The sequence below is a fragment of the Brachionichthys hirsutus genome, chromosome 6, assembly GCF_040956055.1.
Source record: "Brachionichthys hirsutus isolate HB-005 chromosome 6, CSIRO-AGI_Bhir_v1, whole genome shotgun sequence".
NCBI lineage: Eukaryota > Metazoa > Chordata > Actinopteri > Lophiiformes > Brachionichthyidae > Brachionichthys > Brachionichthys hirsutus.
In genome coordinates, this window is record NC_090902.1 from 10263268 (window position 1) to 10333011 (window position 69744).

The window sequence follows — 69744 nt, forward strand, 5'->3', positions numbered from 1 at the left end:
AGCACGCGGAGAGCACTAGCCTCCGCCAAGCAGCCGATTCCCCTCCTAATTGGATTCACACCAAAAATGATTTTTATTTGAATCACATTTTTAGATTCAGTGACCATGAAACATATATTTCGCAATTGAATTCACGTTGTTATCTTTAGTTCATTAGTTATTCATAACCCCGTCATATATTTAGAAATTCCTGGATCCGCACGGTGATCCGGATCATCATCAAAAGGTTATAAATTGGTTTTGATATCTTTATACACCAACCATGAAAAGCAAAAGTGAATCGGAGTCGATTTTATCAGGATCCGTCCAGCAGTATTCCTGCTAACAGACAAACAAACAAACATATAAACACCGTCAAAAACAGAGGTAATAAAAGCCTAAAGATAGATAGATAGATAGAACCCATTCCTATACATCCCTCCACCCCGTTGGTGGCAGGGGATAGTTAAGTTTAAATTGAGATATTTCCTCTGATGAATGTGGGGGCTGAGGTTTCTGCTCCGCATTACATCATTTGCCCAGGAAAGTAGATTTAGTAAAAAAAAAAAAGAGTTTATTATCAATTCAAAGGACCTCGTATGAGTAATTAATAATCCGTCTGATTTCCTTGTCTTCCTGCAGTTCAACTTGTTCTTTGTCGATCCAGCCTTAAATTACAGCGAGTCCAGAACACGTTGAGCTCTCCAGCACACACTCACAAATCAGACTATCCAAGCGAGGTGACTTTTCGCCCTTTGGATTTAAAGTGTCACATACTAGACTGGCTTTCAGGTGCTAACACAAGCTATTTCAAGCAAATATATATATATTTTTAAAAAGGGAAACAATCTGAGTGTTTACCTGTTAATTCAGCTGAATGCTCTCTGCTCCTAATTCCATGCACACTCTTTTTCTCTTTCTGTGTCCTGCTCATGCTAATGATTCACACGCCACAAGACTTCCTGCTTGCCATGCCGTGTCGGCAGGTGGGAGATGTGGGAGGGAGGGGGGACTGCCTGGTTCTACCCACTGACCTGCAGGCCTCAACAGGAGGACGAAGCTGATCTTTATCGGTGCGTGAGGTGAGGATGGTTTCACAACAGACGCCAGCATCTCCTCTGTGGCAAACCGGGAGACATCTCTAAGTTGATCTCTCTCTCTAGTTCAGCTCCCGTAAGACAGCACCCGATACTTTCCCACCTTTTTCAATACCTTGAGTCTTCTTGCAGGCTACTGCCTCCGGACTCGTTCGTCCAGTTCTTGAAACAAAAGCCAATGCATGTGAACCAGCTTTCAGGTGGTCATTCCAGATGAGAGCCGGTTTTCACACGCGAGCCGGTTTTCCACCCGGACAAAACTGTCTCTTGTTTGCTTGTGGATAATTAGGCAACAATGAGGGCTATGACTTGCGTTGCAAGATGGATAGCAAGGAAGCTGAGAAAGGTGGAGGAGGGCAGGAAAAATAACAGCGCAGAGATGAGTTGCAAGTGGAAAATGGAAGCATGTGGAGGTGGCCACTGTGGACTGGGTGGACAATAGTCCAAGTGTAAGTCTTTTCCTCTGAGGCCGGATTGCTGGGTGGGTCCTGCGCCGCATCAAGTTTCATAACTCAAACTGACGCTTGCATTTGAAGGGGAAGAAAAAAAGCCATTGTTCTCTGCTTCTTAACCAGGAGGGAACAAAGTCACTCTTGTTTCTTTGTCATGTGAGAGAAGAGGGCTGCAAAGGAGGAGTCAGGACTTCTTAAAGCTGGCACCAATGGGTGGGCACACAGGAATCCCAGCTAATAACGCATCGGGACAACCAGTGGTGCACATCATAGACACTGGCAAGCCATCAAAGCTTATTCTGCCGCAGCAATTTGACGTCTTTGTGGTGCCTGCCCAGTACAATCTGAAGAAAACCTGAAGAAAAACGAGAGGCGGGGAATACCCGATCAAAGCTAGGCAGTCAAGTCTCACACCTTGGCAGGTGCTGTCATAACCCTGTTATTACCTCTGGGCCTCACATTCATGTCTCAGATTCCACTGATTCTCCCAGAGAAGCTGCAACAAGACAAATATCTGGGAACCTGGAGCAGTGGTGAAAGGTGGTACATGTAAGAATGATGAGGGTGGGGCAAGGTTGGGCGAGAGAACAGGAATATCCGTGGAGGAAAATATTAAGCTGAGGCAGAAGGAGCAGACGGTTTGGCTTGCGTCTAGCTGCAGCACCAGCCTGACCAGACAAATATAATATACGAGACTACAACCTGGGCTGGACTCATTTCCCCTGATTAAGCTCTTCTAGACAAATATATTGCATGGAGCAGCTTTAGGAGGGAAGCCACATGTCTGTCTATTGAGAAATACCATTAGGGAACGGACTACAGCCTGAGCTTTCTGTGTCTGTAGGTCTGGGGATGAGCTCTCTTTGAATTCTTAGCAGTAGGATTTACAGGACAGAGACAGATTTCACAATAAACAAAAAAACTACGGTACTGTTACTTAACAGACAGCAATGAAATGTAACTGAATAGCTATCTGAAATGGTTCTTGGTAGATCCTGGATCATTTGATTCTATCTGGGGGGTTGTTGATGTGTGATGTCTACACCTCTAGCACAGGAAGATAAAAAATAATAATAATCTGGCCAAAAATTTAGACAAAGAAATTATCTTTTATTTTATTTTTTGTCTAAAACAGAATACAATACAAACAATTTCTTGATTTTTTTTTTGTCACTCTTTGTAACAATGTGTCTTTTTCCATTAGTTCCCAGTCTTTCTGCTCAGATAAACTAAGCTAAACATAAATAAACTGACCTAAATGGCTATTTATAAGATAAGTTAAGCTAAGATAAGATAAGATCATTTAAGATAAGATAGCCATACTTCCTGGTGTTAAATTTATCACCTATCAGAAAGAAAGCAACTTATTAGACTCAAAAAGCATTCAGAGAGCGCAGACCTCCGCCAAGCAGCTCATTCCCCTCCTAATTGAATTTACACCATCCACACGGTGATCTGGATCATCACCAAAAAGGTTCTAAATTATCTTCATACACCAACCATGAAAAGTAAAAGTGAATCGGAGTTGATGTGTATTTTTAACTGATTTTTGAATCCGTAAATGGAGTTTCAGCGTTAAAATGTTAGCGTTTTTCCAGACCTCATTCTGGATCAGATCCAGAATACATTTTGCCTGATAGTGAATATCTGACCCCTTTGTGATTTTACAAGATATGTTTTTGTGCGTGCGTGTCCAGACGGGTATTCGGATTGCTGTCAACATTTAATGGAATCTAATTTAGACCAAGATCCATCTTTCGATTTTTCTTTCCATTAAAATCCATCCAGCAGTTTTTCCCGTAAATCCTGCTCAGAGCCAAACAGATAAACAAAGCCGTCAAAAACATAACCTGCTTGCCGGAGGTAATAAGAATGCCTCTGAACCATCACCATTGTTCGCTCTGCTACTCGTATGACCTACATGCCGCACAGTTAACAACAGACGAATGCAACCTTTAAATTTCCAAGGTTGACTTTACGTCAAATAACAGACTGTGACAGGAAAATGGAGGGAACTGAGCTGCAGCTGCAACAATGAATGCCACTTCTAAATAGCTAGAAATAAACAACAAAGCCCGTTTGGAGAGGAGGACTTTAACTCATGACCTTTTGTTCTGCAACGTTACTTCAGAGCACTTCAGGATAAATACGAGAGACAGGGGCCGAGTGCTCTGCACGCAATTCATTTCAACACACACACACACACACACACACACACCGGCAACCACTGCTGCTAATGCCTACACATGTGAAGGCAAACCAAGCAGAGAGTCACTAACATCAGAGCAAATACTATAATCAAATATTACGTTAGTGATGCATCAGGGGTTGATGCAGAAGCACAAGGCGTTTCGACTGATGGAACGTTTCAACAAGAAATGATAGGCTGTGATCAATACTGTGGTGCTGATCATTATCCGGATCCATAAATGTTTTGTTTTGTTTTTTTTCAAGGATTTGATCCTGAAGAAAGCCACCGGAAAAATGATCAATACATTGTCTTTCTGGAATATCTGTCAAACAAATAATGATGTCAATTCGATTGCAAGTGGCGGCGTCAGGATTGGCGTCAGACATCCAAAGTTCAGGAGACGCCTGTCACCGAGCGTTAATGATTACCTTGGGTGTGTTCTACGTTTGGTTTTGGCTGTAAACATGTCAACTTTAGCGTGTGCGTGATAAATGAATGCTTTTCTAAACCTAATTCAAACAACTCTGCCTGATGCGATTGTGCTCTCTGGGGAATGAATCTCTGGGAATTAAAATACTCCTCTTCTATCTGGAACGCATCGTTTCCAGCATATACTCGAACTTTTTTAAACTTTCTTTTGATTCTACTGTTGATAACGATAAGATTGAGATAACCCACTACAGCGGCTGAATCCGGGCGGACTACACTAAAGTGTTTTTGTGTATTTTTTTTTACCTCCGCCAAAGAGGCTACGTCTTTGCTGGCATTGATCTCTCTGTTTGTTTGTCCGTTGGCAACATAACTCAAAACATTATGGATGGATCTTGATGAAATTCTCAGGAAATGTTGGGAATCTTACCAGGAAGAGAAGATGACAGAATAGACCATGGATTCTAGATGTGTGTGTGTAAGTGTGTGTGTGTGTGGAGGGGGGTAGAACCCAGTGAGCGTCAGAAGGGCTGATTAGCGTTTGATTAGCTGGTGGCCCGAGGGGCAATCTGCACCGAGCCATTATGGCCATGCTCTCCCTGCTGCACCATCTGCTAGAGCTGCTAGACCATCACACACGCCTGACTGGACTCAAACGCAGCACGGAGGACCCGGACATTGAATTGGGCAGTTCACCGCGCTAACCAGGATGTTGGATGGATGGGGCTCTGACGGGGAACAAGCGTTTGGGTTCACAGTGTTTTAAGATGAACAGAAATCGTACTGTGGAAATACGGAGAGGAGTTTATCTCTGGACAACACGAAGCAAATGGTCAGCAGACATCTGACTGTTCAGCAGAATTACTGTTTCATCAGCTGCCGGCGCCTTCAAGACACACCCCCCCCCCCCCCCCCCCCCCCACACACACACACACACACACACACACACGAGTGTCACCTCCCTGGAAATTCAAACAGCTGAATGACATTGTTACAGCAACTGTCGGCTATTATGGGAAGAGCAGCAAAGAGGATGGACTTCAGGCTTTAGAAATTGATGAGTTGTTCATTGGTATTGCTTCTATATTTTTTTTACTACAAAACTATTGTTTGAAGAAAGATTATAGTTTGCATATTATAGCAGCATTTAAATTTAAAATGGGTATTTCTGGAAGAGGGGAAGCAGCCTTCAGCTCCGTGGCACTGACGTAACCAAGCATCATTAAACGCCACGTTAGGGATAGTGATGTTGATATGGTGCAAATAATAGACTCCCTGAGAAGAACGCAAAGACACAACGGGCATGGAAGCAGCAGAAGGCATAGAAATCCCCTAACCAGCTTCGTTTCATTGGGTTTAGGGAAAACGACCCAGATTTATATCTTCATTGAACATCATGGATTTGTCTGAAGTTCTACTGACAGTGAAATCTCATCTCGTTCTCATCTCTCAGTCACCGCTGTGTCATAAAGAGAAGCGCCGGATGAGGCAGAGAAACACATTTTTGTGTGGTGACTTTAACGCCCAGACAATACTGAGGCTGTCTCTGCGATCGGCGCTCAGCTTCCCGTCACCTCTTTGAATTCTCCCATAATGCTCCTTGTCTCCAGCAACATCTCACGCACATCTATTCCCTTCATCGTCCACGCGCTCCTTCAAGTGCGTCAGCGCGCACCCATTTACCAGCAGCAGCACCGAAAGGACTCCTCCTGCAACGCACCATCAGCCCTCAGGTCAGAGGTCACCTGGTGGCCCCTGGTCGCCACGACAACAGCACAGGCAGTCCCCAAGACCCTCCACCCGCCCACACACGCACACACAAACACAAGGGAACCATCCTGCAAATACACAGACAACGGTGAAAACACATCGGAAGGCTTAACCCTGATTTGGGGAATATAGAAACTCGAGATCAGTACTTTACTTTAATCCTAAAGTGCATTCATGTCTGCAGAAAACTTTTAACCACACAGTAATGACATCAAAGACCTCTCCTACAGGGTGCGTGGACAGGAGGAAGCGGGTAGAAAGATGAGGCGCTCACCATATTCCGCGCGCAGGACATCTCTGGAACGGCTCGACCGCAGTTTGGTCTCCCGGTGATTCTAGAATGAACCCGACGCGGCTCCGCAGGGATTCTACCAGGACGCGGTGCGCAGAGACACAGGCGGACAAAGTGCGACCGCCTCCTTTCACTCTCGAAGGTTTGAATTGCAAAGTGAAGAAAACACAACAGGGGGTGGGGGGGCTCGGGAAGACGTGTTCCTCCTGTCCCACAGGAGCGGGACCGACGCGCCACAAGGTTTGTAGCGAAACAACGCCCTCTAGCGACCAGATGCGTAAGCGCGGTTCATCAAGTCAAGAGCGCCACACGCTTGAATGATGATTTTCAGAATACATTTTATTTTATTTCTCCATTCTATTTATTTATTTATTTATTTTTTGCCAGGGCCATGCAAAACAAGAATACAAATGAGTACACAAAAGCAAACGAACAATCCGTTTATAAAACTTTGAACAAACTCAAAACATCCCATAATTCTAAAGCGGTACCATTTCTGCGTAACAATGACAGAGGAAGACAATATGTTTCGTGTGATTGCATCTTCACGCTATTGATAAAATGCCATTTAACACGGTGACTAAAGAAAATGCTTCACCTTCATCTTCATCTTCACCCTCTTTTTCTCACCCTCTCTGTCTTTTTGAGATCAGGTTTGATGTTTTTTTTTTTTAGGTTTGGCTTTGGGGACCACTTTAACAGTTGTGGACACCGATGCGGCTCCTTGCAGGTTCTGGGCAGTGCAGGTGTATGTGCCCTGGTCCACGTCCCTCACTTCATCCACCAGGAGGACGGATTGGGACTGCTGCCGGGCTGCTCCACCCCCCGCCGGACTGACGCTCTCCTGCGTGTACAACGGCCTCCCAATCTGCAGAACAGAACAGATTATCGACTCAGTTTTGCAAATAGCAGCTTGGGATGTCTTCAAGACATCAACTGCACAGTTTAAATATTAATTATTTTATATTTCTACATATTTGTGTCCAAAGAGTGACTTTAGTTAAATGTATTAAAAGCTTACTGTGAAGACTAAAGTGAACGTTTATGTACAGTTCTGACCTGCTGTCCTGGGTATTCCCACGTGAACTCCACAGCCACATCCTGCTCCCCCAGCGCGGAGCAGCCGACATGCAGATTCTCCCCCACAGCCAGGGAGCTCGACGAGGCCTGGATCACTGGAGCAGGACGACTCATAGGGTCTGAGGTATGTAAGGGATACGTTGAGATCAACTTAGTGATGATAAAAGTCTCAGACTTTTTACACATGGCTTTGCGCTCCCTATGTGTGTGTGTGTGTGTGTGTGTGTGTGTGTGTTACATTGGTGATGGTGAACCTTTAAAGGTTGGATCTGAAGCAACTGGGTGAAGACATTTCATCTTTCCTCCAAGAAGCTGCTTCATTTCTTGACTGTGTGAACTTGACTGTCGATATGTTGCCGACTTCACAAGAGTTCAAGCATCTGTTAGAAGGACTGAGAAGTCAAACATCCTCAGACCCTAAACCGAAGTCCAGTTTCTTCAGATTCAACCTTCAAGGAGTTTGCATGAACAATAACTCCCCCCGTTGTAACAGACAGCAGTGGCGGCGCTCACAGTGAACGTAGATCAGCATGTACTTGGTGGAGCTCTGCCTCAGGTTCCCCAGACTGGCCACACAGTACAAGGCTCCAGCGTGATAGGGCCTGGGTCGGTGAATGGTGAAGCCCCTCTTGACATTAAAGGAGATGTCCGTCCCATCCACCGCCACCTCCACCGGCGGAAACTCACGATGCAGAGTGACTTTAGCCTCAGGTGACGTCACCTGGCAAGGGAGAACTGTTGGCCAGTTGGTCCTCAGCTGAAGCACCTCGTAGTACTGGGAGGACGGCACGAATAACTCTTGCGGGTCTGTTTGGGAAAGATATGGCAGATTAAATATATCCCTCATTCTGCTGCTGGAATAAAGTAGAGACGGCTCGTACACCACCCGCTAAGTGTATTCATTGTACCTGGGAAGAAGACAAAGACTTTGACAGCTCTGTCATAGTCCTTCCTGCAGTCTGTGTCTTCACAGTACATAGGATAGCACGTGTACTCTCCCGTGTCTGCACCGGTAGTGTTGACTAATGTCAGAAGGCCGTATCGTTCACGCTGCACAATCCTGCAGAGTCGTGAAAGAAAATCAGCACCCGATTTTACCATTCCGCCATCAGAAGGACACATTTTACAAAGTGCACGGTAACTATTTACTTGAGCCTCCCATCATCATCCTCCTCCAGGTAGGGGGGGACGTTCCACTGCACAGGTTTGCCCCGGCACCTCAGCTCCAGAGTGTCTCCCGTCGGCACACTTATGGTCTCCCCCACCTTCTTAAACTTCCCTCTGTTCAGCACCTTCACGTGCCAGACGTAAAACCATACAGTTAGTATCACAGATTCTCTTGTATCTGGTGAACGCCCCCGCGTCATACCTGTGTGAGCGACGTCTGTGCTGCGGCTGCGGCTGCGGCTGCAGCTTTAGTCCTGGCTTTGGCTGCCGCAGCTCTGGGTCCTTCGCTTGTTGATTTCACTAGTTTGGGTTTACTCGGTTTAGGCCTCCTCCCCGGTTTGGTCCGCTGTTCTTGGGCATGTTTTTCACAGTAAGCTAAGTAAAGGACATAACGGTGCATTGATAGCTCCAGCAGAAAGCCCTCTGTAGCCATTCTCGGAGCACATGTTTGCAAAAGTGAATAAAGTCACTTACCTAACTCGACGATTACAGCGCATATAAGGAACGCACTCAGCACCAGCCTTCGCTTTGACGGCGACGACATCAACGGTGTCATGATCTGTGGAGTGTTAGTTCATGCAGTTTAAAGACAGAGAACATACTGCAGACCCCAGGAGGAAGGAAGGAAGGAGAGTGAGAGAAGAGGAGGAGAGCAGCTTCTAAAATGAGCTGTCAGCTGTTTACCAAAATCACATGAATTCCTCCTCCTGAGAGTGGCATTGGTACCCTAAATTCCTTCTGACGGGCTCAATGGAGGCTTTTAGGCCTGTCTGGACCAATGAGGGTCCAGAGACAGAGGCCCCTCCATCTGGAATCACACAGCCTGTTTGCTTAGCTGCCGGACTGGAAGAGTATTAGCAGCATGAGTCTGGCACCCTCAGAACTCACCACACAGGCGAGTCGAAGCCTGGGGGCTGGGGCAAGGCTGTTAAAAACATTTGGTGTAAACTTGTTGTGCGGCATGTTGGTTGTCACACAACAGGTAAATAAATTACATACAGATTTAACACACTGAGGATCACATGTAAACAAAATATTGTCATTCTTATGTCTATTTAACTGATGATGCAAGAATAAAGCATTTTTGTTTTTCTGTCATGTACTTGAAATAACCTTTAGGTCTTTGAAATGTGATATGATCCAAAATTCTGATCTGGGGGAAAAAAGATTTTATTTTGAAATTCAACAGCTTAAATCATTCTATTTAAAAACGTTAATTTCTTGTACTTGTATTTCTCTGATAATATTTTAGGGAATCCAGGCTAGATGTAACTTTATAGTTGCGTGCCTTCTGATTTTCCTGTGTGAAATGATGTTTCTAACTTAGAGAAGAAACATTATTTTCCCCAGTGAGAACAACGTGGTCCATTCCAGTGACCTTCCCAGCAGTGAGTTTGAGCACGCTGCAGTGAAAGGTCCTGTTGTTCTCAGTCACCTCTCTGGATCTTCATGCAATATTACGACTGGAAGTGACTTTTTAATTTTTTTTAATCACGATGACCAGCGGAACAAACTAGATTCTTTCTTTAATAATTAAAGGATTTCCAATCCATTGTTAGAAAACTGTCCTGCGATGAACTGGCGGCTTGTCCAGGGTGTACCCTGCCTCTCGCCCGATAGGCTCCAGGTCCAGGGCGACAAAAAGTGGTTGGAAAATGAACGAATGTTAGAAAACACATACAGATTCCCTATTTACAATTGGAATTAGAAAAAAAAACCTTGACTCTTAAACAGACAAAACAAATTATGTAACGACAAATACTTTAAACCATTTCAAATGTTCTATGTCCATCGGTCAAATCTGACAGAAGTGGACAGGGGGACAAATTAAGGTAAACAGCCCACGCAGGATTCAGAATCCAGAAGTGCCCTCCCCAGGTGTAGTTGTTTATCTACAGTGAAGCATGGCCATGGTCCCTCCTCACATAGATGCTACCGGCCACACTATGCAGCTAACAAACCTCATTCTGCAGTTCTATGCTAACCTTAGCAAAACAAATATATGTACATCTATATCATTACTAATATCTTGGACAGTCTAACGGCATATTTTAACGCATAAAGAACGTGTTATGCATGATCACAATTAGAGTTGTATGAAATCTGAATGGATTATAAAAAAGTAAACTTTGATGTTAAAAAATATTAAAACTTTTCTTCTTACAGTGTAAATTACCTGGACAGGATGCCACACTTACATAAGCCATTGGGGCTGGAAATAACAATATTAATTGTTAATCTGTAATGAAAATGTATAACATGGTCATTTGTCTGCATTTTGATTCTCTGGGGGCACATTAGACAGTAGCTACACATTTAAAACTGCTGTTTCCTGCAACATGTCATTCCTCTCCACCCAAGGTTTGATCAGAACTTTTCTTCTTTGATGACGTCTGATTTGCAGCTCAACGTGTCAATCTTTATCTGGCTGGACTTGAGACGCTGCTTCTGAACACTGTAACGTATACCATAGATGAAATAGATGAGAAAGCCTGCAGGAGACATAAGATGGGGGGGGGGTTAGAGTTCAGCAGCACACCTGATGGGAACTCTGTGAACCTCTCGAGCAAAAATGCAGTCATACCCACTAACATCCAAATAGCATATCGTATCCACGTGTCTCCACCTAACTGGACCATCAAGTAGACGTTGATGAGCGTACTCACTATAGGCAACAGAGGAACTAAAGGAACCTGCCAACAGAGAAAACAGGGGGGGGGGGGGGCATATGTTGTAATCTTTATCTGATCCTAAATACAAATAATTGTGTGCAAGAGCTCACGCAGCTAAAACATTCTCACCATGAAAGTTGCCTTGGTGCTGTTCTGTGGGTTCCTCCAAATGAGGACAATAGTGATAGACAGGAAGAGGGCAAGGACACAGACAACCGCTATGGTCCATGCTTCCCCACGAACCAGAGCCTCCAAGGCTTGGGACAGGGTGAGGCACAGTGCGATCACATTTACAACTGCAGAGACAGAAGAGGTGAGTCAGAGAGATCAGTTCAACTTTCATAAAAGACGGGGGAATTTCCAACTTGCTTTACACACCAGAAATCAGAGTCAGAATCGTGACTGTTCGTGAGGTGTAGGAAGTGGGAGAGGACGGAGGCGTCATGAAACCGAACCTGGACTCTGACTCTGTGATCCGTAGATCTGTGTCCTCACCTGGACTCTCTTGATACCTTATTTGTTAAATATAGGTGAAAAATATACAAAGGTGTACATTTGCACAGCAATCTAGACAAAACTCTGCAGGAGTAGAACCAGATAAAAGAGTTTTACCTCAGTATTAAGATGCATAACGCCACAAGCGTGTAAGCAAAGAGCGTGCCGATGGACATCATATTCACCAACGCTTCCAGGTCAAACAGCAGAGCCATGATGGCTAAAGGGGACAGGCAGTGAGCATTTGATTTGAGTCCAGTCACATAGAAGCTGATGAACAGCTGGAACAGCTGTACCTGCCACGGATCCAGACGATATGGTGGCTATGGCAGGGCTGCCCCTAGAGGTGACCTTGGTCAAGGGATGGAAAAGTAGGCCGTCCCTGGCCATGGCGAACATCACCCGAGGCATCGGGAACATCGAGCCCAGCAGGCTGGGGAGAAAAACACCGCCATGGTCAGATGTGAAATTCTAAATGTTCTTAGTGTTTAAATGGAAAGCAGATTGTTTTTTTTGTTTTTTTTTAAAAATCAATTCCAATTTCTAAAATCCCTTTGATAGTATTCTGTCCCAAATGGATATTAAGAGGGATTGAAAATCATACTTATGTTAATTACTTTAAAAGACATAGGGTTAGGGTTATAAGCTATCAGGTAGCTGCTGAAATCTTTCAATGGGGGGGGGGGGCATTTAATCAACCAACAGATCAACCACATTCTTTTCATTTTCACTTCAACATGAATTAGTTTGCTTAATACTAAATCATGACTGCAGTTTTATACCAGTTTTATACCTGGTGGACAAGGCACACAATGACCCCACGGCTACGACGTATCTGGCGGGACCCCAGCCGATATGATGAAAGGCCACCGGGAGGGGGCTCTTCTCACTGAGCATGTAGTAGGGCATCATTAGGGTGAGAGCAGCAGACACAGAGAAGTAGGCCAGGAAGCAGATAAGCAGTGAGGCTACGATGCCCACAGGAATAGACTTCTGGGGGTTCTTCACCTCCTCGCCTGTGGGGAAACAAAAATGATGAATTCATTAAGAGTGTCGTTGAAGCAAAAAACATCCTGCCCCATTTCATATTAGAATTATATAGAAAAAAATGTATTCATCAATTGCTGCAATGATCAAATCAACAAGTTCAGTTTGAACAACTAGATACACCAGACAGTACAAGTTTACACTAATATACCACAAAATACAACAATCTACAATAAGACTTTACGCTGATTGAGGCAGATGTCGTCCTCCTACCTGTCGTAGCGATACAGTCAAAGCCAACAAAAGCGTAAAAGCATGTTGCAGCTCCAGCCATCGTTCCACTAAAGCCATAAGGGAAGAATCCACCCACTCCATACATACTTGTCACGTTGACAGTAGAGCTCAAGTTTCTGCAGGGGTGGGGAGACAATACTGTTTTTAGTAAGGTAACAACGTTATTGCATATGAGAAAGATCTTCTAATTATATTCACTATATTTACTTATATACTGCAGTGACGTTAATCAGAACCTCTTCACTTATTTGCCAGTTGGCGATGTCACCCTTGATGAACCCAGAGATGGCCACGAATAGCAGCACCAGGATATTTATTGCAGTGAAGATTTTATTGATTGTTGTTGACTCCTTCACTCCAAAAGCCAGCACACCTTCATTGAAAAATAAATATCCAGATTATTTTCATGCATGGTTGTTGCCACATAACAACGCCAATGTCCCCATTTTACCCGACAGCAGCAAGATGAGAAACGCAGCAAAGACATCTGGGTAAGGAGCCAGGCCAGGGAGATCCATGGAAGCATGCTCTTTAAAATAACTGGATATGTGGCCGCCAATGAGGTCATCAAATGTCCCACTCCATGCCAGCGCAACGCTGGATGTCCCTGAGCAGATTGCAATAAAAAGATTAAAAAAATAATTACCAGATAACATTGCTTTATTGTAGTCATAAATAGAAATTACTCACAGTGATTCTTCCCTTTGTGTGACTTTAAAACTGAATGACTCAGTTATTAAAAAAACACAAAAGCAATAATCTTGATTTATGGGAACAACTGGGTCAACAAATGTCAGCAAAAATTCTAAACCTTTAAACTTTCACAGATTAAAGAGAGCCTGTCCTAAAGTATGAGACAGGTCCTGTCAGTGAGCCAGCTATGTGTGAAATAAATGGAACATAAGAAAGAAAAGAAACCAGAAACCAACACAACTACTGTTCTAAAAGGACCTCGTTCTCAAATCCTCATCAGCGAGAAATAGACATGATAATAAATCCATGTATCACACTTGCCTATCACATAGGACAGTAGCAGATTCCACCCTGTGACGAAGGCCAGTAGCTCTCCAACAGTCACGTAGCTGTAAAGGTAAGCTGAGCCTGTTTTTGGAACCCGCGACCCAAACTCTGCATAACACAGTCCAGCAAATATGGACGCAAGCGCTGCAATGAAGAAGGAAATGATGATGCTGGGTCCCGCACTCTCTCTTGCCACCTCTCCAGACAGGACGTACACTCCGGCTCCGAGAGTGCTGCCCACGCCGAGGGCCACCAGGTCCAGAGTGGTCAGGCAGCGGTTGAAGGTGGACTGTTCCCCCTCGGGCTCCAGGGGCTTCCTCCGAGACAGGCTCACCAAAAAGGACTTCACTCTGTCTCTGGAGGACGTCATTCTTCTGAGTGGTTTGAATCAGGATGGAAACAAGTGGTAAGCAGGGAACTATATCTTTTTTTTAAAACTGTCTCATAAAACCAATTACCGGTAGATTTCTTTTTTTTTGAAGATAGGATGTGTTTTTGAAAATAAATAATAATATCACATTATTATTATTATTAGCCAGATTTGTCTTAAATAAAAGACTAAAAGACTTCACTCACCTCCTCTGTGAGCTCCTCTGCCTACAAGTTTACTTACAAGAAACAAGTACATGTATCCGTATTCCCTCAGATTATTCTTTTATGTGTTCTTCTTTATCAACTCACTGATAAGCTATTGCTGATGTATGGAGTTTTTTTTTTGCTCCCACCCACAGCACAGAAACAACACCCTGCTCCAGAGTTACACTTAATGCAACCTTCAAATAAGTACCCACCGACTTCCCTGAACATTTCTCAGGAATACAGGAGATTAAGTCAGAATTATCTTTTTTGCTCTGTTGAGAGATACACACGGCCTTTCAGGATATGGAAACGTCCAAATCACAAGTTAGATGTTTTAGATGCATACAATTAGACAAATCTGCATTTTCCATGTAGAAAAAAATCCCCTATCTCGCAAAAGTGATACAAATATAAATACATATATATACAAAAATGTGTTAATTTGGTTCAGACATTTGTTAAGTAAGACATTGTTTTCCAAAATGTTGATTTTTCTGGCAACTATTTCCTGGTTCAGGATGATATACAGAACTGCATATTTTTTTTATTTTATTTTGCCAGAGAACATTCTCACCCAGTCAAGACGAAATAACATTGGTGACAATCCATCCTTCCAGTTTGATGCAGGGCTACTTCTGATCAGTCACTGTTAAAATCAAATGAGGACAATAGAATTAAAAATGCTCTCAGAAATTAAGACGAGATATTTCTACCCTTCTGTGTCGCACCATTGTTGTGTTTTTCTCACGTTAAGCATCCGAACAGTGAACAGAAAACAAGTAGTCTCTCTCATCTCACCTTCTTTACATCTTTTAAAGATTAAACCTGCCAAATAGTGTTCATGAGTTTTTTTAGTATTATAAAAATAACTCTTCCTCTTACTCATTCATGCAATCAGAGCTGTGGTTCCGGTAATCTGTTCATGATTGCGCTGCTGAGATAATTCCACCCTTTGAGATACACGCTGTCCTTATCAAAAAAATATATATATGAGGAAAAGAAAATGCCAAAAAACTGAAACAAGTAAACCACAGACAGTCCTCAGAGTGTACATACATGCTGTGTGTTGCTTAGAAATGAGCCTGGGACCTTAGAGAGCTGTGGACTTATCTCTACCTGCTAGCGTGAGCCTGCCAGAATAATGGCCCCGTGTGTTTCAATGAATCCGAGGAGGACAAAGCCGCTTTCATGGCTTATGCGTGCAGCAGGCTGTGCATTTATTCCTTGAGAGGTAGCTTTCACCTCTCATCTCCCATCAGGGGATTTTGACTCAACTAATCCCTCCTGGCATCCACTTCAGTGGTCAGGAGGCGGGTGTCAACGGACCTTTGACCAGATTGAAAGCTCAGGCTTCCTATCAGCAGATCTCACTGGTTGAGATACTGTTTCCACAGGGACTATAATGCTAAACGAAATAATGATAATAAATAGCGCTTGATATGCAGCTTTATTACTTTATTATTATCTACAGTGCATTTAAAGACTCATCTTCTATGCAGCCTTATAAACATGCAAACAAACTTTGCTGTTGTGCACAAATCTAAGATGCAAAGAATTAAAACAGAGATTTGAATCTGACTTGCTGAGGGTAATTTCACTGAGTAGATTTCCCAAGTTCTTTACCTTGTCTTCTGTCCAATGAGCGGCTTGTTGTGGAAACAGCGCAAAATGCCCGGCGTGTTGACTCAAACGGAGGAAACGTCATTTCTTCTGCAATATATACAAGAGCGCCTGTGTGTCCCTCCCACTCAGAGGAATTACTTACAAAGTATCCTTTCTAGCTCGCCAATAGTTTGGATCATAATGCACTCATTATAGCATGAAAGCGCAGGGTGAGAGTCGAGAACACAAAATCCTATTCAGAAAGCCAAAAAAAGCTTTTGTGCTCACTTTAGTTGTGTTTAGTTTTGTTTTCAAGTGTTTTTTGGGTTGAGGCGACAGCGAATTCACCGTGACAGATAAGAAATGCAACAATAAACATTAAAAGGAGAAAATATGTAGATAGTTAAACCCTTTAAAACAGATTAGATTGAGATATTAAAGATGTGTAAGAATGCACAAACACTTTTTCTCATCAGCTGCAATGCATTACCGAAGCAGAGGAGGTCGGTATGCTGCCCATACTGACCTTGAACCCAGAACCTTCTTGCTGTGACTGTGAGGCTACAGCGCTACCCACTGCGACGCCGTGCTGCCTCACAGCAAGGAGGTTCCGGGATTGATCCCTTTCTGTGCGGAGTTGGTATGTTCCCACCGTGTCTGCACGGGCTTTCTCCAGGTTCTCCGGCCTCCTCCAAAAACATTCAGCGAAGGGGAATTGATCACAAATTCTCTGTAGGTGTGAGTGTGAGCATGCCTGGTTGTCTGTCTATGTGTGGCCCCTGTGATGCGCTGGCGTCTCATCCAGGGTGAGCCCCACCTCTTGCCTGCAGTCAGCTGGGATATGGTCCAGCAGCACCTGTGACCCATAAGTCGGATAAAGCGGCTGTAGACAAGGTAGATTGAGGTTCTACAAGAAGATGGATGGATGGATGGAGTGATGGATGGAGTTACTGCAACAGTAATTTCATGTAGAGGCTATAATGAAATGATCTGTCCTGTTATACAGAAGCCTGAGGTAATGACAAGCTGACATTGATAACTAAACAGCCAATTAAAATCAATGAAGGCACTGGTGCTGGCTTCTGGCCAGGGTAGAAAATGCTGAGTCATGTTCCCTGTGAATCCCCCCCCCCCCCCCCCTCCCTTATCTCTTATTTCCCCCCTTACTGGAACACATGCCTGACAGGACAGAAATAGAAGCAAGCTCTCCACACATTTGAACTTTCTGGCAAACGTTGAATGTCTGATGCGCTGTCGATACCGTATTTCAGATAAATAAATACCTTTTGATTGTTTGTTTCTTTTGAATATGATGGAGTATTGGGGCCACACTAAGATTTACTTTTAATTACGAGTTTAAAGTTGTAATATTACGAGATTAAAATAATAATATTACGAGTTGTGAGATAAACAATGTGCTACAACCTCAGGTTGATCGAAAATAGCTGTCTTTCAAACTGCAGAGATAACATTGCTGTCTCTGTGCAGCCGGCGGTGAGACGAGTGCCAAGGGACCGTCTGCAAATTGCAAAACCGCTGCAACAGCGAAGAGAGACACGAAACAGATATTCAATAACTGCAGTTCCACCAAAATCACTGCAGCATTCAACTGGAGTAATGTCGTAATATTAAGACTTTAATCTCGTAACATTACGACATTTTAATCTCGTAATTAATAATAATAATAAAAATGCCCTAATACTCCGTCGCACCTTTTGAGTGTGGTTTCGTGTTTTTACAACAGATGCGTAAAACTGCGCATCATCTTCGCTACACCCGGTTCATGTTCCACACTGCAGACACATTGCGCTGATACGACGTAGTGACGTCACGGGCGACGCGTAACGGGACGGCAGCCGGACGGACAGTTGTGGGACGCAGCAGCTGGGACAGCAGGACCGTTCTCACCGGACACCGTTACTTTCTGCGCGCAGACGGTAAGACACTCATCAAGCGCACTCGGGCACGGAGCTGCGTCCGGAGAACTTTGCTGACGCGCCGTCATTATTTAATGTCTCAGGGTTGCGTTATGTCAGTGAAGGGTGCGTCTCCTAGAGCCCCCCAGCCCCCTGATTTTTATTCTGACATCTGACATTAATAAGTTGAACTCTGTTTGCTATTTTAGGAGCCCCCCCCCTTAAACAAACAGTACAGCAGTTAAAACATAGTTTTATTTTTGTCTTTTCTTTAGAACTGAAGAAGGGGAAACGTCTTCAACCAAACTTAAGCAAGTAGTAGTAGTAGTAGTAGTAGTAATTTTATTTCAGTCAGTATCTTAAATGAGAACAATTGAGTCTTTGTTATTTGCTCTTCGTGGTTTCTTTTTTGTAGAATAGCTGTGTCTTTAATTCTGTTTTTTCCTTGACTCTAAACTCAGACAGAAATAGATGTTGGGTTTTATTTGAACCACAGTGAGGGTCTCCTCATGTTTCACCACCAACGGGCCTTAATGCATTTCCATTCATCGATGAGCTAATTACGGCGATGGTGGAGTCACACCTAACAGGAACCCTCTGTGGTGTTTCTTGTGCTGCTACACTGAGCCTTCACTCAGAAGAAGTCGTGATCATGTCAGACGCAGCGCACTAAAAGCATTCGATTTATTGGTTTCATCATCATCATCATCATCATCATCATCATGCATGCTGCCTCTTTGCAACACTATTTCCCTCGTACCGGAGGGGAATGACATTTCCACAAGGCCACAGTGTTTTGGAATACCTCTAATCAGCATTTCTCTCTCCAGCAGGCCCAGAATTATTGATTCCTGCTCAGCGTTGGCACAGAAGACCACATAAAGTCATGGTGAGCCGACTGAAGCTAAAATATCTTGCTTTACATCTAACCGTGACCTGGATTCCACATCGTCTGTTTAACCTGGATGGTTGTAATTCTTTCGCCGCTCACACCCTGACAGCCGGCCCCTTCACTAAGGCAGCAGTGTAGGGTGACCCCTGGGTGTCTGATATAGACACACCTGGCAGGTTCTCTCTAAAGACATTCACTTTGTAGAATTATTTAAGACTTACTGTCCAAGCTGCAAGTCTTGTTCCTTCCTGAATTACTTATGAAAACACAATGGTGCTCAGTTATAATCTAAAAAATGAAAAGTAGTCCAGAAGGAGGAAGGCAATGGCAGAAATTATGTTTATTACATAAAATTATTATGTTTCCACACAATATCTATCACAACTATTGCAGTTAAAGCACTGTTGCTTCTGTTTGTGGTCCTGTTGGGGGGTTGTCCCCCCCCCCAGCTGTCCTGAGGAATGATCGCTGCTGTAGTAATGGCGAGCGCTGGGGCATGTGCAGCAGGGAGGACAGCACATTTTGGCCGCATGCCTCAATGCAGCAGAGATCTCGATGGCAGCAGCTGCTCTTTAGAGAGTTTAATGTGCCGCTGGATTATTATTTACTTCTTAAAATAAATGAGATTAAAATGTAAGGATTTAAGGCAAAAAGAACAGCCCTGTGACCCTTCATAGAAGAGCGAGCGATACCTTCATTTTTATGAATATGTATAATTTATTGGTGTGTTGCCACGGTCTGATAGACCCCTGCAACTGGCCAAAGCTCGTCTGTGCAACCCGACCCACGCTTGTAACCCATAGTATTCACTGTCAGTACTCTCCAGATGCCATCGCTTCGTTCACTCCAGAGTAACATCCCGATCATGTCTGGAGCATTTACAGTACACAAGGAGGCTCGGCTAAAGCGCTAACATTGTTGGGCGTCAATAGCATTACAATGCTTTGTGTTTTTAAATCATCACCAATAAACACGTCACCTCTGGCATTAAATCTAACAACCTTTCTCTCAGGTATTCAGAGGCACAATAACAAAAGCTGCGGACTTTGATCCCAGCGCTGATGCGGAGAACCTGTACAACGCTATGAAAGGAATGGGTGAGTGCTTCCCACCAAAGGATTTTAGGCCACAGAAACACACAGAATGCGCCGCAGTCATTGATTGTGTTCTCCAGGTAGTGATAAAGAAGCCATATTGGACTTGATCACCTCACGAAGCAACGCACAGCGACAGGAAGTCATCACAACGTACAAAAGCAGCTACGGAAAGGTTGTTGGCTCATTTCTTATTTTTTTGTTTTGCCGAGATGCCAGAAGTCGTTTAAATATCACGCATGCAGATGATTCCAATATGCTGCTGCTGCTGCTTCAACAGGATCTGATTGATGATTTGAAGTACGAGCTGACGGGTAAATTTGAGCGCCTCATCGTCAGTCTGATGCGAACCCCAGCTTCCCATGACGCCAAAGAAATCCACGATGCTGTAAAAGTAAGACGTTCAGTCTTTAACATAATTTAGTAAATTTAATGAGGCAGGGGAGACTTCATTTTTTTTTTACTTTGTCCGCTTTAATTCAAGGGAGTTGGAACAAATGAAAAGTGCCTTATTGAAATCCTGGCATCCAGAACCAATAAACAGGCTCACGAGATGGTTGCTGCATACAAGGACGGTAAGAAGCAATGAATAAATGAAGTGCAGTTTTACTTCAATATTTACAATATAACCAAAAGTTAACTGCATTTTAATTCATGTTTGTGTCTCCAGCGTATGGCAGAGACATGGAGGAGGATATAATCCAGGACACGACAGGTCACTTCAAAAAGATGCTGATTGTTTTACTGCAGGTCAGTTTACAGAGGATTTGATCTTGCCACTAGACAAATATCCACTCCAGCATGATGTTGCAGCCACAGTACCTTTAACCGTCCATTGTCCTTCACTCTGCTTTGCTTTGATACTTCCAGGGGACCAGGGATGAGTCGGGAGTGGTGGATGCCGACTTGGTGGAGCAGGATGCACAAGTGAGAATTTTAACATCTTTATCATGAGTAGAGACTAGTCTTTAGATCTACAGCCGTGCTATGAGTTTTGTGCATCTATCTATCGCTAACCATACCTCGCTGAATAGTATTTAAATTAACCGGGTATTTGGTTTTTAATTTTCTACACGTCTGCTATCCGATCTGTACACAGGACCTGTATGCAGCCGGAGAAGAGCAGTGGGGAACAGATGAGGCTAAATTCATCATGATCCTGGGAAACCGTAGTGTGACCCACCTCCGTATGGGTGAGAACAGCTATAAACGCCCACCGCAGACATCCAGCTGGTTTCTTGAATCTGATTATTTTAGAATTTGTAATTAATTAAGTACTTCATCTTTGATTTTGGGTCATTTTGTCCATGTTCAGGGTGTCTTCCCAAAGTGGGAGCATCTGTGTCCATGGATGCAAATGTCTGAGTAGTTTTTGTTTTTTTAGCTTTGCTACATTATTTATTATTAAAAGTAAGTAAGTAAAAAGTTCAAAATTAAATTCCATGTCCCTCCTATTATATTTTGTGAATGCCTGGTCCTCTTGATGGACATATTGGCATATGGCATAGGGCTATTGCTGTAATGCTGTGAGGGACAATATCACTGACGTTGGATTCATTGATCAGTGATCAACATGACCTGATGCTGCAGCATTCTGTAAGCAAACACATTCTCGTTGGGACCAAGAATATCTTTTGCAAATAGTCAAAACGTTAACTTGAGTTAACTTAGATTTCCTGCACAACAGCACACTAGATATAAATATAATACACTAATGTGTATTCTTCTTTTCTCATCAGTATTTGATGCATACGACAAGATAGCAGAGCTGTCCATCGAGGACAGCATAAAGCACGAGCTGTCTGGGGACTTTGAGAGGCTGATGCTTGCGGTTGGTAAGAAGGAATGCGCGTCGTTTTGTCGTTTTTGGATGACGTGTCACGTCAAGCTCTCTCAGGGCGTTCTCCTTGATTTTCCACACAGTCCAGTTCATCAGGAGCGTCCCCATGTTCTTTGCCAAGCGCCTTTACAAGTCCATGAAGGTAAAAAAAAAGAAAAGCAAATCAGTCTGCGCAAACAGCTGTTCCATAGCAACAATCGTCACGGCTTGTTAGGTTCTTACTTGCAGATTGCAGCCGGACTTTTTCAACGTGATATTTAATATTGAATGGGACTGCTTATCCTGAGGAGTAATGCTTTCCCTCTGTCATTTCCAGGGACTCGGTACGGCTGACAACACACTCATCAGGATCATGATTTCTCGCTCTGAAATAGACATGCTGGACATTCGAGAGTGTTTCCGTTTAAAATACGAGAAGTCGCTTTACAACATGATTAAGGTCGGTGGCACAAGATTTCGGTGGCTCACTCGTAAACAAACGGCATCAAGACTGTACATCTGATGTTTCAATCAGGATGACACATCGGGGGATTACAAGAGGACTCTGCTCAACCTGTGTGGAGGAGATGATGAGTAAGTTACAGTTTAGTGTCGAGTAACCAGAACAACCAGATGGGGGCAGTAGAGCGCCACTTTGTCAGATTTATTCTTCTCTGTGAGTTTTAACACTTACGAGGAGAGGCATGGAGTAGTAGCAAATATATCTTGGGGAGAAATTGAAAGATGGACAGTAAAGCGGCTGATGAAATGTGTGGGTGTTGCTGAGTGTGTTTTCCTGTGTTGAACTGATCATTTTACAGTTTAGCTGGAGAGTTCTTCCCTGAAGCGGCTCAGATAGCCTACAAGATGTGGGAATTAAGTGCCATGACCAAAGTCCAGGTTTGGCCTCCATCTGCTCCCACGTTTGATGAGCCTGCATGTTTTGCTTTGCAGTGGGATACGCTCTAATTACCTGCTGCCCTGCAGTGACCTGTGCCTTAAAGAGATGGCCTTTTGCACACAATGAAGGCTTTGTGCCGGTGTGATCAGAATGTTGTTCATTCACATACAAGGACTTGTTAATACTATTTCCTCCCAACTACTGCTTGACTCACTTTGTTCCAGGAGTGAATGTCAGAATGTCTCACATTTTGATCAACAATAGCTCGTCTCACTAACACCCCATGAAAAAAGTCTTTCAGCCTACACCTTTTCACTGTTGGTTATGCCGTGAGCTCGAGCCTCACGAGTGCACCCCCCCCCCCCCCTCTCAAATGTCAGGAGATTATTATCACAAAACTTTCTGAGCTGCAGAATTATATCAAACGCTTCTATTTTACTGTATTTTAGATTTCTGCATGTTTACAGCTTTAATCTTTAACATCTGGAGCCTCGTTTATAACGCATGCTTTTGATTTTGAGTATAATTTTTGCAGTTAAGCTATTTTCATGCTTTTGGAGGGATGTTAGCGTCTTGGACGCTCGGCGAACTTTGCTTAAAGAATGTGATGGAAAATATTTGCTTGAATATTTCAGCCGCAGTATAAGTCTAAGAAGTTTTTATAAGTGAATCCCCAAATATTATTATGCAATATTATTTTAATTTGCAATTTAATGAATTCATTCAGTGTAATTGTATCATTTGCCCTGTCCTAATTTTGTATGCATATATATGCTTACTGAATCTAACTCTTTGCAAACTAAACTCCAACACCTCAGCTGAGGCCAACAGTGCGCCCTGCAGCCAACTTTGATCCTGCTGCTGATGCACAAGCTCTGAGGAAAGCCATGAAGGGATTTGGTAAGCTAATGCACATCCATGCCGACGCAATCCGGCAAAGCAAGTCCCACCAGCATGACCGTCTGTTACCACCTACAGGAACAGATGAAGATGCAATCATAGACATTGTCGCACAGAGAAGCAACGCTCAGAGGCAAGAGATCCGACAGGCCTTCAAATCCCTCCTGGGAAGGGTGAGAGGAATTCACTAAATATACTACTACTAATAATATATGTCTACTCCAGGATATGCAGGACTCAACGTCTCATGGGTTTTCTGTCGGGAATTTATTGTGTCTTCAGGATCTGATGAAGGACCTTAAATCTGAATTGTCAAAGAACTTGGAGAGGCTGATCATTGGACTCATGTTAACCCCTGCAGAGTTAGATGCCAAAATGATGAGGAAGGCAATGGAGGTACAGTTGCTCGATATCAGCCAACAATTAAATCAATAAATAAAATGGAGATGTAGATTTTGACAGAAACATTATATGAGGAGGAATGGGTCATTCTTCTTCTTCATCCTTTCCTGGATTTTGACTCTTCTGGCTCTGCATCCCAACAGGGTGCTGGGACAGACGAACATGCTCTGATCGAGACCCTGGTCACCAGGAACAATGAACAAATTCATGCCATGGCTGCCGCTTATCAGACCGGTGAGTTTGGTCCCAGAAAGGGCTTTAAAACAGTTCTGTAAATATTCTACGTGTAACACCATGTGCTCACCCTTTGCAGCCTATAAGAAATCTCTGGAGGAAGCCATTCAGTCAGACACATCGGGCCACTTTTGCCGCATCCTTGTTTCTCTTGTTCAGGTAGGGTTACTCACCATGAGAACTAAGACTGTGTTAAATTTCCACACCCACTCACTAGGTGCAGTCTCTCTGAGAGCAAAAAAAATATTTATCTAATCAGATGTTCTGTTTTCGACCAAGCTATCAAAGAACAAAGAAAACTCCAAAAACTCCAAAGACAAAGTAAATTGTTTTTGACTGATACCTTTCATCATTGGTCATTTCCATGCTCGCTTTTCTTAGGGCGCAAGAGAGGAGGGCCCTGCAGATGAGGAAAGAGCTAATGCAGATGCTCAGGTGATTTGTGTTTCAGTGTATGTAGTGGGTTGTATAGCTTACTGCACCCTGAACTGTTTCACTTCATGAGAACATGATAAGAAGGAACGGTTAAATGTTCCTTCCTCCTCAACTATCAGGAACTTGCAGACGCATGCAATGCAGACTCTGATGACATGGAAATGAAGTTCATGAGTATTCTGTGCACGAGAAGCTCCCCACATCTTCGGAAAGGTAAAGATAGAGCTTGGTAATAAACTGTTTCACTTATGGCTGATCATCCTTCTTTGCTCTCACAGTGTTGCAGGAGTTTGTCAGATACACCAACAAGGACATTGAACAGATTATCAAGAAGGAGATGTCAGGAGATGTGAAAAATGCCTTTTATGCAATAGGTAACAAATGTCTTTGACGTTAAGGACTATACTTTTTTAACATCTATTCTTTGACTCCTGCTGAACACGCTTTCTTTTCCTTGCAGTTCGCAGTGTGAAGAACCAGCCCTCTTATTTTGCAGAACGCTTGTACAAAGCCATGAAGGTAATCATTCATAGTGGCTTTAGATGCTCATATTGTTGCATAATTTGAGTTGGAGGCCTGCAGCACAAAACCTGGGCCTTGGATGTCAACCTATAGTTTGTGATAAGGTCGCGTTTGTTGGTGCATGTAATATATATACTAAGTGTGTTTTTCTATCCCAGCTCGTATAACAGAATCAGAATAAACAGAACATCTACTGAATTTCTCTGCAGGGTCTCGGTACAGATGACAGAGCGCTGATCCGCATCATGGTGTCCCGTTCTGAGATTGACCTTTTCAACGTTCGTAAAGAGTTCAAGGAAACGCACGACGTGTCCCTCCATGAATTCATCCAGGTAGAAACCATGATTGTAAGTCAGAGTCTATGTCGACTAACACTTGGTTGCTGTGCTGTGCTCTCATCTCATCCTGCCATCATCTCATTAATCTCATGGTCTTGTCCAAATCTGGGTGTGTATCACGCAATCTTCTTCTGCTGCTGTGGTTGGGTGATGATGGTGGGGCACGGTAGTCTACAGCTTCTTGAGGCGGCCTGGGTCTTTGGCTACAGCTGTTTAGGAATTCCCCTTGCATGCTTATTAACTTCCTCTCTGTGTCTGCTGTTATTGGCTGACAGCAGCAAAGACAGGAAGTGTCCTGTGACACCGATATAGACAAGCAAGTAGCGAGCCCTGATTGGGCTCTTCCAGAAATATTAGCAGATTCTGTAATAGGAAGGGGGGTTTGTTGTTCATTTTTCTAGTTTGTATTTAGTGAGGATAATTGGCATATTTTTAAGTTGTAATTTTCCACTGAAAAAAGTATTTGTCAAGTTTGCCTTTTAACCAATTTGTAAACACAAATTGCATCACCAACAACCCAGAGCAAACTGGTGTATTAAAAATATTCAAGTTTGACAGGTTGGGAAATATCTTTATTCACTTTATTGCTGAATTACATGAGACGAATCTGACTACGTTCCATTTCTGCAAAGAAAATGAACCTTGCACCTTAGACGCCACCAGCTCAAACTTTAGAGGTGGCGTCATGCGTCTTGACATTCATCTTAGCTCACATAAATGATCATAATACCCAAACCGAGGAGTTATTCCTGTAGGATACAGACTCATTTTAAATAAATGGTAATTCATCTTTAATCTCCCTCCATCTCCATAGTTCTGCTGTCGCTGGGCAAAACCATTTCAGCAGAAATATACTTTGAAAAGAATATTAGCCTTTAACTGTTGCTTCTCCTTCTGTGTGTTTTCAATCCTCGTTCAGGGCGATACATCAGGAGACTACCGTAAAACACTGCTGCTGCTTTGTGGAGGGGAAGATTGAACTGCCGTGTCTGTGGTCCTGCTGTCTCTCGTTTAAATGAAGAACCATGAGACACGGCCTGATCACAGAGTGAAACTGTGGTGATTATCATCAGTACCTGTTGTCACGATCCCTAAACTGCTGCCCCTACTCAGACGAACCCAGTGACCCAGAACTCCCAGCCATTTGTTTCCCGTGTTCAGGATGATGTCTGCCAATTTTTCTTATTTTTTACAGAGTAACAAAACAACACTCACTAGTGAGAATAACTGTTCATGTTATTGCAAACGTAACGGTGGCTCAGTGCCTTCAGAGTGCTGGCCTTCCAGTATTACTGCAAATTTAAGGTGTCATATATATCTTAATAAAATTGTTATCAACACAAACAAAATGTCTTTTATCTTTCTCCTTTCATTGCTGCAGAAATATCAATTTAAACAAATAAATCTCACATTTTCTCCCGTTCTGGTTTGGGTTGCCTGGCCTGTATTTTGCCAGGCAGTTGAATTATATAAATGCAGACACACACACACACACACACACACACAACGCAGCTGCTGTTAGGCCATCTCTGTTAAAATAGGAAAGAAGAAAAAAGTTGTGTATGTGGCGAGGAAATCCCCTGCAGTGCATCAAAATAAGGCGACAAATTAAAATCTACTGCAGCCACTCACAATCTGGTTTAATGGTAGAAATCTTGCTGATAATAACTGTGAAAGATTAGGAGACTGTTTCAGCGAATCACTGTTAATATGTACCCGTTGCCAAATTGTACGCTGTTCTCGAATTTCCCCTTTGACAGCTGGGGAAGTTTACATTGTGCTGCACCGTGCGTTGCTTAGAACCACTGACGCGACATAAATTAAATTAGATTGCAGTTTGCATATTTCAAAACCGTCACATCCTCACAGAAGCGCCGTTGTTCCCGTTGCCTTGACGTCATTATTTACAGCTGTGATTACGTTACATGCTATGATGTAAACAGGTTTCATGCTGAGCTGTCTGTAATATAATGCATGTAGACTAAAGTGAAGTTAGTTACTCTTGCCGTGTCATATTTTTGTGGCCTCATCTCTTCCTTCTGTTTTGTTCATGTGCATTCGTGAGTGCAGTGTGTTTGCTGCAGGCTGCTGTGCATTGATGAAAGGAACCTTTCAGTGCTTCTGTTGCTCAGTGAAGGCAGGCCACACTGCTGGACACACAGCAGTGTTCAAGATGGGCAAAAGATTAGAGGGTTTTGGGAATTCCCCAAGTTTCACAGTTTCACAGAGCCCTTTAAAAGTGCACTGGTTACACTGTGGCCTCACAGCAACCGTGTCAAAATCCATCTTCATTCGTACACCAGGGTGAGGCCTGCTTCTCGTCCACTGTCAGCTGGGATAGGCTGCACCTCCCGGCTGATGCAGCTGGATAAGAGTAACCGAAAATGGATGGAAGGAGGCAAAATTAGGGTTAATCAATAAATTATATCCAATGTGTGTGCTGAGACAAACTATGGTTGGAAAGTAAACTTGTAGGACTCTAGTTTAAGCTCGATATACTTTGCAATATAGTCGATGAAGGCTGCACAGTTATCCGTGACGACTTCAACAACTTCTCTTCGCCGTCATAACAATATGCTCCTTAGTGGTCCATCGTGTGCAACACAAAGCCGCACGCCTGAGGACAGGGGCGATAGAAGACTTTTTATTCACCTTTTAAAATGAGTCACCTGCTCTTATAGAGACACAAAACTTGTGAACAGTGTGACCTCAAAACTAGCGCACCGCTGACAGCTACACAACAGAAGCACTGGTTGCTAACATTAACAGCAGCTTTTTATGTAACCTTGAGAGGCAGTAGCGTAAGGGAAAATGTGGTGTACGTGATGCAATGACAGAAACCCCCCACCGATCCCTTCTCTAAAATTATCAATGAAGAAAAAACAAGCCAATCTCTTGATAACTTCGCATGAGCTTCTAGACTTCGTGAGAAACTTCATAAGTTATAAATATAAATAAAGTAAAAGCACTTATTAATGTTCAGAAGAATAGCCTGACTGCTTTTTAATAGCGATATCGGTTTTACTCACTATACTATCACTTGAGCAATTTTAGTATCACAAGTTATTTTATTTATATTTATTTAAAAATATTTTCCTGACTTGGGGATACCCAAAATGTGGAGCTACGCTGTTTACATTACAGACAGACGCTCAGCTGACAGAGAGCGGAACGCTGATTGGTCCGCAAGCTTGTCAATCGTCGCTGTTTACATCAAACGTTGCGAGGTGGAATTTCCCAAGTTACAGAACACGAATTGACGAATTCTACTATGGCGAAGACATACCCCGCCCTACTCCGCTTCGGATAGGCTCGAACCGGCAGTGTCGTCATTGAAGGTTCCGTCAGTGAGGAGGAGGCGTGAAAGCATCGTCGTCATATCAAGCCAATCAGATACGTAATGGGGCGGGGTTTGGCCTCGCCATAGTAGTAGTGTCGCTCCTCCAGTAGGCCACTTCCGCAATCGATGTCTGGGCAGATAGACACAAGAGGCCACTGGCAGCTGAAAGGTACCCAGACAAAAGACACCGTTTTTCTATAATGCGCCGTTTAACTCCGCTTTTCGACTGACTTAATACATCTATTAAATAATATTTAGTGCGTAAGGGACATGAACTGGCGGCGTCTTCTTCCATATTGCCATTAGGACTGTATTAGCCAAACAACAGCTATCGTGAATGTTGCTAGCAATTTGCATGACAACAGCGAAAACTAATATTAGCCTTCTTCAGCCAATCAAGGTAGCTATCATTAGCTCGATCGGGATGCATTCGATCCCCGTCTATCGGGCTACTTGTTCGTCAGCAGGATTCACGGAACAGTTATTCTTCTTCCTCTGTCTCTGTCTGTTTTCCCTCCGATATGACCGTTGTAGCTGTCATATTTAGCCACCACTAATCTTAGCACATGCTTGCCATACGTTCGGATCTGTTAGGGCGCTATTATGGTCGGGTTGGAGATGATTTTATTGTCATTTGGTGTAGATTTTCTAAAAGGGCTTCATTTATCGTTTAAACTTGTATCTTTCTGAAACTGTACTGGGGTCGAGAATGTTTCTGGACAGATGACTTACAGGTTGTCGTGTTGCTGCGATATAAGTTGTTCAAGACTTCGGTATCGACTTATTATTATACTTTTCTTTTGTATGTTTACCAATTCTTGCAAATTCCTTTTGTTACCGACAATGTATATTTGAGCGGAGTGAATATGATTTAAAGTTTTATAAATGTTGTTTGGCTGCTTCTGCTACTAAATAGCTCACTTATGGAATGAGTGAGAGGTGAAACGTCTTCAACCAAACTTAAGCAAGTCCAATTGATTATTCGTTTGTGCGCTTTGTGATTTACTCATACCAGGATGCCTGAGAACCTGCGCAGACACACTTATTTTCTGGAAAGACTAGCTAGATTGCAGTTTCTAATGACTTTTGATTTCTTTCGACAGTTTGGGGCACCATGTTTAGGAAGTGAGCCAAAGCAATGGAAGGGAAAGGACCGTACCGCATCTACGATCCAGGTGGGAGTGAGGTCAAGACCAGGGATGAGACGGGAGGAGGAAGCAGCTATCGGCAGCTGCTCGAGGAGAACAGCATACTGCGAGAGCGGATGAAGGGACTTAAGAGCTTAGGTAGGTTCCTAAAGACGGAATGGCTACTTTATTTTTTGTGCCGATAGAGCTCTAATGAAGCCTGCTTTGTGTTGGCACTCATCTTTTGTGTCTCTTGACACCTGTGAATTAAAATCTGTTTCTTTTTTTACTTCCTTTAGCATCCTCTATGTAGCTACAATAAATAAATTACTATCATTAATGCACCCACAAACACATCATATGTCTTCTATAATGATTTTTTTTGGTTCAGTTAACTAATGCTGGAGGCGAGTTCTAATTGTGGTGGAATGTAGTATGACCTGATTAGCTTTTTTTTTTAAAGGTTGTTGAAATAACTGCTTGCTCATTTTGTGACTCACTAAGATCTGCTTTTACAAAACGTCTCACGTAAATCTTTTCAGTGTATTTATTGATTGTAAATGCTGAAAATATTAACCCCCAGCACTGTAGAGAGAGTTAAAGCGTGTCTCCGAAATGCGCAGGCGATTTATTGGAAGAGTCTCAGTCCGAAGCATCGAGGCTTCGGCAACGAGTGGAGGAGCTGGTGAGAGACAACGAGGCCCTCAAGTCTTCCAGCTTTGCGACAAGTCTGTGTTTGGGAGGACACGTTCAGAATGAAACACAAAGTAGGTCTCGTGGGATTTATGGCAATTGTGAGTTGAACTTTGTGGCTATATACATTTGTATTGCTTATTTCTATGGGCAGTGTTGCTAACTGCATGTTGTATTGCAGGTAAGCCTTGTTTACGCCCCACTGCAGAGCGGGAGGAGGAGCAAACAAGCTGTTTAGGGAAGACCCTTCAGCCAGAGAAGCCCAGTGTGAGCAGCCCGTACAGGCGTATTATTGGCTCCTTTACAGTGGCCATGTCGAAGATATTTGCTTTATTTTTAGTTTGATGTAATGGAAGAATTCACACTTCATATAATATAGTGCGACTCACGCTATGGTCTTTGTAGGAGGTCTCACCGGAGTTTGAGGTCGTGAAGAGGGACGGGAAGACGACAGATGCCTTGATTGTATGTACCTCCAACTTAAATGAATATTTACTATAATGAACAGAACAACCTCCAGAAAGAATGTAATTTATTTTTGGTCATTTTGACATTTCGTTTTTATAGCTTATTTCCTCAATATTAGAAATGCATCCTTGGGATGGTGACTCACCAACAAACTCCACACTGGTGGCTCCGGCCTGAGTCAGCCTGGGGAAAGTCCAGGATTGTTACTTACGTGAATTACACAGCTGATTCATTCACACATCAGGATGTGTTAAGAGGACACTGTGCCAAAATATATCAGGCACATATGTCAAAACTAATGCTAATACCATGCTGTCAAAGTTTATCACAATATGGAACATTTTATGGACTAACTTGGGACAATTTCCTTGGTATGTTTCTATGGACTAGTTTCAATGGTACAAACTAGTTAAACTTTCCAGACATGCCAGTTTCTGCTCGTCACTAAACGAGTAGGACAGCACGATTCAATTTCATTCTTGTGCTACTTTAAATATTTGCATAATTGTTAGCTCATACCCTGAGTCAGACCGAGAGGAATAACTGACTCTTCACCCGTGTGTGCTTCTCCAGGCCGGGCCGGTGCCAGGAGCGATCCCCCTCCTGCCCCAGGAGAATAATGAGCTGACGAGTCAGCTGAAGAGGCTGGAGAGCTCCTTCAGTATATTCGCGGAGGAATCCAACCCCAACCAACTGCTGGCTCACCTTGGTCGGATGGCTGTGGAGTTTCACCACCTCTCCTCGAAGGTTCAAAAGAATGAACAGAGGACCTCCCTTCTACAGGTATACGACGCGGCTGTGTGACAAAAGTAGCACAACCACTACTTAATCCATTCACGCACTGTAAAACAGCAAATGAGTAGAAGACTTTGACATGACAGCGTTGCTTTGCATCATATTGTGGAAGTCTCCTCTCGTCGTCTGTTTTCCACTATCAAAATAAAATGTGTCTTTGTGTGTTAGACTTAAAGAGAGACTTAAATGTCTCAAAGCAACAATGACTTGTGTGGGTTGCCCTGTTTATTTTGTTCACAGTTCACCCTGCTCATGAGCGCTCGCTCTCTTCTTTGTCCTCCACGGTTGTCCCTCTCCCGTCCTCCGAACCTGTAATCTGTTTTTTGTGTTGAGAACAATTTTAAAATATTTAGTTGCACCTCCTCCCCTGCTTTTTACTTCTCAAGTGATTCCATGCTCGCATTAGTTAACAGAAATAACTTTAGGCTTAATCAACCTGTAATCTTGTGGTGCATCATGTGTGTGAACTTATCTGAACAAAAACGACATTGATTTGCTAGCTACCTTTAGCTGGTTATATAAACAGCGTTATGCTCACAGTTCGATCACTACAATCATGCTACTCATCAGCACAGCGAAACATTAGAAGTGGACTTGCAGGAAAAGCTTGACCTGTTTTAGCTCTCTGGTGGGGAGTTCCAGATATTTAAACTAGTGGGAGTGGTAGAGGTTGCTAAGTCATGAGAGACATTGAAACTTCGTCAAATAGATTCCACTTATGGGCCGTCGTTCGCATCACGGTTGGGATATTTGATCTCCACAGTCATGCAAATGAGAGCTGAGCTTCTCAACTTCACGACCTCGGCCACTGGGAGGGGCGTCGTCGATCTGGAAGGCTGTCATCCCGGCACAGTGGCGTGGGGAAACATTGCTTTATAATGTAATGATACAGTCGGGGGGGGGGGCAAGTCGATGTAGTTTCAAACAGCTGCTTTTGGATCAAACCAGCAATATAAGAACGTGTCTCAGAAAGAAAGTCATTCTGCGCCATAGAGGTGCGAAGCATTTCCTCGTGAGTCTGCTCTCGCACAGATAATGATTATGTTTGTGTTTATTGCTTTATAGACGCTCTGTGAGCAGCTCAGACAGGAGAACAATGAGCTGCGAAAGAAAATGGAAGACGATCATCACATCAGGAATCGAGACTTGGAGCACCTGAGGTAATGCTGTTCTTTTATACTTTGGGTTTGTGTTTCTTTTCTAGGAGCAGAATTATTATTATTGTGCTGTTTGACACGTAATTAGCACAATCAGAGACAAAGACTTGCATGACCTACGCTGCTTTGCTAAATAATACAAACATACATCAGGCGCATTTTTGTTTCCCATTACGTTTTAATTTTAATCTCGCCCTTCCTGGTTTAATAACATAAATGTTGACTGTTGATCATGCTTTCACTTTCGCTGTGAGAATTATTCCACTGCTTTCTGCTGACGTCGATGCTTCCTAGCGGTATTGTCGGGTCTTCCCAAAGGATGTAAGGAAGCTGGACAAAAACATCAACCGCATATGCTGCCAATTTCGTTTTCTTGCTAATGATAGACAGGAGAATCAGAAACTGAAGGAGTTAGTCACGGGAGGAGGAGGAACAGCAGCGGGATCATCTGCAGTGGCATCTGACACCGAAGCTCCTGAGGCCAAAGAAGGACCCGTGAAAGAAGAACTGGTTGCTGTGAGGCCGAAGATGGAGGCCAATACACCGCAGAAGGTAGTTAAACTGAACTTATGACTACTTGATTGGAGTAAACCTGTATCACTTGCATACTAATTTATTTTGTTTTAAATATTACCCCTTTCTGGAATTACTTTGAACGATTTTGCAAGGAATAAAAAAAAAAAACCTCCCCGTCTGAAAAGTCCTCACGGTGAAGGGTTAGAGTGGAATGCTGAGGATTCCGGAATATTTTTGTGCCCCCAGAGTGGAAAAGCGGCAGAGAAAACCCCAACTAAACCTTGTGATGTCGAGGTGTATGAAAAGAAGATCAAGCTTTTGGAGAAGCAGAGAAAGGATGTGAGCCTTTTTTTTTTATTTATTACTCTTACCGCTCATCCTCTTTTGCCATTGGGGAAAGTCTCTGTGTATTCTGTTTCCTACATGTTTATTGTTTCACTTTCTGGCACTGCTCACAGGTACTGGAGGTGAACAAGCAGTGGGACATTCAGTGGAACTCCATGAAGTCACAGTTTGAACAGAAGGTACAGTAATGACTTCACCCCTGTTACAGAGGGTGTGGGAAGACTCTTCGGCATCTTCATCTGATGCAGAGGACGGTTAATACCGAAGTTCTTCAGGAAACACCCTCATGTCAGTCTCAAAGCTCACTTTTAACACGTATTAATAGATTTGTTCACTTTTATAAAATCACATGAGTTCAAAGGTTTTCATGACTATATTCAGAATATTGCCAGAATTCTTTAGGGTTAATTGCAAAACATCCACGAGGTGTACAAGAACGCATCTATACAGTCATAAATTTCATTTCAAATATTTAGCTGCTATTCTACATAATAAATCAGTCGTATACTTGAAATGGATGGTTTTGAATTTGTTGCCCCTTATTCAAAACCGCCTGTCCGTCCTTCTCATCAAAAACATTGAACTCCAAAATGGGTTTTATATTAGGTTTGAATTCCTTTCCATACTAAAGTAAGTTGGGTCTTAAAGTAGGTCAATCTTGCTGGCCACTATACAGACATTGGGTTTCAGCAATATCTTGCCAACAGGTGTTACTTTAATTAGTTAATTATGAGTTAATTACTTTAACACGGACAGCTTTTAGTGATAAGGACATATTTGGAACAGACAAATGTTTGGGTGCAACAGCTGAGAGTGAAGTGTGTGTGTGTGTGTGTGTGTTTTCAATAAGCCCTGCCAGTGGAAAAGGTGCAATCTTGCAATAGTTTGCTATCTGAGAACATAATTACCACAAGCCCTGTTACACTTCAGTAAGAATTTCCCTCACCTCTCTGGTACTCGCTGACTTCCTGCTGTGGCACAGTCAGAGGGCAGCCAAAGCGCACGTAAGTACGCACTGTCAAGCTCAGACACACACACGCACACGCACACACACACACACCTGCCCCTCTGCACACACATTCGTGATTAATCCTGCAGCCTCACATCGTCGAGGCGACGACACTGTGCAACCTCGGGTTTAAACCGCATTTCTCTAGATGTATTCACGTGCGTCACAAGGTTTGATCTTATTTGAAACCAAAAGAACATTGCGTGTTTGTGTGCTATTGTTGCTCTGTTTGGGACTTGATGACACAAATTTCTTAGCGTTGTAACACATGCAGGTTTTAATCAGAGAACTGATTTTTCGGAACTCATTTTTGTTTTGATGAGAATTGTGTCTTACATGGTGGAAATGGACTCGTATAGATGGTTTACTTTCCCTCAGATCACAGACCTTAGGCAACGACTTGCAGAGTCCCAGAAAACTGTGCTTGAGCTGGAGGCTGAGCGTGAACAGCGGCAGCGGGACTATGACAAGAAGTTGCTGCTGGCCAAGTCCAAGATTGAAAATGTGCAGGTGAGCATACAAGGAGGGAAAATCTTGACACAGAACTGAGTGTTTCAGAAGGCTCAGAACGACGTGACAAAGTCTCGGCTGTGTACATTTTCAGGGTGAGAAGGAGTGCCTCAATTCTGAGACTACTGAGCTAAAGCAGAAAGTTCGCTACCTGCAGGATCAGCTGCTGCCCCTCAGCAAACAGAGGGAGTACCAGGAGAAGGAGATCCAACGCCTCAACAGGGCGAGTGTGGGGCACACGTACAGAGAGGGAAGAGCAGAAGAGACGTGCCTTTCTGTGGAATACTTACACTTTTTTCCTGTTTAGGCTTTAGAGGAAGCCTTAAACCTGCATACGCCTTCATCTTCCCAGCAACCACCAGGCCAGGGTAACTTCGCAGATGCAGCCAACAACCTGAAGAAGCAGGAACTGCTCACTCAAATTGCTGTTCTAAAAGAACAGGTCAGATACGTAACAAAACACGGACAATAAAGTTTGATTTCTATTACGGTGTACATGCCATTTCCTCAACTTCCTCTTCATCAGGTGAAGATCTTTGAAGAAGACTTCAGGAAAGAGAGGAGTGACAGGGAGCGAATGAATGAGGAGAAAGAGGACTTGAGACGGCAAGTCGAGAGGCTTCAGGGCCAGATTACTAATTTGACCAATCAGGTAGGATATGTGTTAACAGGCGATTCTCCTGTGCGACATGGGTGGCTTTAGCTGGAGTAGCAGTTTCTAACTCTGTGTTTGTGACTCAGCTCCACCAGGCGCAGAACGAGTGTCAGAGAGAACGCACGGAGAGATGCAAGCTGGAGAGGCTGCAGATGCAGCATCACAAACAGGTACTGGCTGCGGCGCAGCTCGGGGCTATGCAGTGTTGTCGGCATGTCGGAATGTTGAGTCGAATCTCGCCGTCAGGATGGGTGGGTGACGTGCCGGGTGTTTGGGTCATACGGGATAAATCAGATGCAGAAAGTTGGTCTGAAAGTCTGTGCGATGCATCGCGCTTCAGGTTAGGAGTTTGAAGTGGCAAGCTTTGCAGACTAGCTCCCTCTTGTGACGGAGTTGAGCCCCGACAGGTATTTCCTGTAACAGATTCATACTGGACTAACCAGGACCTCAGGACGGGAGCATCAACAGGTGGGGCAGTCTTTGGTGGGAGGAGCCTGCAGCAGGGTAGAAGGTCAGCCGCTGCGTTGAGAGTAGTAGCTGTGCGCTGATCCCTCATAGGGGCAACAGCAGGAAAGACGGACCTCAGACCCCACATCAGGCTCAGTGAACGGCCCGCTGAGTCCTCCCTACTGTGGTCCCTTTGTGCAGGTGGGACAGCAGGGCCTTGAGGGTTGGCCCATACACTTCGCTCCCCGGATGCCCAACGCAGCAGGCGCCACAGCCGCCGCAGCACCGCCTCCCGTACGAGACTTCCAGCCCGTTACTCCGGTAAGGGTCCGCTAAGGGTCCGCTAAGGGTCCGCTAAGGCCCCTCTGTCTCTGGAGTGACTCTGGTTCACGTAGAAAACAAGTCTCCTCTTTCTCTTACGTCTAGCCGTCTTATTATTTGAGAGCAACAAGCTGATGTAGTTCAGGCCCCGCCGTGCTTGCATTCAGTCTGGATTGTTCTGTTATGTCAATGACTTATAAGGGATTGTGGTTTGCTGCACGAGTATTATTTAAGCGATTTGAACCAGCACGGCGTCGTCTCTTTGACCAGGGTTTTCCTTGGCAGTCATCATTCCCACAGCCCAGAGGGGCCAGAGCCGTAGGAGAGAGTTCAAGACCACCACCAGAGAATGCAGGTATGGTAGAGCCAGATCTGTGTTGTGAAACCATCTTCAGGGATGCTCCGAAGTATGTATGAAATTCTGATGGCTCCTTTGTGCATTTAAAGAACAATGATCATCTCTCTTTGTGACGCCGCTCAGACTGTTTCCTGCTTGAAAGCGTTATTTGTCACTGATTCACTTTCTGCTCCTTCGTTTATCTGTAGATCAGTCCACAGCACCGACAGGAGCAGGGGGAGGATTTGGGAAGAGGGAGAGACAGAACATTGACCCTGGAAAGCACTAAATCATTACGGTACCCACCTGATGGGGTATGTGGGTAGTAGCATGAAATCAGTTTGTTTTTGATTTGAGGTGTGGTTTGATCTATAATTTTCCTACTGAACTGTAGATATCCTCTTGTAATGTTGTTTATACTTGCGTTTTATAAGGCTATTTGTGAAACACTTTGCTCTTCTGAATATATATATATATATACATGAAATATTATTTTGATTTGGGTTTTTTTTCAAATCAGGAACTGAAGTCATTCGTTTAATGGGTTGGAATAATCAACAACACCTTTTCTTTTTCTTTCTCAAAAACAAATATACCTTTTTTAATTTCATGCAACAACGTGGAAGATGGTTTTTGCTACTTGTAGGATTGCAGGAAACCATTCCCCACTAGCAATGAATATTCATTCCAACAGCGAATGATTACACAGATCCACCAAATCAGAATTTGCAATGTGAACGTTGATTGATTTATGAAGATTTCTTCAGTACCATCGTTGTTCTAGAGATGTCCCGTGTGTTACTGTTTAAAAGTGGTTTTTTGAAACACAAAAATTTTGAGGGGAAATGAGTTCCAACAGTATCACACCAAAAACATGATTGTGATTATTGATTATTTATTTCTAACCGGCTTTGATGGTTGCATTGCATACGTGTGAATCATTGTCTTTAGTAATGCTGTTCTTTCTCTGTTAGCTTAATCCCAATATTGTATTGTTGCTATCGACATCGTGCGTTTCAAACACAGTACATAGTCTTTTTTTTCCCCATGACGATGGACCTAATTACATTAAACACAATTCCACTTCCAATTGATTTGATTTGATCACTCACGCTGATTTCCATCTTAATTGCATTATTGTGTTATTATCCAGTTTAGCCCCAACATACAGCATGAAAAGCCTCAGGAGCAGCAATGACAGGACTGACTTCATCCCAATGAATATGTGGTGAGAATCAGTGCAACAGTTAACACCTAGCACTGAGACTTTAGTTCTGCTCAAGCACTAAATGTTCATCAGTGCCTGATGAGAGGAGGACCTCTGCCTTCTACAATCCATGCTGCGCTGACTGCGCTGTGAACTGCTTTAACAAACACAAGAGCACTGACAACAGGATCCACACCCAGAGACGGCGTGTTACTGTTCTAAAAGCAAATCTCTCAAAATCCAACCACTGTTGAAATTAATACCCACAAACCCAGAAAAATAGTGCATCATGCGTAGACAGATGAAGGACTTCCGATGTGCAGACGAACCTGGAAAACAATCCCAAATGAGATTACAAAGGAGTGGAGTTGCACTTTGATAAGGAACGCTGTAATTACTAGCAGTTGTATTTTCTTGGTTTATAGGCCTTTACCTTCTTTTTTGCTGTAGGCAAAAGCACATGTGGGACCTTTTTGTATTTGACTGGCTTAATAAATCTATTCTAAATGTCTTGTGTCTTTCACCGTGTTTGATTCATGGTTGTTTGCATGCAGACATCAGCGGAGACAGGATATGGTCGCTGAACTTTATGCTTCAGCACCTGCAACTTCTCAGTTTTATAAACGTATCCCGCATTTGTGGACTAGAAACATAGTTCAAACCCCTGCAAGAATATCACCATTGCTGGGCCAAAATTCAGCAGACACGAGTGTGGCAAGGAGTACTTATCTTCTGAATTATTTGTACATCTATGTACATAATTTAATGAGCCAGATGTAATTTCACAAAACATTGTGTATATATTAACTCGTGCTTTCATACAATTAGTTTGGCGCGTCTGCATGAATGAATCGGCGTGCACCTGCTCCCAGCTGTGACAACCACCATGCGGTATCAGGGAGAAAGTGGGTGACTTGAAATGATCAAATCGTTCCATGTCTTTTCCACAGATGGTGAAATTAGTGTTTCTTAAAGCTATCCTGGTGATACAAACGTATCCAGGTTCCCCTACTGCTCATTTTTTGATGTTCACGATCACAACGCCCTCAGCGCAACAGTCATTGAAAGGCACATCGAGTTGTTTGCTCGCCATGTTTTATTGGAATGAATCAACATGCAGGCTGTAAAGGCCAACAGGTCCTGAAGTGGGAAGATGACGTGATGCTTTGTGGGTAAACAGGGCAGCCTGAATGCACTGAAGAACCGTCCTGAACCCCCAGACTCAGAAGAGACACCACAGAGTTCCTGTTTTCAAGCCTCCTCTTCATTTAACACGTCATCTTCATGGACCAGAAGCCGTTGGCATTACCTTCTACATTGGCTTATTACTAATAATGAGATCTGCAATACTACAAATTCAGCAGATTAATTAAAAGGCCTATTCTTTATTGGAGTTGAGTTGGAGGTAACGGAGGATGTCAGATCGGACCTGAGAGACATCGATAGACGGGTGCCACCTCATCACCGGCTTCCCATCTGGCCCCACCAGAAACTTTTCAAAGTTCCACTTCACGTCGGTGATCTTCAGTGGAGTCCAGAACAGACTTGAAGGGTCTCCCAGATTTACTCCAACTGGCGGGCACGAGTTCTGGAGAAAGCAGAAATAAGAAAGGAGCCAGATAATAAAGATGTGGGAGAATAAAATCGACTTTAAAGTGCAGCCTGTTTTTGAGGGATTCATTGTCAGTCACACTCTCTGAGTCCTATCTAAACTACACAACAGGGTTCTTGTGTTAACATGCAGCGTAAATGTAGACGGTTGCGTACCTTGAGGAAAGTGAAAAACTTCTGCTCGTTCGCTCCATTCACATCTCCCTTTTCAAACAGCAGGAAGTTTGGAACAAATCCATTGCCTGGTCTAACATGCCTGCGATCCAGAAAGAGGAGAGCTTATCAGTGGATGTGTCTGAACACTTTGTGGCTTGGCAGCTTCTCCTTAATTCCCTACAGGCTGAATAAAACCACAGTGGACTGCAAGAAAGACAAGACCCCTGAATGAACCTGAGGACTCTATGTGCTGCATGAGAGGCCACACACAAGAAATGTTGGATGACTGAATTTAAATTCTTGTCTTCCAGAATATTGTATTTATGTTTGTGAGTCTTGTGACTCAAGCTTACAAGATTGTCAAGTTTTCGCATTTTCTGCAGGCTTAAAGGAATAATTTGAAAAATCTTGAGACTCAAGTATGAAGTTCATTCAGAAAAGAAAAGCATTTTCACCCAGACTGCATTGATACATGGCTTAGATGTTGCTCCTGTTTGTCTGCATTGTTTTTGTTCAGTGAGCTTAATAATAATAGTAATAATAATAGGATCATTTCTCACTTTAAACCTGACAGAATTTCACGATTTTCTCCTGGTTCCTGTTTCCCAAACTGGTTGGAGGGGAAGCCGAGAACGGCGAGTCCCTGATGTTTCAGCTCCTCCTGTAGTGCATTCAAGTCTGACAACAGAAAAAGAAAAGTTGACCCTTAAATGTCTTTAAACTGAGAAGCTTATTTTGGACCCTGCACTACACAATAGTGACACCCAGACGATCCTTTCTTACCCACATACTGACCGGTGAGCCCTCAGTACGTGGCCGTATTGACGATGAGGACACATTGACCTCTGTAGTCGCTGAAGTTCACAGTGCGGCTCCCGGTCAGAGTCTTTGCACCGTATTTGTAAATGGTGTCATTCGTGGATGGCTGACACACCTGAGGTTAAAGACACGGGTTCAAGCAGGTGACAGACTGTCCGTTACTGCGGCTGTGGAAAACGTGTTAAGTACTGTATATCCAATAATTAAAAATGTTAAACCGATATGAGATGCGTAGAAGAGGACAGGGATGTAGCCACACGTATTATTTTAATGGCGCCGCAGCGGCGGTCCAGTCTGGTTAAATATTTAAGCATAACAACTCCCGTCTCCGCAGATCTATCTCCGCCCAGGCCAGCCGTTCATCCTCATCACCTGTCCTGCCTCCCATCCCTTCGTCAGCTCAGCTCTGACACCACACCCCTGCCAGATTGTCTGTCTGTGACTTGTTCCATCGTTCCAGCCCCCTTATTCGGACTTTGGACCTACCTTCCCCGGTAAGTTTGTTGGATTTCGCCTGCTCTCCTGCTCCCGTTTGGATTTGTCTGCCTGACCGAACTGATTTTCCTGGTTTTGTGAACTCTGCCTGTTTTCTGGAACTCTGCCCCTATCCTGATTTGTCTGAATATTAAAGCTCCGTTCTCCTGTCGTGCATTTTTCAGTGCACTGACAAGGAATAAAAGCGAGCGTTCAACACCCGCAGCGTCACACGGCAGCTGCGACCGCACATTGAGCGACAGGCGTGGCTTAGTCCCGATCTGATAGTAATCACTTCTCTGGTACGCATCCTCACAGGTCAGCCGACCTGAGTGAGTCTATCAAATCAATTTCGACAAAAACTGGCGACGCGCCCAGGGTGTACCCCGCCTCTTGCCCGTAGTCAGCTGAGATAGGCTCCAAAATCAACTGCGACCGGCAAGGCGGCTAAAGCGGCTGTAGTCTCGTCTACAAGAAAACGGATGGATGAATGGATGGATGGATGGACCGACCCATCCTGCCTAAGAAAACAGAAACCACAGATGAAGGCCGATCAACTGAACTGAGATTATCTTTGTCCTGTGCAAACCTTGCAACTTTAACGACATTTAATGGCAGCAGGTGGAAAAAACTAACACGTAGGACATACAATATCCCTAACAATGATATAGAATAATAGATTCAATAGGGCAGATGGACAGACATGTGTAACCGTGTATTCACCTTTGATCTGAATACGGGGTTACACAAATATGTATCACGTTGAACAAGGAAATTTAACTTGTTAAAACAACGGCCATAAAACCATCCAATGAAAATGTTTTGTTTTCAGAGCAAACAGCAGCTTATTTACCAAACGGGCTCCAACCTCTTGATCAAACATCGCCTCGGGGAGCGCTAGAGGGAACTGCGTTATAATGTTCGTAGAGACACGTCGCCTGAACCTCTGCGTAATGTGCGTAATGGGAGAACACAGAGATCTTATTGATCTCTCCTCAACGAACGCGTTTGCGTGAATGTCGGCGGGTACCTGCGTGAATCCGGGGGAGCATGCGGCGCTGGGTTGCAGCAGACTGAGAAGCAGGAACGGTAAAAGATGGAGCATGTTGTTATCCTTCTCCGCCATGGTGAAGGCAAACTATGGGATGGATGTCTGAGCGCCTCCTAGTCAACTCTGGTGCGGGTCGCGGCGGGGACGCTCACCTGGTGAGGTGACGCCCACTGCTGACGTCAGAGCGCACACAATGGCAGATCGATGAATACTACTACTTGTACCAGAAATACTTGAACCAACATTATTAAAAGGGGAATGTTTATATATACACGTGTTACATATAAATGAATACTACTTAGATATTGTAAACGTGGATCTGCTGCCTCAGAGACAGGATCTGGTCTGAGGGTTTACAGTAATGTGTCCTTTTATAAAACATCATTTTGATCGAACACAAAATGTAACTTCAACATTTCAAGACACGACCAGACTCCCTTTGGAAACTAGAAAACTGTGATAATTTACTTTAGTGCATAAGCATCAACACACACACACACATGCACCTACACACACACACACACAAATCTTTCTGGAGGACTTGCATGAGAGCACAAAATTCCTTCATAGATTGATGGATTTCTGCACGCGTGAGAGCGAGACAGAGAATGTGAGATTGAGACAGAATTTAGTTTGTGTGAAAACTGAAGTTTTCTTCCCTCAAATTATGAGGCTTAAAATACTCTGTTATCTTGCATAAAGTCGCAGATTTACTATCTTAACAGTGAATGAACATTTAACACTATAGTTATAATGTATAATGCAAAATGGTTACAGAATAGAATAAGCATGGATCTGAGGAAACATCTAAATTATTGGACTAGGTTGGTGATGTGATTGATTATGTCTTAACAATGTACATAGATTAATTATATGATTGAATAAATATCTTAACACCCTCAAAGTAGCAAGCATCAACAGTAGATTGGCAAAAGGTGTTCTCGCCCCCCCACATACAAAAGTATTATCTTATATGAAGATTAAGAATCCAATTTATACTAAATTTGAGCAACAGATTTATTTAAACTGTGTTTATAGGTATTAGAAAAAATAATAAATAGATAAATGTAAATGTTTAAGCATTAATTAATTTATTATTTTTCTTAAATTGCATAATTCAAAGTTTTGCACCCCTTAAAAAGTTATCTCGCACCCGCAGTTGGGAACCCTTGATTTAATATATACTCTTAGATAAATTTGATACCTTGTCTCAAAACAATGCACTTAAATACACAAATAGTATGAAAATACTTACATGATGGGAATCTATTCAGGTATTATTTGTTAATATTCATTACATTTGCAATTACTTGTAAACATACAGATCGTGTAATTGGAGGGATAAAACCTACAGTAAACTGCAGAATTCCAGTTTGAAAACCAAGATAAGTGAAATATATTATTAAATGTTGCTGCCATGTTTTTGAGACTTGCTGTGGCTTGGTAATAAAAGAACACTCGGATGCACCATCGTGTGTTTTTGCGTCTGAGGGGATGCATTGCAACACATTGATCCGTGAGATCTACCCCTCCCATACGCTGATTGTACAGCTTCACGGAAAATGGCCTCTGGATGTTGAGCTTCTTTTTTTGTTCGTTTGTTTTTTGCAGGAAGAGACCATGTGACTCATAGAAGTATCCAGCCAGCATGTGACAGCGATGTTTTCAGTACTGGTGAAAATAGAACAAGATCCTCTTCCGACTTCTTTGAGTTTCTTTTCACTTTTCAGCTTCAGTTGTGCTGCCCTGGAGTCTGTTGCTTCCACACGTCAGTGCCAAATATGCCTTTTGTTGATTAAAGAATGGAAAATGCATTAAAAGCCATTGTTCTGCATATTCTCATATATTTTAAGCACGGAATGTCCTGTTCCTCACACACTGGTCTGGGTTATAAAATGGAAGTATCAAATGTCAGAGTGATCAGACCAGATAGCAGAAGCCATCCAATAGAATAGATAGTCAAAACCCACCAGGGTTATTCTGCACAGTCTGTATGAGTAGGAAAGATTTAGATCAAAAGAGCCTCAGAGAAAAACTACGTGCTTAGCATATTTTGGACCCTTGGTTCTTGCTGATTGGACTTCTTCATGTTAAGGTGTGATACTATTTAATTAACCCTCTGCAGAGTTTATGATTAATTTCATTCCGTCTGTTCAGTAAACCTTGTGATTTGCTGAACTATGACATGTTACATAACAAAACAGTGTATGAGTAAAGGAGCTCTCTGCTCTGTTCAACCCTGACAAATGTCAAGCTCGCAGGAGCAGACTGGTGCTATTTGATATCCTGCCTGTCTTATTTACACAAGGAAATGTCATTTCATCATATTCATCATTTGTGCGGCTCTGTAAACATTACAGAAAACTAGAGGGAGAATGTTTTAGCTCATATGAGCAGTTATAATTAAAGAGACAAGGCAAAGAACTAATGGGTGGAAATGAACTGGTGCTATTTCCATATTTGTTTAGCAGTAAACACAGACCAAACAATATGAAACACTTAATAAATCTGACCTGGGGTTTGGCTCAGTCCTATTCAATGTCATTCATATTTCAAATCTATAATCTATTTAATGATCCTTTGTTCCTTATTGAAGTCTCTTATTCTCTTCGCCTAATGTTCTGAGTGTTTTTTCTAGTCTTCCTATTCACGGTTTTATCTCCTCTGTCTTTGTTTGAGGGACTCCAGTGGTCGTCAAGGATACAGCAGTAAGACACCATTTGCATTTTTTCTAAATACAGTCTGACATACAATGAGCAACTGAATGCAATACCAGACCAATAAGTCAAGTTCACGCTGTAAAATATCTATACATTAGAAAAGGTAATCAGTCATTTGTTTAAAATAAATAAATATATATATACATATATCTTAATGATAAGGGAATGAATGTTGTTATGACCCATAGTGCAACAAAGTCTGGTAAAGAAAAGTCTGACCATCAACATGTAGCTCGCCATGTTTTATTGGAATGAATGACCATGCAGGCTGTAAATGCCAACAGGTCCTGAAGTGGGAAGATGACGTGGTGCTTTTTGGGTAAACAGGGCAGCCTGAATGCACTGAAGAACCGTCCTGAACCCCCAGACTCAGAAGAGACACCACAGAGTTCCTGTTTTCAAGCCTCCTCTTCATTTAACACGTCATCTTCATGGACCAGAAGCCGTTGGCATTACTTTCTACCTTGGTGCATTATTAGCTACTTCATCAGAGCTATGCTGCTTAAGATGAGTCACAGCTTTTATTCTTTTGTTGGCCCAGGTATTTCAGAATGCCACCTCGGGCCACATAGACTGGCACATACGGGTGCCACCTCATCACCAGCTTCCCATCCGGCCCCACCAGAAACTTTTCAAAGTTCCACTTGATATCTGTTATTTTCATTGGCTCCCAGAACAGTCTGCCTGATGTTTTTCCAAAGGATTCTCCAACTGGAGGACATGAGTTCTGCAGGACAGAATAACCATCTGTGCACAAGGCAACAACCTCCAAATATAAGATGCGTGAGAATAAAATCAACTTTAATGTGCAGCAGGACTTTTAAAATTGCTATCAGTCAGTTGCCGTCTCGGGCTTTGTGGACTATTTGTATTAACTCTTGCTATTTAAACTACACAACAGGGTTCTTGTGTTAACATGCAGTGTAAATGTAGACGGTTGCGTACCTTGAGGAAAGTGAAAAACTTCTGCTCGTGCGCTCCGTTCACATCTCCCTTTTCAAACATCAGGAAGTTTGGAACAAATCCATTGCCTGGTCTAATATGCCTGCGATCCAGAAAGAGGAGAGCTTATCAGTGGATGTGTCTGAACACGTTGTGGCTTGGCAGCTCCTCCTTAATTCCCTACAGGCTTGCATGAGAAGCTTGCACCTCAAGTTTAAGAGTTTTTCTTTCTTTTTATGCAGGTTTTCAGATCTTTTACAAGCTTTAAAACTAAACTCTGAAAGTGCTTTTATACTGCATTGACACAAGCTGTGGTTTTTATGTGTTCAGTGAGTTGAATTTTCAGACACCCAACAATAATAATAACAAATAATCCTAACAATATTAATAACAACAATAATAGGATCATTTCTCACTTCAAACCAGGCAGAATTTCATGTTTTTGTCCTGGTTCCTGTTTCCCAAACTGGTTGCATGGGAAGCCGAGAACGGTGAGACCCTGAGATTGCAGATCCTTCTGTAGTGCATTCAAGTCTGATTAAAGAAAACAAAAAGTGGAAAGCTGATAGATGGACGAGCATGCCCCCCCCATTACAAAATAATGATATCTGGAGCCGTTTCTTACCCAAATACTGAACGGTGAGCCCTCAGTACGTGGCCGTATTGACGATGAGGACATATTGACCTTTGTAGTCACTGAAGTTCACAGTGCGGCTCCCGTTCAGAGTCTTTGCACTGTATTTATAAATGGTGTCATCCGTGGATGGCTGACACTCCTGAGGTTAAAGACACGGGTTCAAGCAGGTTTATTTCTCCTTTACACATTTACAAATAAACAAGGAAATTCTTCATTGATTCCATTGTATCTGATACACACGCAGCTCCAATTCAGTTTCCCCCAGTTATAGGGAGCCTGTCTGTAATTTAATGTTTTAAATCATGGTCTACTACATCAGTTAAGTTGAATACAGTCACTATCATCAGATTGATTTATCTCTAGTCTCCTGAATTTACTGAATGAATGTCAAAATGTCAAAACTTACTGTGAAGGAAGCTCCAAGGCCGCAGTCGGTGGGTTGCAGCAGACTGAAAAGCAGTAAAGGTAAGAAGGGCCACGTCGTCCCATCGTTTCCCCCCATGGCGACGGCTCACCAAGGCTGTCTGGCTGGCTGCTGCGTGTCTAAGGTGAATTTAAACTGGTCTGACTGGGGGCGGAGGGATGACCAGCTGCCTGAGATAACTCCCCCTGCTGACGTAACAGCGTAGGCAATGCTCAACCAATCAATTAATGAGTGCAAAGTGCAATATCAAAGAAAGAGCAGATACATGATTTCTGTCTTGCTTGCCTTGGTTATGCTTCAATATGTGATTAAAATGGTAAAATAGTTTGATCTGTAGTGACAAAAGAGGATATTTTTGACTAATAATAATAATAATGATGACCAAACAAATGTAAAATGTTTCAAATATTTGAAAGGAAGACAAATATATCGAATTATTATTTTTATTATTTCAGTAGGGTGATACTATATTCATGTCAATATTTCACTAATCTTTTTAGATAACACCTTAACATCCAAAATTGATGGAAATAATAACACCAAATGAAACAGTTGACATTAATATTACTAATGCAAGTACAGAACAACTTATTACTACAGAGATTACTTTTGGAGAAGTGGGAACTTTGCCACTGTCCTTAAAATCGCTACTTTTAATTTGGCCAGCAAATATGTTTTCACGAGGTCAAGTATGAACTTGAATTCACACAAACATGCATACAGGGTGTCCCTAAGCTATTTTCAGGTGTTAACAACCTGTTTCTGACCCAGTGATTTGGTTCTGCAAATTAGTACTCTGCTTTATATATCTACTCCCACAGATGCACTTTGTCCTTGCCAGGGAATTTGTTGTTGTCTAGTTTATCAAGTAACTTTTAAACTAAAAACAGCTTTGCCACATTTTAAGGAACGCAATCCACATTGACACACAATTAATGCCAATGTTAAAGGTAACACTCTGGAGTGGCATAGAAGTATGTCAGAGTAGTTCAGGACATGTATGACGGTTGTACTAAAGCAGGGGAGATTAGTGAGGACTGTATTTATATAGCGCTTCTGCACATTTTGTAGTGCCTAAAGCGTTTTTACAATTTTGGCCTCACATTCACCCATTCACCCATTCACACGCTCACTCACACTCCAGTAGGAGACTGCTGCCATGCAAGGCGCTGCCAGACCCACTGGGAGCAAACCGGGGTTCAGTGTCTTGCCCAAGGACACTTCGACAGTGTCAGACAGTCAGATTCGAACCACTGACTTAACGATCACTGGTCGAACCACTCTACCAACTGAGCCACAGTGTAGAGGTGGGAGTGCACCAGGGACCATCTCTGAGCCCTTTTTGTTGTTTGCCATGGTGATCAGATGAGGTGAGAGAGGAAGCTCCTTGGAATATGACGCTTGCACTTTGCAGATGGCATTGTGATCTGCAGTGAGAGTAGGGAGATGAGAATTTAGAGACGGGTAGGTCTGCTCTAGAAAAGAGAGGACTGAAGGTGAGTAAAACAGAGTATGTGTGTAAATGAGAAGGTACCAGGGGGAACAGTGAAGTTACAAGGAATAGACGTAAAGAAGGTCGAGGACTAGAGATGAAGATGCTGAGGTTCTCCTTGGGAGTGACCAGGTTGGGTCAGTAAGAGGGACAGTGAAGGTTAGACATTTTGGAGATCAAGTAAGAGAGACTAGACCTGAGAGAGCTGCACACCAGGGGTGATACTAGTTTCTGAAAGAAGTGTCTCGGCACACAATGACACACATACATAACAAAACTTAAATTTGCTTTCCAGAGTTATTGTTACAAAACTGAAGAAAAACCACCAAACAAACTCTGAATACTCTTCGACATCTGAAAAGCTGAAACTCAAATCTAACAAAGCCTCATTTCAATGTCAAAACTACGAAGACTTCAGACCTTAGACTAGAGGCTAAATTATTACACAAGTAGAGAGGATAGAAAATCTAATGTCATGAAAATTCAAACATTTGTTTGGCAGATAACTGTCAACTGTCAAGTTGGTGCAAAGCATGACTATTAAAAAAATAAAAAAATAAAAAAAGCAGGAAAAAATGAATAAAATCCAAATAGGAATATTGTGGAAAAAACTCAAAGCGATAACGTTACATGCAGCTGCTAGCTCGGGAAAAGTGAAAAGAATGAATGAGAAAAAAGATGTAGGGCTAGAATTCTTTCATTCGTTCATTTCCTTGCACTTATCCCAGTCTGGGTTGAGGGTGCAAGAGGAGAGAAGCCTAAACTATCTACCCAATAGGGTCTCCTCCCAGAGGGACATGCATGGGATACTGTTACTCTCCTGGGAGGCATTTGAGCAGCATCCGAGCAGACTTGGCAGTGCTGATTCTAAACACAGTAGCAAACTGTCCCAATGACACACAGAGATCACAGAATGATTATGCCAACAGGACCACATCATCTGCATCAAGAAAAGTGACCCTGAGTCCGATAGTGTTCATATTTTCCTGCACTTGAGTCAAATCACACATCTATTGTCCCCACAAAACAATATTCTTTTAAGTTTGTGACACAAAAATCTAGAGAACGTTTTATATTTGTCAGTTTGAGAGCATTCTGCCCTTCATCCTCAAAAGGTCTGAGATAAATCCTTTCCAGGTGCTGCTGACAGCCAGAACAGCCACTCAACCAACGTCAAGGGCAGAAAACAACTACGCTTTTCCTTCCTAGGCTTAGCTTAGTTCACCCAGCCAAGGAGGTCTCAGTAAATGAACGATGTCTGAAGCAGAAGTAGTTATTCTTAGAAGTAGAAACATTTATTTTTGTTAGTATTATTTAATGAGCATGTGCATGATATACAATGATGGATAGTCAGTACATGCATCTTCAAATGAGCATTCTTTCTGGACAGGGTGTACGTCCTTCCTCACAGTAATTGCATTCTGAATATAACGTTTATTTGTGCTACTTCCATTGGCTATTTAAACACACGCTTTGTCCTTTCTGCCAACATGGCTTGCTCTGAAGTGGACTTTTTGCCATTCAGTCTACGGCAGTGAAAAACATCACTTGAAATTTTGCCTCTCGGCCAGAGTGATGCACCGAACAGACATTCTGTCACGTCACCGCCTGAAGGAGAGATTGAGTCGAGTGGAGGATTCTTCCACTCTGAGCAAACTGCTTTGGGCATATTTAAAGTGACACAGTGACAGCAGTTAGGTCGCCTGCTTCTGATGAAAAGGTTCAGTCACATTGCTATCATCTCACAGTATAAATAATAGAGGCTCACAAAGAAAATGCAAATGTGATCAATGTAAAAAACAAAAAACAACTAAAGCAAATAAAGTATCCTTGCAGGAAATAATTTCCAATTACCATGAGCTGAAAAAATATGGAATCAACATAGCAAAATAACCCAAAGCAAATTACATCATTTTAAAAACATTTCATGAACTGATATGATAATATAATAGCACAATAGTGAAAAGGCACTATTGAAGCACAAAGAACCTAATCTGTATATGCACTGATGCAACCAAAGACATTCAGAGGGAAGAGCGAGTCAGGCCGTCTGAGGCTATTTCTCATGAGTTTAGGAAGGATTGATTTAAAATATAAATTTTATCCATCAGCAGCCTTCTTATAAACACCGGAGAATAATAACCAGTCATTTATGCACATCTGTTAAAGTGTTACCCACAGATTGCATTTTCAGATAATCTTTTCTCACTTTAAACCTGACAGAATTTCATGATTTTCTCCTGGTTCCTGTTTCCCAAACTGCTTGGAGGGGAAGCCGAGAACGTCGAGTCCCCGAGGTTTCAGCTCCTCCTGTACTGCATTCAATTCTGATAACAGAAAATCTAAATGTTTTGGACAACACACAATAATATCATCCAGATTATCGTTACTGACCCACATACTAAATGTGGCTGTACTGATGATGAGGACACGTTGACCTCTTTAGTCACAGTTCACAGTCTTTGCACCGTATTTGTAAATGGTGTCATCTGTGGATGGCTGACACACCTGAGGTTAAAGACACAGGTTCACATAGGTTTATTTCATCTTCACACAATCATTATGTTTGAACATGTATATAAAAAAAACATTGCAATGCCCTTCATCTGTTCTTACCCTTCAGATTATTCCTTTCAACACCTTGTTTCCAGTCAACAATACAACGGCATTGATTGATTATGACCCAATTGTTAGAGAGGGACTGGGATTGAATGTTTTTAATTCAAATAGAATATTTTATATGAACATTAACTTAAAAAAAAAACCCCGGATGGAATTTATTACCTCTTGCTGTGACCTAAAAAGGTTCATTATTAGAGGACACAGTGATAACGTCTGATATCAGGCTGATTTATCTCTCTGGACTCATGCTATGAATTTACTGAATTAATGTCAAAATGTACCTCTATGAATGAAGCTGCAGTTCCTGCTGGGTTGCAGCAGCCTAAGAAGCAGTAAAGGTAAGAAGGGCCACGTCATCCCATCCTCCCGCCACCATGGTGACGGCTCACGGTGGCTGTCGGGCTGCTTCTCCCTCAGATTAATTTAAACTGGTCTGACTGGGGGCGGCTGAGGGATGCACAGCTGCCTGAGATTAATTCCTGATGTGAGAGATTGAGAGACTAACGAATGAATACACAACGTCACATGTGCGATTACATAAATGTTTCTTGGTTATAATTTTTCTTCATATTGGTTTTTGAGTCTGATATTTCACCAGAAAAGTAAATGTTTGTTTGCGTCTTTGTGATTCCAATTTGTGACAGCAACATTTATTCAGAAGCAAAGACAAACAAATGAGAGTTGAAGGATTTGGTTCGAGTAAATGCGAAATTGGAAGTGTCACCTTTCTTCATCTTGATGAGAAGCACTTGTTTTCCTTTTCTTCGTGGATGATTGCTTGTCTCTGCATGGGATCACATGTTGCCATGGTGACCTGGTGCTTGGCCATATGCTCTGTAGTGGGAGATTTTCCAGAACACCTCATTCTTTTTTTGCAGCAAGATGTCATCATGAACCGAAAAAATGAAAATGTAAAAATTATTAGCAATTAAGAAAAAAGGGAAAGACAGAAAACATGTGTTTAGTATGGACCTTTCAAATTAAGTGTCAGGTGAATTTGGTTAGCTGTTTTATTGTATCTTTATGAATACTTCACTCTCAAAAATGTTATTTTATATTAACTTTCCCAACAACGCTTATTGTTTTACCCAATTTTACCCTCTGGATTCCGTGAATTATAACAATAATTATTGTGCATGCACAAGATAATTATGACAATTTGGGGAACAACATAATTTAATTTATTTATCATTTTATTTTGTTGGGGTAGTATGGAGGCACAGTGGGTATTGCTATTGCCTCACATTAAGAAGGTCCTTGGTTAAAATCCTCCTGGGACTTTTCTGTTGACCATTTTATTGATCCTAAAAAACAAAAAGCGGTTAAGAGAATGAATGAATTTTATTTTGGCCCCACAAGATATAACTTTTTTATGTACAAGATAAAAACATCCCCACCCCCTTATGGTACTTCAGGGCTTCTGTGCTTTGGAATAAAATGTAGAAACTATTAAATGAAATGATGAAAATGTTATTTTCTCAAAGGACCTCTAACATGACCCTTTACATCTTGCTTCCGTGAGGAACCTGTTCGCAACCCACGAGTGTTCGCGTGGAGTTGGTAATTTCGCTCTTCACCACACGAGGGCGATAGTGGGCACTCAAAGGCGAGACAACGAACGAGCCGTGACCGGCAGTGTGTCTCTCTACTCCCAGCCGGAGATGGCGTCTCTCCTGCAGCCGGATAGAGTCGTCTATCTGGTCCGTGGCGAGAAAAAGATCAGAGCTCCATTATCGCAGCTGTATTTCTGTCGATATTGCAGTGAGCTACGATCGCTGGAATGCGTGTCTCACGAGGTAAACGTGGCCATTTTTCTCTTAGGGTCGGTCGTCTGGCGTTTGACAAGCTAGCTTTAGCTTACTTAGCGGCTACTTTTGTTGTTAGCCGTGTGCTAGCCTTGACGTGTGGGTGGGATTAGTTCTACCTCCTCGTGCATCCTGTGGCTGAAGTACCTGTCAATCAAGGCCCCCTCGTCATCTCATTGGCTACCAGTCGACGTTTAACTTCCGCTGGGATGGCACGATTCTGCGCACTTCGCAAATGGCCGAGGGAGCTAGAAAAAGCAAACTAAATAGGTCAAAGTTTCTGTGAGCGCATTGCGTGAAGAGTTTGCGCGTCACGCCCGACATGTAAAGAGACATTTACGTCAGCGTTTGCCCGTCACCGCCGACATTCATTTTATTTAACGTTCACAAATGTGAACGCCACACCCAAATCGACAGATTTTTCACGATCGCATATTCAGATAACTAGATCGATGTGTTGGTCACGAAAACACTCGGCTCCCCCTTTATGCCATTGCGACATATTCTACAAGTGTATCCACTCTATGTATTTGTTATCCACCATTGAGGTAATCCAACATCTAAACAAGACCCCTCAAAGATAATCCCGATAATCCCGATTGACCCGGCTTCTTTGTGCTCTCGGTGATCAGGTGGACTCCCACTACTGCCCCAGCTGTCTGGAGAACATGCCGTCTGCAGAAGCTAAACTTAAAAAGAACAGGTAAGACTGAGCTGACACGGGAAAAGAGAAAGGAACGCATGCAGATCACATTTACGTCTTTTTCATGCATTGTTTGCTTACCTGCGCTCTACTGTAGGTGTGCAAACTGTTTCGATTGCCCGTGTTGCATGCACACGCTGTCGACCCGGGCCACCAACATCCCGGCTCCTCTGCCCGACGACCCGACCAAGACGGCCATGAAGAAGGCCTACTACCTGGCCTGCGGCTTCTGTCGTTGGACCTCCAGGGATGTGGGAATGGCTGACAAATCCGTTGGTGAGTTTTGATATGATGTAATGGAGACAAAATGATGTGGGACATGTTTAGAATATCTGTGTAACTTTAAATGGGAGTTTGAAACACCGTATTTGGATATCGGTCGTGGTTTCACCCAACGGTAAAGCAGTTATTTACTGAATTAGTTTCTTTTGGATGATAGTCTAATGTTTTTTTTTTTTCTATGTTTTCCCCACTGCAGCCAGCGGCGGGTGGCAAGAGCCAGAGAACCCTCATAATCAGCGGGTAAGTTCTCCGTGTAGCCATTTAAAAACTCTTGAGATATTCACGTGTGTCTCGATCATGTTGTGTGATTCTGTGCCCACATTAGCTAAACCAGACTGAATGATTCGTTAATGAAGCTACATATTGTGCTGCAAAACATAAATGCTACTTTATTATTTTTTCCATGTTTTAAACGGCTGTTTAATCAGCTTTTGATTTGTAAAATATATGTTTTCATTAATTGATTGCTTTGTGGGTTTACGTCCGTTTCCCGTAGTGCTTTCTTGGATTATTTATTGTCTTTTGTGTTGCAGCACATTCATGCAGGATAGAAATGACTGTGTATTTTTTAAAGGGGCCACAGTTGATATTTAAGATACAGGAACATGACCAGTTATTATGTGAAATCTTTGTTCCTTGCAGATCAACAAGCTGATAGAGTATTACCAGCAGCTGGCCCACAGAGAGAAGCAGGAGCGAGACCGCAAGAAGCTGGCCAGGAGGCGGCAGGGCATGCCTCTGGCTTTCTCGGTACTCCTCTCCTTCTTAGTCCATTTCTTTGCACACCTTCTTAAACATCCGTTTCCTCACTTTAAATTGTTACAAAATGTTGAGGGCAAAACTACAATTCAATGACAAAACAATGATATGCGTCTGAGATAAATTCAACAAAAAAAATAATCTAACCAATAAGCATTTTTAAATTAATGCCATTTTGACATTATTTAATGAAGACCCATTAAACTAAAATGGGAGGGAATCATTTTCTGTATCAGTCGCTGCAGTGTTGGATTTGACTGCAAAATTGACACTATGTTTATTTTGGCTATGAATTTGCTGTTTGAATGTGGAAACATCATAAATATAATATAATAATTTTAAAACACTGTTTTGCTGTGTTGCAACAAGTACAGAAAACGCAGATTTCCAGATGTAGCCGCTTTAGTGTGAACATGGTCCTCGTGCTTGTTGAGTTTCGTATTGCATATTGAAACAATTTGACACGGATGCAGTCGTGTTCTATCACCGATGCGTTTCTGTTGCTGCCGCATGTCACCTAATGCCACGAAAGTTTGGTAACCTGCTTGTTTTTCACCTGGTTCTTTGTCCTCTCTTTTTTCCTTTTGCTTTGCACTCTTGATATTTTGGTTTTTACCCCCCCCCCCCCCCCCAGCAACACACTATTCATGTGGTGGTGAGTTCTCTTTTTAACAACTTAGGTATACAGTCTCTTTGTTAAAATGGTGCTGCCTTAACTTCATGTTGACGACTGTGAGACGTCACATGGAGTTCTCTTTGGGTCAATGAGATCAACACAACGGGAGCCTGAAGTCTTTGTAACTGGATGAAGGTCTGTTTGTTGCTGATTTGCTTCTGGACCTTCACTCAGATGCAGGTGCAGAAAGGTTCCCGTTACTGTCTCTTAACAGAAGACGTCTTATTTTTTATGTATTTTTAATACATACATGACCTTGGATTTCTTCGTTGTCTCTTTTTGATGACCGTCATAGCTGTCAGGACGTTGCGATTGAAGTAGTAGTTGATAGAAGTACTTGAAATATAGAACTTGAGAAACTTCCTATCGGCAGGATGACTGATCTTATTCCCTAAATTTAATTAGGAAAAATATGGCCTTGGAACAAGACTGCAGAGACAGAGGCCTGGAGCTCCCATATCAAGCCTGGCTGGCCTTTCGTGAGTCTTTTGTTATTTATTTTGTAAATGTTAACAAACAGCTACTCTGATTTCCCCACGTCTACCTCCATTAGCATCAGGTTGTGTTTATATTATTTGTGATTTGGGTTGTATGAATGTGTGCGTGAATGGTTGCCTGTCTTTGTGTGTCTCCGTGATGCACTGGTGACGTGTCCAAGCCAAGGTGTGTCCCCCAACCTCTGGTCCCGTAGCAAGATGGGATTGGTTCCAGCAACTCTTGTGACCCGCAAAGTGGAAAAGGCGATTGCAGATGAGACTAGTGTCTTGTCTCCAAGGAAATGGATGATTTCAGGTTTACACCAAAATGCATTTGTGAAGCCTTCAGCGTATGCTTTGAACAGTTTGCCACTCTAACTGAAGTGCTCTGGGAAACGTGGCCACCTTTTAGTGTTTACTGAAGACTAATTTTACATTTCAACCCTGGCGTGAATTCAAGGACCCTGGTTAAAATCTGAAAATGAATTTCCTAAAAGTCTAAATTGTTGATTTCGCTATACCGTACTGCAGCAAGATCCGAGACACGGACGGCGTTTTCATATTTGCCGATTATTTTCTTCTTCAATTCAACAGTTGTTCTCACGACGTTCCTCTTTTCTTTTCCAGTAGTATTATTGGAAATCCAACGATCGACTCAAACTGAACCTACTCGGGTAGACTCCGCCTTCGTTTGCGTCTGTTCGCCTCGCCTCGCCTCGGCTCCACTCGTGTTCGAACTCCGAAAATCTGTTCGACTTCCGAGGAAATATAAACTATGATAATATAAACTATATGAATGTATTTGGTTGAGAACCGAGGTTCCACTGTAGTTGAATGAAAGAGTTGACTTGTAGGGTCACGTTAAGGCACCAACAATGATTTCTTCAAAGTTACTCTTTAAAGGTCGAACGCTTTCCTTAAAAAGTGCTCCGTGGCGTTGTATAATATCCGTAGGTTATTTGGAATCAATTTGCAAAAACCTGCTAAACCAACTGTACCGCTAGGAAACGTGTTGGTGTGTGTGTGTGCGTGTGTGTGTGCGTGTGTGTGTGCGCGTGTGAGTGGCGCAGACATTAGCATTGTCCCTATGCCTTACAGTGTAGCCAGCTTTTACTTTCCATTAAGTGCCATCGTTATAAGCGCTACAGCAGATTGTTGATGGCAGCATGTCTGAAACCTCACTAGCCTCAAGGAGGGCGAGGACCAGAAGGAGATCACCATCGAACCTGCCCAAGCACTTGATGAAGTGGAACCGCTGCCTGAAGACTGTTACACCAGACCCGTCAGCTTACCAGAGGGTTTGTCCAGGGACTCGTCCCAGAATACTTGCCACGTTTCGCCTGAAAACCGATATGAGACAAATGTCACGTTTGTTGCGTCCTCTCAGTGACGACGCTGCGCCAGCGGCTCCTGCAGCCGGACTTCCAACCTGCGGGGGCGTCTCAGCTCCACCCCAGACACAAACACCTCCTGATGAAGCGCTCCCTACGCTGTAGGGTGAGTCCCACACCGGGGATTTACTCCCCCCGTATTATGTAAAAATGCTTGTTTTTAGGTGGATGCAAATTCATATTAAAAACAATTTTCTCCCACACTTTCCTCTAGAAATGTGAACACAACTTGAGCAAGCCAGAGTTTAATCCTACATCAATTAAGTTTAAAATCCAGCTTGTGGCTGTGTGAGTATTGGACACTTGATTATCTTTTCTTGATGTTGATCTTATTGCAATTAATAAAAAAAAAACATGAATCAGCCTTAAGCTTGATAGAGTTGAATTGGATAAAAATCCCCAAGTTCCTTTTCAGTCTAGTTTAATTCATTCATTCTAAATGGAAAATATACCCAGTTGTCTTTTGTTATTTTGTGGATAATAAGGTACAAATAGTTTCTGATTTATAAAATAAAATCTACATTTACCTTTGTCATCAAATATAACTTTTTTTAATATTTAATCATGTTTAATGATTAGTATTGAATGCTTCATATTGCCCCTGTTTGATCGTTAAAAGCCTTGATCCTTTCTCTCTCCATTCCTCCTGCAGGAGCTACATCCCTGAAGTGAGAATTATGTCCATTCCAAACCTCCGGTATATGAAGGTCAGCACTTGAGATATTGAATATATCTGGTTGATTCATTCTGTTAATTATTCTAACCTCTAATTGGAGTCTGGAACGTAAAGTATTCAACTTTGTCAGCTTGATCTCAGCAAGAACACTACAGAAAAAGTAACTAAAATAAAACAAGGAACTTAGTAGTTTTAAGTCATCATAAAATATGTTTAGTCAATAACTTAATAAAATAAGTTTATGTCCAGAGCTAAGATTTTTCAAATACAGGACAAATTGCGGTGAATCCCTGATTCTAAGATCGGCGCTGCTTGTTGTGTGTTTTTTTTAGGAGAGCCAGGTGCTGCTGACCCTGACCAACCCGGTGGAGAACATCAGTCATGTGACGCTGGCCGCCTGTGAGCAGGAAGATCCGGATGATACTAACAGCACTGCTACGGTCAACTATACTTTGTCCTTAAAATGCTGCTTTCCATCTTTTCTTTCCAAACTACTCAATTTAAACTGTAAAGGACTCAGTTTCAGGACTATGTCATGATATATAAATTATTGTATCACAAAGAGCTGTGTCAAAAAGCAGTTTATAGTACTGGTAGTTGAAAACTGATTCAATGAAGAAGAAAACCGACGGCCTAGAAGGTTCTTCAAGGCCGTCCTAGATAATGGTCTTCATTGTGGTGTTGTTGTGAGATCTGTCCTGTTTGTGCCTTTTATTATTATTTATCTTTGAAGGACATCTGAACGATGAACCAATAGGGTATTGATGTCATCCAATACCCTATTGGTTTAGATTGGCAGGTCATATCAATAACGAAGTGGAGTGGAGAGAGACTGTGTGTGATTGGTTAGTAAGTACTCCGATAAAGTTTTATAAAATTATTGGAAATAAGAAAATAGGGCATGTAGTGAATAATTAATGTGACGCTGCGCTTTGTTTTTTGTCTGCCAAACAGTCGTTTACTAAAACGGCTTCATAAGATAATGATGTTTCAAAGCTGTGTCTTTAAAGTAGAGCTTGAGCGTCCAAAGAGTCGTTGTTAGCTGTTGTTTGCTAACGACCGGGCTAATCTTTACTCTGGACACTGATCCTGCAGCCTCCTTCATGCTAACCGTGGAGTTGGTAGCCTTGTCATCATCTCAAATGTAAGCGGTTGTGTCCCGTTATATTTGGCTTCCGTTGTCACGGATACAGCGCTGAGAACTGTGCTTCTGCAGTCGGTGATGTGCTTAGGCTGCCTGCTGCCTGTTGCTGCTGCTGCAGCACCTCCTTGCCTGCAGGCTGTTTCCTTGGCCTGCTTACTGATGAAGTCATGGACAAAACTGCCAAAGGAAGAGCTAGTGGCCAAAACAGAACATCAGCATGACCCGTTTCTGTTCACAGGCAGGTAAACCGGTAGTCCAGTTGCTGCTGCAGGGCAGTGTCGGCCACAGGAAGCCGTGCCCGGTTGATTTCAAGGGAAGGATTCGCTCAGCTTTGTGTAGACGTCACATGAGGGACACCTGAACACAACGTGACGAAGAGGAATTCTCTCAGGACAAATGTCTGTCGTATTTGTGCGTTGAGGGACCAAAGGAATCTGGATCACAGTCCAGCGTGGAACAATGTTCTGCATGTTGTCCTCAGCAAGCTGACGTGTTGTTCTGAGGAAGCACAAAGGGACTCGAGGGTCGCTCCAGAAGAGTGATAAACTCTGTGATAAACCGGCAACAGATATTCGTACAGAGCACATCTCAAACGAAACGTTTACCAGCCTTACTTTAGAAAACAGCCACCGCTGCTGTTTGATCTTTTTTTAATGCCATTTGAGTTTTGTTGCGTTTTTTATTGGAACATGAATATAAAATAATGATCCACACTACTCTGCTTACTCAAAGCATCATGGGGGGAGAAGGGCTTGGGGTTGATGAAATGATTGAATCTCTTTTCTTAATGCCCTCTGAGGGGTACGGCCTTTACTGATGGATGTCTCTGGGGACACATGCCATCCTCAGTTGCCCTTCCCCCCCCATCTGTTATTTTAGAACTCCCCACAAACTCCTCATTTCATGTTTACATGAACAGGAACAGGAAAATCCCAGCCAATGTATCAATTACTGCACCTTCTCTTATTGAAACATTTCCAGAACCGTCTCTTTCATGCATTTCATTTTACCGGTGTGTGTGTGTGTGTGTGTGTGTGTGTGTGTGTGTTCACTGGACGCTACTGCTTCACTTTTTGACCCGCATAATGTTACGTGACCGGCTCATCATTTGTCTTGATGCCACGTAGTCATGCTTGCGTTTCTTAGTTTTCACAGTGAAGGTCAAACCCTGAAGCGACTACCGTTTAGAGAACGCTTCTTTTAAGTGCCCTGCATTCGTTTCACAGAATGCAAAGATTTGACGTCCCTTTGTTTTTCACGAGTCCATCCATCAGACTTGAATCAATCCATTACATTGAAGGTCACTTCATTGTGTTTGTTTTATTTTTTTTAGATTATAGTACCAACCAAGGAGCTGGTCTTGGCAGGAAAGGATGCTGCTGCCGAGTACGATGAACTGGCTGAACCTCAGGACTTCCAGGACGACCCCGAGTAGGTTAACGTACGCGTCAAGAATTAACAGCGTGGCGTGATTCTTCACCGGATCGCTTTGTCTTTCCCCCAGTGTCGTTGCCTTCAGGAAATCCAACAAGATCGGCTTCTTCATCAAAGTCATCCCTCAGAAGGAAGGGGATGCCGACGTCGTGATTTCGTTTCGGATCCGACATGACTTCCACAACCTCACGGCTCCCATCCGGCCGAGCGAGGAGGGAGCTGAGGTCCCGACAGAGTCCATTTGGCTTACGCACCATGTGGAGCTGAGTCTGGGACCGCTCGCTCCCTGAACACAAATGCTCTGCTCGCTTGTCAAACAGTGAATGTGTTGCATTCAGTGACCTCCCTTCTGTAAAATGACTCGTTGAATGATTTCTGATCCTGCTTATTGTGAGAACTCCCTTATCTCGTTCCGGAGCCGCTTTTGTTTTAGCTTCAGTTGAACCATCGTCATATGTTTTTGATCATACATGATAACCCAGCCTTAAAACAGGTATAATAAATCATGGCTGACTTCAGCCAGGATCTTCATTGTACCTATTGTGTTTTGCAAAAGCAGCAGTAACTCCATATCTGTCTGCACATTGATGGTATGCGTTTTCTCTTGTGTGTGTGTGAATTATCCCTCTTATTGCATGTTAAACATGACAAGTGAGATGAACAAAAGGATGAGATTAAACAAGTCAATGAGCGGAATCGGAAATCAGACTTGAGAGCAATCCCCGATTCCAGCTGCTGCAGACACTTTGCGCTTTTAGCTTATTTAACATCCTTTCCTGCAGTCAACAGTAAGGTATTAATATGCATGCTTCAAAAACAGCGAACATCTCATGGCAGGTAAAGATGGCACACTGCTGATCCTGGGTCTGTTTCAGGTTGGTTCTGGTTGGGTTGTGAAACATCCCTATCATTTTACCAGAGTCCGAGAACAGTCCTTCATCAGGACTGTGGAGCGGATGTACAAGAAGATGTGTAGCGTACACACTCGTTCATCATGATAATGTATCAGGACACTTTCTGATTAAAAAACCAGAACAAAAAAACTTTGTTTAGTAGGATTCCCTGACGTCTGTCCGTGTGAGCTGCTGCCACTTTTCCATGTTTAGTCCCGGGTGTCAGTAAAAAAGCTTTCCAACAAACAGTTAACACTATTATTACCTAATAAATCAATGTGATATCAAAACCTTTGAGTTTTTGGTTTTGGTTTTTGGACATAATTTGAGTTACTGAAGGTTGAAGGTCTCCACAGGGTGGCGCTGCAGCCAAACAGTTTTTCACTTTTTTTAATTTTATTTTTTAGAGCGAGATTTGGCAACACTTAAGAGAATACAGGGACAGATGTTCTTTCTAACGATCCTGAATGACCCTACAAAAGAAAAAAAACTGCATCTGATAATGGTAATATTTAAAAAGGTAAGAGGCGTGCTTGGTCAGCACAAACATTTTATTCATCCAAGCAAGGCCAGATGCTTTTTTTTCTTCTCAGGATGTGAGTCATTTGGACAAAATGTCTTCTCACCAACAGAAGGGAGTAGATTTATTGAATTTGCATTTAACACATATCAGTTCCTGTTCAGTGCTGCTCTGCACACATTAGAGTTTATTGCCCCTGAAGAGAAAGATCAGATATGTGACGCTGTCCAAAAAGGCTTGCCTGCTGTGTAAACACAGCCTTCTCCTCCTGGGGAATAAAGCCGCGGTTTTCCTTTATCTTGGGTAGATATAAACAGCTCAGAAGAAAGGCCTGTGGCAGAGACATAAATCACCCTTATTGAAGATGAGTTTGTAAAGCATGAAGCGGCTCTTCATACAGACTATCAGCTAACAACAGTGGTGCACTAGAGTTTCCACAATGTTCCTTTCCTTTGAATAAAAGCAGAAATGAACACTTGCTTTGCTAAACTTGTGTATAAGTGGAGATAACTGAATGGAAATGTCTGAAGTGCAGGTGGCAAATGGAGCTGGACATGAGCAGGCCCTGAGTTATTCCCCCCAAAAAACACAATCTGGGAAATTAATTTGGAATTCATCTGGTCGGGATAATATTTTCCAGGATCAAGAGTGAGATAGCTGAACGCTCGGCATCGGCGCGTTCTTATTTGTTGAACCTCGTCCTGTAAACAGCGCAGACATTTGACCTCATTGAATTAGAAATGAGTTTGCCAGAGCCCGGGCAGCAAGGTCTTTCATGTGTTTTCCATCGAGGCCGGCCACACCCTGCCAGCCTTTTCCCGATGAGAAATTCCTCACTGAATTACAAGTTTTGAGCGTAACCAGGAACCCTTCCACAATGGCGTCATCCCTAAAAACCACCAGTCATCCACCCACAAAGGAAGCAGAGGAGCTACATCTCAGTGAATGTCCTCCCACTCTTAAAGAGATGGCATCTGAATTTCTGCACCACAGTCATTCATGTATTCCTCTCACTGATCAGCTGCAGTCTGCTTGCCCCATTGATCTTTTCATAGACGCTGCAGATACCGTCAGAGGAGTGTCTGGCGTCTCCTGCGGACTGGACGAGGATAGTTTGACATGGCATGTTCTTTTTCTGGGACATGCAGAGGAGAAGCACAAAACAACCCCGAGTTCTTCTTGTTTGCATCCGCCTCCCTCTACGATGGCCTGAAGGTGCTCCGAGTGATTAATCACCTCCCTCGTTTTCTGCTCACTGGACCATCATCTGGTTAATTAGAGGTAATTGATGACGTCCTGCTAGATGAACAGCTCTAACTGTCGGCATGTGGGGCTCCAAAGCTGGGGGGAGCCAAACCTGCGAAACATTTAGCTTTTCACAAAGAAAAATACAATCTCCTTTTTCTTGCTCTTTTTTTCCTCCATTTTCATTCCACCACTCTCCATTTCCTCTGTCTGCATTCTGATGGCTGAAGGTTTGTTGGAATGTTGACTTTGGATGCCTGGTTGAAAAAGATCGCTCTGAGGAAGCAGCTGACCCTCGACATGCCCTCTAAGCCCCCCCTGACTGAGGCGGAGACGACCGGCCTGTTCACTGTGTTTTCAGTTATTACTTGCTGAATTGCTCTCCAGCTGCATTGCATGTGCTGGTGCACAAGTGCGTCAGCACCACAAGCACAGATCTGGACCTCTGGGGAACCACCGAAGCCACAGAGGGGCTGGAAGTCTGCCGATTGATCATCATCCTACCCTTTAACCCACAGCGCATATGTGAAGTCACAAAAGTCAGGCGGTCAAAATGTTAATTTTACAACTTAAGTATATTTTGTGATGCCATAAATGTCTTATATTTGCCTGGAGAGATAATGTGTTTAGCATGTGTGTGATTTTAAATCCATGTATTTCCAATGTGCGTGTCACTGCCTGTCCTGCGGAGCACCGTCGGTGTGGCCACGTTGATTTCCCACCAAATGTTTATTTTTTCTCCCTATTTTACACAAATGGGTCTATATTTTTGAGACATTTGATGAATTATAATCAAAACAGAATACAGTTAAATAAACACCTTAAACAAGCAACATGATTGTTAGTAAGTTTTAATCGTGTTTCTGGTTGAATTTCTTGAAACTTTTAAAACTATGTTTTATTATTCCTAGTCTTCATGTTTAAGCTTAATTAAGTGTCTAATGGCTATTGAAATTAGCAATGTAATAATAATATGAACAAAACTAGTCAACGTCACACTTGGGCCAGATGTCTTTGGGTCTTTTCAGACAAGACATCCAGTATCTCGAGAGACACAAATAACCTTCATGCATTTACTTCTATTAGCAAAGCGAGAAGAGCTTGAGTCGTCCTAATGTTTATTGCGAGAGTCGTGCACATCTGCACCTGCCACACTGATCTTAATTCAAGCACAAGGTAATCCACTGCGGTCTAAGAGTATCCGCCCCAACGGTTCCTAAATTGCTTAAATGAATTACATGCCTCAAAGTAATTCAGCTGCACACCAGCAATAATGCAAGTTCAATAAATAAAGGATTTCAATTAGGGTAACACTTGGAATAGAAGCACCGCTGTTGTCTCACAGTGGACGCTGTAGCCGGAGGCTTCTCGGGCGGCTCATGTCCTCATTAGTTCTTGGTGATTGTCTGCTGGCAGAAACGTGTGGATAGATTTCGGAGACAGGATCCATCCCGGGTTTGTTCTGCCAAACCCACAGAGGTCCGGCCGAACAGGACCCACTGCCACACCGCAAATACACACCTACATCCATGTCCAGTAGATACACATGACTTCACATCACTGGGCAGTGCTGTATTTCAGCCGGGGGGCGAGTTAAATCAATACAAGACATTTCTTTGGATTTACAGGGCAGGAATATGAAACGTCAAACCATAGATGGAGATTTATTGTCCACTCCTGTAGGCACTTTTCACAGGCCGAGGAGGCCTTTAAAAGCCCAGAGGACAGTAAAAATACCTGAAGATGGAATTTTAAGTCTACTGCAGTGCGAGCGAACAACAACCCGTTTTGAAGCTTTAATATTTGACTTCGCTTGCACGAAGGCGGAGGTGTGCGGAGTGTAGAGGGCTTAGTTACAGACAGTCATGGCCGGGGTCTCGACAAATTCTCCTAAAACAAAAAAACAAAGAGAAATACTGAATGAGTTCAGAATGATGTGTGTGATCTTTGGCTTTTTCATTAGAATCTTAAATCTTTACTATTTAACTCCGGAGATGCTCCTCTGGATTATAATGGGGGGAGGGGGGGGGGGGGGGGGGGGGGGGGTCACATTTGATGTATAAATCTGCAGGTGTGCTCTCAAACACAGACTTTGAGCTGAATTAGAGTCTCCCTGCGGGGCTAACCGAACTTTGATTCAGAGCCTGTCGACATGAGGAAGTATTAACTGAGCCTTTTCAGAAATTACAGAAATAAAATGAGATCTGAATGAAATGAGCCCATAAGCCGGAGAAGAGGATATGGAGTAGATTTACTCGCGTCTGTCGAGGCAGACGTTTATTATCTACTCGAGGATGTCTGCCGCCTGAGGGCTGCTGTTTATCTCCAGCCGGGACTGAAGGGTGTTTCACTGGCAGGACGTCCTCAAGCGTTGCCTTGGCTTTGTGACTGGCTGACCTGTATGTTGCAGGATATTGATTAGACCGGGGTCGGTCTAAGAAGGCATCCTGTTCCTTTTAATATCCTGTTGATGAGGCTCACAGATCTGATTTCCTGCCAACTGTGATAAGATAATCTTTTGAGTCTGCAGACCTCGATGGGGGGCGGGGGGGTCACTTCCAATCTAAGACTCCCATAAACCCACCACCTTCACCTCCACGTTCGCATGCCGGGCCTCACTGGATTGTAACACCTTGCTGTGTGTAATCTCGTAAATCGTCTTTTTCTCAACCTGGTGGCAAAGTTTGTAATGCAGAGAGTCTCCTTTGGCAAATTAAAAAATTAATAATAGCATAAAAAATTCTTTTTTTTCAAAAGTACCCCAAAGGCTAAAAATATAATTTATAAAATTATATTTTTAGTTTTAAGTCCTATTATGACTGAAAATGCAGTGACATTGTCAAGCAATATGTAGACAAAAGGTGTCTTGGTATGAACAAAAAGGTCAAGGCTGAAACGATCAGGATAGGTGAGGAGTTTTCAGTGTGACTCTACACACACAAAAGGTGCTTCAGAAATATCAGTGGAGCGTCTGTGCAAACAGGAAAGAAGCTTCGCCCTCACTGCCGATACGAGACGCCATTCCAGGTCCCTTTAGTAACAGATTCTCCACACCTTTTCTTTATTGGCCAGAGGATGGATGAGCTTGACCTCTGAGTACTTGAAACATTCCCCGCAGGATCAACATCTCTGCATTTCATGCTGGAAAATCTGTTTTGAAGGGACCACCTACATTTTCATACAGATTAAAGTCACTCGGAGATTTCTGTGTTGCTTTAGAGTTCTTCTTTAATTGAGTAAGAGGCAAACAACACGTGGGCGTAAGCCTTAGAACTTAAGCTTTTGGTGTAGCTCAAACAGGAACTTATGCCGCCAAAGATCCAACATGCTCTCTGATCAAGGGTCATTTTCCTCACTTCACTGAGCTCATAATACATATTTTCATGCCAAGGGTTATCACAACATGACCTTACAAACTAAACAAAGCATTCCACCTCCTTATGAACAGAACAAAAAAAAATATATGAATCTCTTTCCCTCTCTCATTTCACTTTTCTTCTACTTTCTTTTCTTTATTTCTGTGACCATCTTTCCATTTGATTTCTCATCTATCCTCCTGTCAAACCTTCAAGCTCGCCGGACCTCTAATGAGAGGGGAGAAAAGAATAAAATAAGGGCGTATTGCTAAGCTGGTGAGTTTGTGAGTCAAGCAAACCAGCTTTGCTGCCAAATGTGAAACCTTTTGGATGTGTTTGCCAAGTGCGCAGCCATGAAACTGAAACCAGGCACATCTTCCCTGCGCTTTAAACGGGCCTCTGCAGGCAGACGGCTCCGATCAGAGGGTCAAACAGCCCCCCTCAGGACGAGAACCCCAAAACACAGACAACCTCAGGGATTGGATTTATTAGTGAGCGTTCACACTGGTTTGATCACTTCTGGGCTGGAACAGGAGGATGCGGTTTGAGTCAGCCTTAGCAGGAACTTAGCGCTGCCAGCTATTTATTTTCCCATTTCATTATTCAGCGCTGTAACTGGATAGATCCAGCAGGCATGTATTTCAGGCTGTTTATATTTGGTGTGTCTCCAGGGATACTCTCTTACCTTGCATGACTGTTATATAAATACTCCATGAGTTTACAAATAGAATATTGCCAAAGGTGTCGTTAGAGGCCCCCCCCCCCCCCCCCCCCATTAATCACTGTATTTCTGCTGCGGACTCACTCTGATAGATCAAACAGCTTCTTCTGTTATTGGATGTTCTCTGATCCTGGCTTTTGCCCCTTATTTATCGGAGTGAAAGCTCATATTTGTTCAGATACAACACCTCCTATATTGAGACTGCACAATTTTGTTTTAATAGTCAAAAGCTGGCTGAGCCTATGTCTTTATGGGACGGCTAAACCTGTGGGCATGAGGTATTTGTAACAAACCTCTACCCAATTTGGTTTAATGGGTTGCGTGATGTTGCCGTACATTACTAAAAGTTTATTGTGCAGCCAGTAAGTCGACTTGACGTTGGAGAGCACACATGATAATTATTGTCTCAGTCGGAAGCAGAAAGCTAGTTTGGATTGTGTCCCAGAAGAAATGGTACAGTCCTTTCTTCCTATTATAACATTGTTGTGGTGCTTGTTGTGGTTCTGTCGACATGAACGCTCATTGCCTGTCTTTAATTTATTTGTTGTATGATGTCTCAAAGCGCCATAGACAACAACAACAACAACAAAATCACAAAACCCTTGAGAGTAAAACGTAAGTAAAAAATGTCAACAATGGAAAGTAAGCCAAGTTAATCGAGTACTGTACTTGAATTAGTATTGTTTTTATTTATTGACTATTTCTTTCTTCAAACTTCTTCTTTATTGCAGTTCAGATTTTTATTATACTGTAATTATTATACTTTTTAATGCCATTACTTAGTTACTTTTCAGATTTAAATGATTAGATGTGTAATTATGATGTAATGCATAATTTGATGTTGACTAATTAAAATGAAAGTCGGAATACTGCGAATGAAATGATGCCATATCCTGTCTTATGCTGAATGTGAGGCCGCAACCAGCAGCCACGTGAGTCATTGGAGCTTAAATACTGACTGGAAACCGGGGAAAACACCGAGCCGAGCTATGTCAAAATAAAAAGGAAGCAAAATCCACCAACAGCTAATTATCACTCTTCTGAAGGGTCCTGTACATACATTACATTACGCACTGTTAAACTACAAACTGGGCCTTTTATCTTTCAGACTGTTATCTTTGACAGAGCAATGTTTCCACCCTATATATGCTAAACTAATTTAACTGTTGGTGGTAGCCTATCGCTTTACAGACAGGCAAAAAAGAAAAAACTTAGAATGACGGTGATCTCACTGTACTGTTAGTGAGAAAGTGAAAAAGTACATTTTTCCACATATCAAACTATTTTCTATGTAAGATCCAGCGGGGCTTTTTTTTATTTGGTCCTGGATGTCGGCTAAGCTTAAGCTCTTGTCTTACTGAGTTCCTCCAAATTCATTCCCAACTGTTTATAGTTTAAGGTGGACTCGGGCGAATGTCGGAAAATCCAGCTGAAACCTTTCTCAGGAAATGTTCGGCGGAATAACTGAGTGGGTTACTGTTTCTCTGAAATACAGTCTGAGCTTGCATGCTCGGAGCAGACAGGAGGAGGAGGAGGAGGTGGGGGGTGTTGCAGGGGATGCTAAACTGGAGAAGCACAGTACTTTCCTTTTCCTATTCACCCTCACTGGCATGCAGGCAGGAAATGACACGGAGAAATGATGCCTATCCCATTTTATTCCAGCCAACCACCACATCCTGATGCACCCCGTCGCTCTGCATGCGCGCCTCACACCCACATCATTCTCACCTTTACCTGCCCATCTGTCTCTACTGTCCAGATCTGTGTCACACACATATATATATAACATATATGGAATGTTCCCTGTCCTTTTAAAGACTGCATTCAGCATCGCTAAAAACAAAAGGACGTTTATTCAGAGAGGAGAGATGCGAGTTTCACCCCTTAATTCATTGTCTTGACTGGGAAAGTCCACAAAGAGGGATTCACACGGCAACACGCATTGTTCCAGCATTACGTTGTATGAATCTTTTATACTCAACTGCCATGACATAATGTATTATCTCTACTCTCTGCAAATAAAGTAAACTCTTCATATCATTTTTTTGGGGGGGGGGCGATGCCTGTGATTCTCACTCTTGCCTGTGATTCTCACTCTCTTTGTGTATATATAATTGTTCCTTTAAATAGAGAGAGAATTTAGTTTTTGAAGAGAGAGAAATTAGTTTTTGATTTGATTATGTTATGATGTGTGCCTTAAGCCGTGGGCCTTCTCACGATTTTATTATG

At 42.8% G+C, this 69744-nt stretch overlaps 7 protein-coding genes across 9 annotated transcripts; 3 read left to right on the plus strand and 4 right to left on the minus strand.

Moving 5' to 3' along the window:
• Positions 1 to 6859: 6859 nt before the first annotated feature.
• Positions 6860 to 9013, minus strand: LOC137895311 (platelet-derived growth factor receptor-like protein). The gene is made up of 7 exons (XM_068740791.1): positions 8932 to 9013; positions 8660 to 8832; positions 8440 to 8582; positions 8199 to 8350; positions 7804 to 8097; positions 7270 to 7409; positions 6860 to 7078 (listed from the first exon to the last, which is right to left on the minus strand). Exons 1-7 carry the CDS (start codon positions 9011 to 9013, stop codon positions 6860 to 6862), a joined length of 1203 nt encoding a protein of 400 aa, XP_068596892.1.
• Positions 9014 to 10824: 1811 nt separating this feature from the next.
• On the minus strand, positions 10825 to 15113 carry LOC137894926 (cationic amino acid transporter 2-like). Its single transcript, XM_068740402.1, has 12 exons — positions 15079 to 15113; positions 13920 to 14299; positions 13357 to 13512; positions 13113 to 13278; positions 12885 to 13021; positions 12418 to 12640; positions 11921 to 12057; positions 11742 to 11844; positions 11508 to 11641; positions 11259 to 11425; positions 11042 to 11150; positions 10825 to 10949 (listed from the first exon to the last, which is right to left on the minus strand). The coding sequence occupies exons 1-12, from the start codon at positions 15111 to 15113 to the stop codon at positions 10825 to 10827; spliced, it is 1872 nt and encodes a 623-aa protein (XP_068596503.1).
• Positions 15114 to 18120: 3007 nt separating this feature from the next.
• On the plus strand, positions 18121 to 26902 carry anxa6 (annexin A6). 2 transcript variants are annotated; one of them, XM_068740400.1, is made up of 25 exons: positions 18121 to 18148; positions 18856 to 18911; positions 19927 to 20011; positions 20089 to 20183; positions 20289 to 20402; positions 20493 to 20583; positions 20679 to 20758; positions 20879 to 20935; positions 21108 to 21201; positions 21748 to 21843; positions 21932 to 21990; positions 22165 to 22287; positions 22363 to 22421; positions 22649 to 22727; positions 23547 to 23628; positions 23707 to 23801; positions 23911 to 24024; positions 24174 to 24264; positions 24344 to 24423; positions 24646 to 24699; positions 24819 to 24912; positions 24978 to 25073; positions 25160 to 25218; positions 25431 to 25568; positions 26479 to 26902. In XM_068740400.1, exons 1-25 carry the CDS (start codon positions 18136 to 18138, stop codon positions 26536 to 26538), a joined length of 2064 nt encoding a protein of 687 aa, XP_068596501.1. In that variant the 5' UTR covers positions 18121 to 18135; the 3' UTR covers positions 26539 to 26902. The 2 variants fall into 2 exon arrangements, with proteins under 2 accessions (XP_068596501.1, XP_068596502.1); XM_068740401.1 differs by having other exon boundaries at positions 25431 to 25553.
• Positions 26903 to 29027: 2125 nt separating this feature from the next.
• On the plus strand, positions 29028 to 38997 carry tnip1 (TNFAIP3 interacting protein 1). The gene is made up of 18 exons (XM_068740843.1): positions 29028 to 29068; positions 30003 to 30185; positions 30650 to 30820; positions 30901 to 30986; positions 31125 to 31184; positions 31761 to 31970; positions 33048 to 33142; positions 33526 to 33691; positions 33902 to 33994; positions 34114 to 34179; positions 35388 to 35519; positions 35614 to 35742; positions 35827 to 35961; positions 36046 to 36171; positions 36261 to 36344; positions 36823 to 36942; positions 37213 to 37297; positions 37489 to 38997. Exons 2-18 carry the CDS (start codon positions 30038 to 30040, stop codon positions 37566 to 37568), a joined length of 1986 nt encoding a protein of 661 aa, XP_068596944.1. The 5' UTR covers positions 29028 to 29068; positions 30003 to 30037; the 3' UTR covers positions 37569 to 38997.
• Positions 38998 to 39573: 576 nt separating this feature from the next.
• On the minus strand, positions 39574 to 42712 carry gpx3 (glutathione peroxidase 3). Its single transcript, XM_068740844.1, has 5 exons — positions 42577 to 42712; positions 41037 to 41187; positions 40814 to 40931; positions 40254 to 40353; positions 39574 to 40074 (listed from the first exon to the last, which is right to left on the minus strand). Exons 1-5 carry the CDS (start codon positions 42670 to 42672, stop codon positions 39865 to 39867), a joined length of 675 nt encoding a protein of 224 aa, XP_068596945.1. The 5' UTR covers positions 42673 to 42712; the 3' UTR covers positions 39574 to 39864.
• Positions 42713 to 45819: 3107 nt separating this feature from the next.
• LOC137895312 (glutathione peroxidase 3-like) lies at positions 45820 to 47403 on the minus strand. The gene is made up of 5 exons (XM_068740792.1): positions 47303 to 47403; positions 46885 to 47035; positions 46676 to 46793; positions 46263 to 46362; positions 45820 to 46044 (listed from the first exon to the last, which is right to left on the minus strand). Exons 1-5 carry the CDS (start codon positions 47396 to 47398, stop codon positions 45820 to 45822), a joined length of 690 nt encoding a protein of 229 aa, XP_068596893.1. The 5' UTR covers positions 47399 to 47403.
• Positions 47404 to 53095: 5692 nt separating this feature from the next.
• On the plus strand, positions 53096 to 61958 carry dctn4 (dynactin 4). Of its 2 annotated transcripts, XM_068740370.1 has the most exons (14): positions 53096 to 53230; positions 53872 to 53942; positions 54040 to 54218; positions 54421 to 54464; positions 54867 to 54974; positions 55618 to 55638; positions 56065 to 56138; positions 57321 to 57433; positions 57523 to 57632; positions 57741 to 57814; positions 58179 to 58233; positions 58535 to 58642; positions 60680 to 60777; positions 60851 to 61958. In XM_068740370.1, exons 1-14 carry the CDS (start codon positions 53096 to 53098, stop codon positions 61068 to 61070), a joined length of 1410 nt encoding a protein of 469 aa, XP_068596471.1. In that variant the 3' UTR covers positions 61071 to 61958. The 2 variants fall into 2 exon arrangements, with proteins under 2 accessions (XP_068596471.1, XP_068596470.1); XM_068740369.1 differs by lacking the exon at positions 55618 to 55638.
• Positions 61959 to 69744: the final 7786 nt, after the last annotated feature.

Bases quoted from the DNA above. Each gene is read 5' to 3' on its own strand.
- LOC137895311 (XM_068740791.1), bottom strand. From the start codon at position 9,013: ATGACACCGTTGATGTCGTCGCCGTCAAAGCGAAGGCTGGTGCTGAGT. The intron at 8,583-8,659 runs GTATGACGCGGG...TGGCACGTGAAG, and splicing joins CACAGACGTCGCTCACACAG to GTGCTGAACAGAGGGAAGTT. The intron at 7,079-7,269 runs GTCAGAACTGTA...TCTGTTCTGCAG, and splicing joins GGGAATACCCAGGACAGCAG to ATTGGGAGGCCGTTGTACAC.
- anxa6 (XM_068740400.1), top strand. The intron at 18,912-19,926 runs GTGAGCCGACTG...CCTTTCTCTCAG, and splicing joins GAAGACCACATAAAGTCATG to GTATTCAGAGGCACAATAAC. The intron at 21,202-21,747 runs GTGAGAACAGCT...TTTTCTCATCAG, and splicing joins TGTGACCCACCTCCGTATGG to TATTTGATGCATACGACAAG.
- LOC137894926 (XM_068740402.1), bottom strand. From the start codon at position 15,113: ATGGATTGTCACCAATGTTATTTCGTCTTGACTGG. The intron at 14,300-15,078 runs GTGAGAATGTTC...CAAACCACTCAG, and splicing joins TGTTATTTCGTCTTGACTGG to AAGAATGACGTCCTCCAGAG. The intron at 12,058-12,417 runs GTATAAAACTGG...TTTTCTCCCCAG, and splicing joins TTGTGTGCCTTGTCCACCAG to CCTGCTGGGCTCGATGTTCC.
- dctn4 (XM_068740370.1), top strand. From the start codon at position 53,096: ATGGCGTCTCTCCTGCAGCCGGATAGAGTCGTCTATCTGGTCCGTGGC. The intron at 57,434-57,522 runs GTTTGTCCAGGG...GCGTCCTCTCAG, and splicing joins ACCCGTCAGCTTACCAGAGG to TGACGACGCTGCGCCAGCGG. The intron at 60,778-60,850 runs GTAGGTTAACGT...TCTTTCCCCCAG, and splicing joins GACTTCCAGGACGACCCCGA to TGTCGTTGCCTTCAGGAAAT.
- tnip1 (XM_068740843.1), top strand. From the start codon at position 30,038: ATGGAAGGGAAAGGACCGTACCGCATCTACGATCCAGGTGGGAGTGAG. The intron at 34,180-35,387 runs GTACAGTAATGA...ACTTTCCCTCAG, and splicing joins AGTCACAGTTTGAACAGAAG to ATCACAGACCTTAGGCAACG. The intron at 35,520-35,613 runs GTGAGCATACAA...GTACATTTTCAG, and splicing joins CCAAGATTGAAAATGTGCAG to GGTGAGAAGGAGTGCCTCAA.